General features: G+C 38.4%; 2 protein-coding genes across 3 annotated transcripts in view; one reads left to right on the top strand and one right to left on the bottom strand.

Annotated features, from left to right (window-relative positions):
- Positions 1-12634, bottom strand: part of LOC100889386 (tetratricopeptide repeat protein 28) — a 24644-nt gene extending 12010 nt beyond the window's left edge. The window contains exons 1-5 of the mRNA XM_030997459.1: positions 12588-12634; positions 4867-5050; positions 3635-3844; positions 2823-3000; positions 466-2457 (exon numbers count right to left, since the gene is read on the bottom strand). Of these exons, the coding sequence (XP_030853319.1) occupies positions 466-2457; positions 2823-3000; positions 3635-3844; positions 4867-4959 (2473 nt within the window). The 5' untranslated portion in view covers positions 4960-5050; positions 12588-12634. The remainder of the gene's footprint in view (positions 1-465; positions 2458-2822; positions 3001-3634; positions 3845-4866; positions 5051-12587) is intronic.
- A 10884-nt stretch (positions 12635-23518) lies between these two features.
- LOC100889465 (E3 ubiquitin-protein ligase COP1) lies at positions 23519-61491 on the top strand. Of its 2 annotated transcripts, none has more exons than XM_030997462.1 (19): positions 23519-23898; positions 33757-33816; positions 34430-34527; positions 35928-35992; positions 36591-36707; positions 37603-37671; positions 38886-38990; positions 42413-42465; positions 43464-43539; positions 44656-44773; positions 45687-45822; positions 46881-47024; positions 47424-47532; positions 50065-50146; positions 51502-51618; positions 52349-52466; positions 53180-53393; positions 54476-54535; positions 61011-61491. In XM_030997462.1, the coding sequence occupies exons 1-19, from the start codon at positions 23762-23764 to the stop codon at positions 61071-61073; spliced, it is 1941 nt and encodes a 646-aa protein (XP_030853322.1). In that variant the 5' UTR covers positions 23519-23761; the 3' UTR covers positions 61074-61491. The 2 variants fall into 2 exon arrangements, with proteins under 2 accessions (XP_030853322.1, XP_030853321.1); XM_030997461.1 differs by having other exon boundaries at positions 36588-36707.
- Positions 61492-61912: the final 421 nt, after the last annotated feature.

The raw sequence follows: 61912 nt of genomic DNA, 5'->3' as shown, positions 1-61912 counted from the left end.
ATTAGCTTTACAAATAAAGGAATTAAATAATTGGATTTACCTGAAATTTGATTCATCAGTTATTATTTCTCTACTCTCACTAAAAGAGGAGAATCATATGCAAATTTTCCAAAGGATATTAATTACATCCGAATATCATATATGATAATTTGATTGTTTCATAAGAGACAAGAGGAAAGATTTGACTGTAGTATCAGAGATACTTTTGAAGGTGGAGATACTGGATTGTAGGTAAAAGTTTCAGTGTTGCACTGAGTAATTCTTTCATAGGAATAAGAGCACAAGGATGGTGAGTTTTACTAAGACTAGAGCTCTTGTTCTCAACGCTTTGATCAGTATTACATATTGATTTCAGAATTACATATTATACAGTCAGCAATGTCAGTAAATCTGCTATCATCATTACATCATCATCACGATAAAAACATGAGTCTGTATCATACACATTGCTTGTAGTTGGCTCACCTGAGATCTGAGATGCCTGGTGATCAGCAGCAGAGTCTGCCAGGTAGAGATCATTGATGTTAGGTTGGTTGCTGATCAGATGCTGCAGGACCATGAGAGACGGGATAGAGGTCACATTCAGGGTCTCCCCTAGCTGGTGACCTTCAACATCAGTCAGTGAGGCAAACGAGAGCTGCGTCAACACACCATTAGGAACTATGATGACCTCACCTTCAGTGACATGTTCAGCGATTGGCTCCCAAAGGAAGTGGTACAGTGTCCTTAGAGGGTAAGACGTGGTCTTTGCAACTGGGGTGCCTGGTGCACTGTAAGCTCTAGATGTGAAGCTCACAGGTGAATAATTCCTTGACATGGACTTGAAGTAGAGTTGCATTTTGTATGTCTCTGAGTCCAGCAAGGGGAGTGCTCTGTATTCACAGTCATACATACTCTGAAGCACGCCTTCACTGGAGTGAATAGAGGACACCAGGTCTTTGAGATACTCTGAGGTTCTCAACCTCCCTTCTGGAATTTCTCTCACAAAGTGGACACAACCCTCGTTAGGTTTAAGCACCCATGTGAGAACTCCAAGATCAGTTACATCATAGTATACAACAGTACTTGACTGAGAATTGACTAGCTTACAGATATCTTGGAATGTCAGAGTATTGTTCCGATCAAGAATGCCATCTCTGGTCTGTTTGGCGAGTATTTCATGGAAGCTAAGACTGTTTTGTTCTTCAGCATGCTCTAGAGCTTCAAAGTTCCTCTGAAGCCGGCAAAGGCTTATCTTCAAGATGGAGGAGCTACGCAGAAGGCACTGCTGAATCTCTTCAGGGACTACTGTCCCATCTTCCTCATGGACCATCTGTACTCTCTGGCAATACTTGATACTTTCCTCACACAAGAACCTGGCCTTCTCAATGTTCTTCTCCTCGTCTGACTGAACAAGAACTTCCGCTAGCTTAGAGGCTGCTTTTTGTAGGTGTCCTGATAGCTTAGTCCTTTCTGCAAGGTTAAACGCCTGTTCATAGTAGTACTCCGATTGCATCACCCTTTCTTGACCTTGATAGAAGTCTCCTATGTCCATGAGAGCTTCACATTCAGTGTAGAACTCATCTAGCTTCCTACTCACTCGGAGATACTTCTCCAAGCATTTGAATGCCTCCTCATAATTCTCCTTTTCAATAAATAGCTTGGCAAGGTTTTTCATTGCAGAAGCAACCATTTGCATGTACTTAAATTTCTCTGCAATGGCATGCTGTTGTTCATAGAAAGATTGAGCTAGTGTGTAATTACAAAGCCGGTGGTACACCCTGCCTAGACAACCATACGCCCGAGCTATCCCAGACTTGTCATTCTTGGTCTTACTCACAGCAAGGTATTCCTGGTAGTGCTTGAGAGCAGTTGCATAGTCTTCCAAACCTTCCCTCAGGAACCCCACCAATAGATACGCCTTTCCAACAACCTCCTTGTCCTTGCTGACATCTTCCTGGACTGTTTTAGAAAGGTATTGGTCAGCGTGGAACAAAGCTTGCGAAAGATCGGATGCTGCTTGATAAGCACTCGTCAGTATTTCATGCACATGTGTTTGCAGTCGGTCTCCAATGAGATAATCCATCTCACCCTTGCCAGTCTTGCCATCAGCTCCGTCACTTCTCTGCCTCAGGTCTTCACACATGGATAGAAGCTTCTCATAGAAGACGATACCATGGTGGATCTGACCAATCTTCAGGTTTAACTGAGCCAGGTTGTGATAGGCAGATGCCTCATAAATGTCATTCTTGTGACTCAGAGCCTGGGACAGCAGGGTGTGGAACTGGTCCATGGCTCTGTCTAGTTCCTCAAGCTTTTGATAACACATGGCAAGAAGGTATTGGGACTTGAGTTTGGTCTCTTCGTCCATTTGTTTGAGATCTTGGATGGTCTGCTGGACATGGATGCAGACATCATATTGCTTGGACTCATACATGCACTCAGCTACGATCATCAGCTTCTCAATAGGATTGGAATCTGTAAGAACAGTGAGAAGAGAGATAAAATAATTTGAACAAAGCCATTTTGTTCATTAAGAAAACAAAAATTGAACTCCAATATCTGAAATTGTTGATGGCACACACAATACAATAACATAGATTGATGACAATTCTTAACACCACACTTAAAATACAATTTAATCAACAAGTGACTAGCCTTTAGTTTTCTAGACCTTTTTTAAAGGCAGTACATAGATTCTGAAACAATTTACTTTTCAAACATCAGATCAAAATGTAAAAAGACAGAAATTATAATGTATCAATCTTACTTTTCTTTTACACCATCACTCATGTGTAAGTTCAGAGAGAAATTTGTTCATATTTAAAAATAATGACAATTACCATCTAACTTCTGAAGGACATCATCAGGAAAATGACAGAGGTTTGCAGCAACAACTGCAACATTGTCAACCAGTTGGGTTTGATGGTTCTGATCATGGCGTAATGCTCTAAGGAAGGCAGTTATGGCAGGTCCATACTCCCCTAGGTTGTCAAGACACACTGCTAGCAGATAATGGCCCTGTTGAATATAATTTGTATTCACAGTTGTTAATAGCTAAGCACTACCAGAAAAGAATGCAACAACTTCTCAGTAACTGATTGATTCATTTTGGGAATAAACAGATAGTGTAGTCCATAGTACATAGCAATAAAAGGGGATATTGTCCATCGGGAATTTTATAAAGTGAGTCACAAATACCGTTGTAAAATTATGATTACAATCACTAATGTTTTATAATAAACATTAAGTAAATATGGCAAGATTTCCTGCTTCCAGCATTAAACATTAATTGTGTGATTAAAAGGAGCCATGCAGGATCTATTCAAATGATTGAGGCAAAGCATTGCTTCCAAATGACGGGGGAAATGCAAACATCATTATGTCGTAAATTTGACTGCTCAACAACAGTACAAATACAGGATTCTATTTTGGTACTTAAAGCCCCACTGTACTACTTGTAGCTACTTGCTCCCTCTATATAGAAAACAATGCCTAATCGGTGACCATTGGTCCCCATGATCCTCTTTTTCTTATGTTAATTGAAAGCAGAGTTGATGAGATAGCCACCTGTCAGTGACCTTTAATTCACACTGCTATTGAACAGCAGTAGCATCTATATTGCACTTGGCCAATTAACTACTAAACCAAATACCTGTGGAACATGTGGGTTGAGTCTCACTAGGACAGCTGCATCAATCCTTGCTTCATGATAGTCTTTGAGTTCAATGTTAGAGACTGTCCTCTTGGACAGGAGCTGGACATTCTCCTCATCTATCTCTAGAGCTTCTTTATAGCAGGCAGATGCATCGCCATAGTTTTTCTTCTTGAAGGCTCTATCTCCAAGCTTCTGAAGTTTGCGAACCTGCAGAGAAAAAAATGATAGCGTTACAAAATAGTATATTGAGATGTATATCCATTTAACTTTACTTTTTAAGTGTTCTTCAATAAATGCACAAGTGAACTGAAACTACAGTATGTAAAATTATGCAATTACCGGTATGTCAGTCATAACTCTTAAGTACCATGGCAATCTTATTTACATGTAAGCCAACATCATCATCATCTTCTTGGCCGAGTACCTCTCCAAAAATGTGTTGAGAATATTTTATTCCTTGCTTGTGGAGCTACCTATACCCACCACCATAAATACTGTTGAATATGTGGACCAGGTCAAGCATCTATTGAATTCCTATTTGATTGTGCAGTATTTGTAGCAATGTTATAAATACTGGTAAAGGAATGTATACATAGTCTTTTGAAGAGGTTTAGTATCTCAAATGCTCAAACATGTAAAGCACAGTGTGCAATGCTTTATTAATGCAAGGGAAAGGCACTATATGTAAACATTTTTGACTGGAGTGCATGGAGATAAAAACATTTGTTCACTCCTGCTCTTCTCAGATTTTTGACATAGTCTACATGTATAAATGAGATTTTCATGGAGGCAATCTTTATATTCTCTCTTTTAGCTCACAAACTATTGATACTTTTCAGAGCTAAATCCTTCACCACTCCATTAACGTGGAAAAGTAATGACGCTCAGGTATGTGCTTTAGACCAAAAGCTTCAGTCTTCAGCTTATCTGTACTAGTTTATAGAAGGGATTAGACCACCCTGCAAGGTCACTGGACAGGCAGTTATCTCATCAACTCAGCTCTCAATTAACATAAGAAAAAGAGGATCATGGGGAACCAATGGTCACCGATTAGGCATTCTTTTTTATATAGAGGGAGCAAGTAGCTAGAAGTAGTACAGTGTGGCTTTAATACATCAAGGGTTGTTCCACTTAGACTCTGAATGCCTCTACACAGATTATGAGGGGGAGTGTTGACAAACATCATTTACCAGACAATTATTTCTACGTAGAAATGCTAAGTGACTTACGCTTTCAATTTCATCTGTTTCACTGATGGGTTCGCTGAATTCTGCGATGCTTGCAACACTTAGGCTCTGTCGACCAGGTAAATCTGCTGCCATCTCGTCAACTCACAGTAGCTCATCAAGGTAATTGAACATCAACTGCCCATGGCCTTGTAAAACTCATCCGTAATCGGCAATAGCTGAAGAAATAAAATTGACATGTTAAAAACTAAATAACTTACAATTACCGTCTGTCTGACTTTTTTATTAAAGAATGACCCATAGTGCCATAGAGTAAAGGAGGGGGTAATCGACCAGCTTCAGTTTTCGGCCGATTGGTTACATGCATGGTAAAATCCCTTTAAAATACATCACATAATAGCATATCACATATTCCACACATACCATACCATGCCAGAGTCACTGAAGAACCACATTTGCAATGAAAAATATATCCTAAAATATCACATTTCAGCGATGTAATTGGTCCCGCTACCCAAATTTGAAAAATCAAGTATCTTACGCGTGTCTGTAAGAAATATGGGTACCATAAAATGAGCTTTATTTCAAGTATTTTTCAGATTAAGAGCCTGATTTAGTGCTAGTCGCAAGCTCAAAAGTGTCTTACCCCATGTATTAGATCAATGCAGCTGGACACCGCAACGCACACATGATATCTCTGTCTAATTCAGATTCCAATATCCGATCACCACAGTACTAGTTTTCGGCCTGGTGAGCTCCGGGGAGCTCCGGCGTGGGATACCTGCTCCGCCCGCTAGTACTATGGATCAGCGCGGAGACGCACAGCGCGTGCGCGCGCTTCCTATTGACTTTGTACATGCGGCCAAAAACTGGTTCGCTATGCCGATAACTGACTTCGAAACAGTGAAAATTGAAATGAATATTGTCATGGCAATTCGTGATTTTTTTCTGGGATTCTTTTTTTATTTAAATAATAATAATATTTGCTTCATGATTTGAACAAGAAATGATAATAAATAGGAAGCAAAGGGTAAAAAAAAATAGGATTTTGTCTTAAGTGGCCGAAAACCCCCTCCTTTACTCTACCAGATGGTTATTTCTGTCTAGGTCTAGAGTAGACTATTGACAATTGCTTTATCAATATCAGTAGGGGCACTGGTCCGAGAATAAGGATAGTCTTCGTAAAAGCAGACAGACGCATCAGCAAAAAATAGGGATCGCCCCGTTTTAATTGATTATGATTTCCGATCCGCGCGTTGGCGACGCGAAAAAAGGATTCCGCAATGATTTTCTTGATGTATTTCACCTCGACTTTGTACAGAGACTTTCACATTATGAGCGATAAATCCTTAGAAGACGAACAGCCCATACAAGTAGACGGTAAACTGGAGGTATTTTAATTTTATTACGCGGAATCCGTTTTTTTCGCATTGCCAGCGCGCGGATCGGGAACCCGAAACCTAGCTGCATGCAGAGTGCCGAGAGAAAAAAAACGTCTGCGTTATCTTTCTACTTTAGACGCACTTTGTCTACGTTTCATACGAGGATAAAGTCTAGACCTTGTTTATGTTATATCCTCATTTAATAATCATGCGGACAATCCTCATTCTGGGACTAGCGCCCCTACTGTTTTTTAACACTAGAATCTATCTAGGTCTAGTAGTAGTAGAAAACTTTTATATTGCAATTTGCATGCCATTCTTGGATCTGGATTCATTTCCTCCTAGATTCTAGATCTAACAGTTAGATCTAGACTTTAAATAGATCTAGACTAGATCTAGACTTCTAGATCTAACTTAGTTCTAACTTAGATCTAGATCTAACTTAGATTCTAGTAGAGGTCTACTCAGAAGAAGTGATAAATATAAATCTGACTAGATTCTAGTCTAGATCTACTAGATCTAGATCTAATCTAGACCGAATTTTCCGTCTCTTTCGTTCGTTAGTGAAGTAGCCCTGGTCTATGGATCATAGGCTACGTAGTTACGATACCTTAATGCTACAAATGAGACAAAGAACGTTCACTTACCGGTCTAGTTACTCGGAGTATATCTCAACGTGTACCAGTCAGTCTGTGTCAGTTCTCAATCTGCTCTCACTGCGTGAAGGCCAATGTCGCCCTCTTGTGCCAGAAGCTTGTACGAGCTTGTCGTCCCCGTGTGAGAAAGCCAATGGCGCCCTCTTGTGGTAGGAGGCTTGTATGGGGGTGGGGGCAATTCCCACTACACTCCCCCCCGTTTTAAAAAACCCAGGACCAATTGAAGTAAACCCAGTGAAATATCTTACCCACAACCGGATAGAGGGGAAAAAAAAATAATTATGCTTTTCCCTCCCTTGTGGCCGTACAACATCCTAATCTAAAAACATGTATTAAACATGCCAAACTTGACCCCAAACGAGCAAAACACGGGGTAATACAACATGAAAATATTTTTGTTTTATTCATTAAAAAACCAACATACTTAATGCTTAACACTACAATTGCCAGGGGGAGGTTCCCTACCCGAAACAATCCACGCCCCCATAGCGGGGAGCCATCCGCTTGTCCTCCCAGGCTATGACGCCATCTTACCTACCCGAGGGGTATATTACTCAGGTTTTTCGGAGTGTGACTGGAGAACCAGAAACCCACCTAGGTCACTCCGGCGCAGGAAGGAGGCGTCAGTTCCGCTATAGCACGGAGCGGGCCATTTGGAAAAAAGTCCCCCCCTGGAACAACCAAAACATATGCCAACGGGCATTTAGGGAAAAAATACTAAAAATCCAAAAAACTTACTGACATACGGTATATGTTCTTGCTAATGTAGCAAAAACAAGGTGATAGGGACTAAATAATCCCCACCTCAAGTATACCCTGAAAATTTAACGGACCCCTAGTGCTACAGGAACAGAAGTTCCCGTGCACACCCGACCTACGGTATATGTTTTTGTTAATGTAGCAAAAACAAGGAGATAGGAACTCAACAGTTCCCACCTTCAAGCGCACCCTGAAAACTTAGTGCTACAGGAACAGAAGTTCCCGTGCACACCCGACCTAACGGGCCATAGAGCGCTTGGGCGTTAACCCGAGTCTGCTCTAGGAGAGCCTGGAGACGGTTACCCCGTGTCCGGGCTACCAACTCTCTTACCTCCGCACTCTTCCCCGCCCCATATAAGGAACAGGGTTTAGCAGTGGTCCAAACACAAAATCCCCTATCCGTTGGTCGATAACCCCAGTCACCCTCTTAACGGCATTGGGAGGAAGGATTACCCTCTTGCGGGCATACACCCTTGCTACACCCATCCGCCTGGGGTTATCCCCATGCTGCATGGGAATTTCCACTTCCCCTAGCAGTAACCTGGGATGATGCATGTGAATCACTGCCCTATGTTTATGGAGAAAATCCCTTCCCAGCAACATGTCGTCTGAAATGGGTGCAACATACAACTGCTTGGGGAACTCTTGTCCCCCCAACAGAATGCTCACCGGCCCCACTACTGACCCCCTCATGCTTATATCCCTACCTGGAGCATGTAATACGGCCTTCCGCAGTCTTTTGGGCAGCGTTTTCAGATGCTGAAGCACCCGATCCGAGATGATAGTCACCTCAGCCGCCGTATCCACTATTGCCCTAAGGGGGAAACCCCCTATCACTATAGGGATATTAAGAGAGGAACTGGAATGCAGCCGGCAAACCACTACCTCCGTTTTTTCCTCCGATCCCGACTCCGGATCCGAGGTGGGACCCGGCATCGGGTCCAGCGACCCGACCACCTGTGGAGGAATCGGAAGTTTCGTGGAGGTTTCATTCAACCCAGTTTCACCGGAAACAGGCTCCCCCACATGCTTAACAGCTGCCTGGGGAATAACTGCCCGTCCTCCCGGCGTCCCGGTCACTAGCTGGCCTCGTTCGGGTCGGGGGCTGGTCTCCTCCTCCGACCCGCTGGGGCTTTCCACTTCGGGGCAGTTGACAAAGGAAACACGCACATTCCCTCTGTCGCCACGAGCTGTGGGACATTGGTTCCGGAAGTGCCCGTGCCCCCCGCAAGCATAACACCGGTCACCCCCCGGGGACTTGGCTCTTTCCCGGGAAGCCGCCGGCCTTGACTGTAGGGTATCTAGGATCCTCCGGACATCCCGCTCTATGTTAGCTACCCTGGGCTCCATGTTAGCTACCCGGGCCTCCATGTTAGCTACCCGGGCCTCTAGGCGGCCCTGGCGCTCCACCATTCGACGTTCTACTGCAGCGAGTTGTCCGTCTTCAGGTCGACTAGGAGGTTGGGGGGATAAATCCACTTGGCGGACTTCAATTTCCCCCGCATCCTCAAAGGCAACCGAATTAACAGGACACCCCCGCTGGTACATGGCCCGGTACACATGTTGGTGCCACTGAATATGCCTTACCGCTTCCTCAACGGTAGCGGGATGCTGAGTCAGCGCGTGACATCCCGCCTCCCGATTTAAGCACCCTTGGCACAGGCGGAGGACCGCCTGCTGTTGTGAATAGGGCCCCTGGACCCCGGTGAATGCTCGGAGAGCTAACCCGAGCACCCGATCGGACCATTCAGGCAGGGACTCCTCTGGCCCCTGCTTGGCAGACGCAAACTCGAGTTGAGCAGATTCCGGCAATCCGCCTTGGTCGAAGCGCTGCGCCATTCTTTGGACCAGCGTGAAATAATCCAGGAGCGGCTCCTGTTCCAGAGTCAGGCTCAAATAATCTCCCGCTTTCCCCTCTAGGCACCAGCTTAGCTGATTCACCCTCTGGGGAAAATCCCATCGCTGCTGGTCCGCAAACGCCGTGAATTTATGCAGAAAAGCTCTCCAGTTTCCGCGCCCATCGAATGAAACAGTCCTGGGAAGTCGCTGGTAGGATGCCCTACCCGTGTTCCCCTCTTGCCTATCCCTCCTGGGAGCAGGACCCCGACGGATCGGTTCTTCGGGAAAGGGGAGGGGCCCTAAGCCTAGCCGACCCCTCTGATACCCTGGGATGGGACTGCCCCTCTGGGGCCTACCCGATACATCCCCTCGGTTAACCAAGGGAGACGGATATACATCATAGGGGTATTGGTGTCCCCCCACCTGGGCCTGGGCCCCGCAGGGGGTGCTGATGCTCAGGGCACGCTGCCCCGACGGAGTGACAAAAACACTCTGATTGGGAACCCCCTCTGCCCCCCGGGTACTCTCCCGAGGAGCAAAGTCGAACCTGTCTAGCAGCCCCCTGGACTCTACTAGCCCTGGGGACGCCCAAAATAATCCCGGGGTAATATTCCCGTGTTCAGTCCGGAGACCCAACATGATCCCGGCCTGCACAGGAGCTAGCCCCGGCACGTCTGCGAGGAGTTCTTCAAAAGAACACCTATTAATAGGGATCTTAGCCTCCCTATATGTCATAGCGACCCCATAATCGCAAAAGCCTTAGGCCTAGACTAGTCTACTAAAATTACAACTAAGTTACGTCGGGGAAATAACCCGACGGAAAAATAAGTTCCCTGAATTCTTAACTAGGTAGCAGGTGCTGTTTACTCACATCACTCCAACACGGATAATCACACCGCACGATTTTTTTTATTTTTATTTATTTATTTATTTATTTATTTATTTATTTGTGAAAGGACTCCCGCACTACAACGAGTTGGTGGGTCCACACACAACACGCACAAAAGCCATACACTCGCGCACCTAAATAACTATAGACAGCCTCCTGCTATCAACTACTAAAAGCAGGTCTAGGTCCTAGATTTAAGAGATCCAGGTCCCGTCGGCGAACAGCCAACAACCAAAACCAAAATGGCGTCGATCGTGAGGAGAAGGACTAAAAAATATCCCTCCGCCGAATCAAATACACTGCAGTGCGTGGTAAACGCTTTTGGCGCGAACGGCAGTCTCCAAAACCTGCGCGCTCAAACAAAGTAACACTTACTCAAAAAATGTTTCAAACCGGGCTAATATTACAGCCCGGCTCAAAATCACGCACAACATCACCGCTAAACACAAAACAATACCTAATCAGACACCCCACACCACAAACAAAGTTCAAACACTCGCTACAGAAAATTGAAACACGCACACTCGAATCGCACTGCCCTCAAACCCCCAGTGAAAAAGTCCAGTCACGCATACAGCCGTGACGGAACTACACTTGGGGCTTGCGAGAGCAGACGACCGACCAAAAAAAAAAAAAAATTACAGCAAAAATGTCCCAAACCGGGCTAATATTACAGCCTGGCTCGAAACACCCACACGAAACAACAAAGAATTATACACCAAAAATTACGAAATAGGCAAAGCAGAGTAATCCGCCCTGCCCAAGACTAAAATTCGAAATTCAACCTAAAATCTAGTCTACTGATTTATATCAAATTCACAGCGAGCAGCTTAGCCCAGCGCATCGGACCGCATATGTTTTACCTATGCTTTAGGGCAGCCGTGCTCGCTGTGCAAAAAATTACAAGTCTTAAAAATCACCGCAAATGCAAGAAAGCAATTTGCTCGCAGCGCCAATGAAGTAGCCCTGGTCTATGGATCATAGGCTACGTAGTTACGATACCTTAATGCTACAAATGAGACAAAGAACGTTCACTTACCGGTCTAGTTACTCGGAGTATATCTCAACGTGTACCAGTCAGTCTGTGTCAGTTCTCAATCTGCTCTCACTGCGTGAAGGCCAATGTCGCCCTCTTGTGCCAGAAGCTTGTACGAGCTTGTCGTCCCCGTGTGAGAAAGCCAATGGCGCCCTCTTGTGGTAGGAGGCTTGTATGGGGGTGGGGGCAATTCCCACTACATTAGCCTCTTATTGGGGTAGGGTCGGCTCTCTCTTTAGAGACGGAAGCCGTTTATACACATGTCCTTGCTAACGCCACGGCCAGTTCTGGTCGTAGCGTTTTGCCCCCCAAATCCCCCAAAATGTCATTTTACCTCGAGCATGTTATATTGTAAATTAGGCCTAGGCTATAATAAATCAGTTCCACTTACCAACTTGACTGAAATAATCAGTTTAATAGTCCCTTTTTAGGAAATTATGGGTCAAAATCGAAATCCATTTTGAAAATCTTTTTCAACATGGATTCCGATTTTGACCCATAATTTCCTAAAAAGGGACTATTAAACTGATTATTTCAGTCAAGTTGGTAAGTGGAACTGATTTATTATAGCCTAGACTCTAGGCCTAATTTACAATATAACATGCTCGAGGTAAAATGACATTTTGGGGGATTTGGGGGGCAAAACGCTACGACCAGAACTGGCCGTGGCGTTAGCAAGGACATGTGTATAAACGGCTTCCGTCTCTAAAGAGAGAGCCGACCCTACCCCAATAAGAGGCTAACGAACGAAAGAGACGGAAAATTCGGTCTAGATCTAATCTAGTCTAGATCTACCAAGATTCTACAATACAATTAGATCTAAAAGCTAAAAAAGCGGTCGCCTGAAAGGATATAGCAGGAGCCGAGTCGACAACTCAAATTGCATGCATGCAGCTGCAGCCGCCAGATATCCGGTCTGGGGCCCTGCTCTAGGCCTCGGGTCGCAAGGCAGTAGCGGGCGTCCAGCGGCTGCGGGATGGAAGATGACGTCGATTTTAATAGAGGGGACGAATCTGTAGTGTGTAACTAAACAACATAGTCTAGTCTACTTAGTCTAGTCATAGGCCTACTAATTTTCTTGAACATTGCTATAACTTCATGAAATATGCTCAAGTCAAAGTGTATGATGACTTTAATTTGTAAATATGATGTTGGATAAAAAAGGAGAAATTTAATGCAAAGTCTCGCTTCTCACCTCGTACACGTACACGAACTGCTTTCATGAAACCTAGGCAACATTTCTTTTCGCTGTCACAATGATGAATAACGTACTGCGCTTCTCAGACAGTTATGAGAATCAATTAAGCTGATATATGGGAGCAGCGAAATTTCTCAGGAGAGATTTTCCCATTCCATCACAAGTTGAAGAAGTGATAAATACATTTTCTGATACATTTTCACCTCTGATAATACCCTTTGTATTAATTAATTGGACGTGCTCCTTTCCTTTTCTAATAGGCAGGGGCGGCGATCCCGGGGGGGGGGGCACGTCCCCCCTCGATTTTTTTTTTCTTCAAAATTATTTCAAGATTCTCATAATCCTCAAATTTTGAAAAACACTGCAACACACTTTTAGGCTCTGGAAAGCCCAAGAGTGCAGCGTTAAGAATAATAAAAATGCAAACATCTTCTTGCTCAGTCGCTACGCTCCCTCGCATAATATCCTCCAAAATGTACATGTAAATATTGTAGAAAATCTGTATTCTGTTGGTTTCACGTAAGTACAGTTTACACTGAATGTTTACAAGATTAAGAGATATAGAAATAGATCAGTAGGCCTACTACCAATATGAATATTCTGCTTGTTCTTTTAAGAAGTCCCTAATTCCTGCCTACTTGCTGAAATTTATCTATTAAATACTTACAACCCTTTGGACTGCACACTAAATACCGGAAAGTAAAAGTGAAGTGTGAATAAAGTATATTGCTTGTTTTTGTACTATAGTTTTGCTAAAGAATGTAATTTTTAAATACAACAAAAACCTGTGAGGGGGTAGGATAGGGCTATATAATGAGACTTATTATATAGCTCTAAGGGGGTATTCACTTCCGTCACATTCGCCCCTCTTTCTGACGTACTGATGGGGGGGGGGGGGGGGGGCTTGGGGTAGTGAGCACTATTTTTTTTTTTTTTTTTTTGCTCCATAAAATTTGAAAATCGCGTCGGCCAAAAATTCGCTCAGTAGGGGGGGGGGGGGGGGGGGGGGGGTAGTGAGCACATTTTTTTTTGCCCTCGAAAATTTGCACCTGCCCCCCTTGAGCGCCTAGGGGGGCCATCACCCCAAAAAAGGTAAAATTAACGTGTTTTTACACATTTTTTAAAGGAGGGGGGGGGCGGCCCCCCTCCCCCTGGATCCGCCACTGCCCCCACCCTCCCCCTACTTTGAAAAAACTGTAACATGTAAGAGTAGTAGTGATGCGGATATTTTTTTTCTGCCCCCCCCCCCCCGGCAAAACAAACAAAAAAACGTTTTTCTCATTACGCCCCTGGCACTTCTCGTTCACTATGCTCCCTCGTCCCTCGCATTTCGCCCCCCCCCCCCCCCCCCCCCAATCATGAAAAGAAATCTCCGCCCCTGCTAATAAGTGTCTTATCCCTTTTGATATAGTGTCCCCTTTTCCTCTCATCATTAAACGTGCCCCCAATTTAAAGCGACTAAGCTCGTTTATAGATGTTTATAGATGGTAAATTATTATGTTAATTATTAATAGTCTTTTCTATCATCCGTTATGAGAATGTGCTTATATATCCCCATTTGAATTGTTTTTTTAATCGTAAGTGGGGCATGCAGTGGGTTAAAATATCGTGTTTTCACGCACCCTACATTAATTAAAATATCTTGTCAACGATAGAAGCTACCCCTTACCAACTATACAGTATACTGTCGGAAAGCTTAGACTCTGACAAATCCAAAAATAACAACCACAAAGCCATATTCTACTTATAACAAAAGTAAAATGAGATATTTCCAAACAAAACAAGAATTTACAGATTTTTCGAAACTCAAAACTCCAACCACTGCTATTCAAAATTGTACAGGTATATCACTTGTTAGATTAATTTTGTTAAAGGTAGATAGTATGTTTATATAACTTCAATTTAACGATGGCTTTTTGAAATATTCTGCTGTTTTCACAGTGAGATAAAAGTGATTTGAAAAATCTGAAAAACTTCTTGAAAAGCATAATATTTTGGATCACCATATAGGTATACCCCTAAAAAACATCATCAAAATGAATTTCTCCTGGAAGATAAGATGAGGTTTAATCAGCATCGAATTTAGCTTCTCCTTTGTTTTGTTGAGGATTTAAAAAAGTTTCTTTTTAAGAAGTTGCTTTCGTATCCTTACTTCTGGAATTTTCAACATCGCATCAATGTCGGAAATGTCAGGAATCGTGGCAATAAAATGTGTATATTGGTAAATATTAATAATCTGAAAATTTTTCCGACCTATTAATTTGTACATCTATACTCCGATGTACGTTGTGAATAATAAATAGTTCAGTAAAACGGTCGAAAAATTATTGTTTGACCGACGACGGTCATTAATTTTCTGCAATACATTCTGAGCTAGCGTCGGGTTCGGCGTCGGTTCGAGATTGGAACGAGAGAGAGAGAGAGAGAAAGAGATAGATGTATATTCAGGGGCAAATCCAGGGGGGCACAGGGGGCACGTGCCCCCCGGCCAACAACAACAACAAAAAAAATTAATGCCCACTGTTGGAACCAGCTCCAAATTCGCCCAAAATGTACTGACAAACAGGAACGTGCCCCCCCCCCCCACCGGCCCCCCCCCCAAAAAAAAATAATAATAAGCACTCTATAGAGTGATTAATTTTTTTATACTCTATAGGAATGCATCGACACGATAATTTTTTTTTTACTATCAGTATAACTTGGATGCTGGTGTGAGGAAATAAGATTTTTAGGAGGAAAATTGGAAATTTGTATTATCAATATTATAAAGAAAATAATTAGTTGATAGTGAGGCAATGACGTCACATATACTCATGAGTTGCCAATTATTGTTAATTTATTTGTCTCGTAATTTTCAAAGTTTTTCATTTCATTAAAAAATCATAACTTTTTTTTATCAGTTATCCGCCTTTTTTGCTCAAACTTTTAAAAAAAGTTTCGTCTGATTGTTCTGCTTCTATTGAAAGTAAGTTATTTTCGGAGAGGACTTGCCCATTAATGTTATAATAATAATAATAATAATAGTGGGTTCTTGTATAGCGCTCATGTCAGTCAGATTTGACCCTCCTGGCGCTCCCGATTATTACACTGGCTTTAGCACGGCTGCCATATGGCGCTCTAGCATTTCAAGGAATAAATTCCTATCAGGTACCCATTTAGTTCACCTGGGTGGAGTGTGGCAAATGTAGATCAATGTCTTGCCAGGACATTAGTGCGGCGGCGGGACTCGAACCGCGGACCTTGTGATCGACAGTCCGGCGACGTATCCACTCGACCACAACACCTATAATTAAAGATGCAAGCAAGCGTAGCGAGTTTTTGGAATGTTTGAGGGGAAAATATCCCAGTCGCTAAAGACATGGGCAGATGTTAAGGGGTCTGTGAGAAATCTATTATCCCGGGGGAATGGAGGGGTGAAGAAAAAATATGATCATAGGCCTATAGCACGTATAAATGCTGCACACTTTGTTAGTGACAATGGTATATGTATATATATATTTTTTTTTAAAGGGGGGGGGGGGCACTTACCAAATGGCATATTTATAGAAAGGAAAATAGATTAAAAAATAAGAAGGGAAACTAATCAACTTTGAAAGGAGCACTTGATAAAAAGGAAACAGGTGAAATTTTCAGAAGGTAAAGGGGCACTTATCAGAGGAGAAAATGGACACTTCTCTTACCTAAAAAGATGCCCTCATTAGAGATGAAAAGGGGTAGGTCTACTTATAAGATGTGAAAATTGGCATTTATTGCCAAAGACAGGGGGGCACTTGCCAAAGTAAAAGGGGTAACTATATATCATATTTAAATAGGGATACTAGTATAGGCCTTCTACTATTTCTCGCACCCCGAGTGGATCTACTTCACAGCATGCAGCTGCGCATGGCCCCCGTTCACAGCTATAGGCCCGGGGGGGGGGGGGTGTAGTCACATGCGGTCACTTTAATGGGTCAGCTTTTCACCCCCCAAAAAATCCCTAAATATGGGTCCCATTTTAAACCAAAATATCCCTCAACATGGGTCCTTTGTTCAAAATTGTGAAAAATGGGCTTTACTTCGATAAAAATCCCCCAAAACGACCCTTAAAAAATCATACGAGCCGAGAGGGGGAGAGATAATGGCCGACGTGGATTTGGGCAGAGAGAGAGAGAGAGAGAGGGGGGGAGAGAGAGAGAGAGAGAGAGGGAGAGAGAGAGAGAGAGAGAGAGAGAGAGAGAGAGAGAGCGAGAGAGAGAGAGCGAGCGAGCTGAAACAGAAACTCAGACTGGCAACATAATGGTTTAAAAAAAACGATGTAAATAACAAAATATGAGCATTAGGACAGTGCAAAATCAGTTAATCATAATGACGGAATGGGATACTCCCGGCCCCCCCCCCCACTCAGTGTTATTTAGGGTACGCATATGCTCGTACCCTCTTTTTGAAAGCACCCCCTATCTGAGGACTGCCAACATTTTCGAACCCCCCTTTCGCGGGCTTTTCGCGGGCTTTTCCTGCCTTGGAGACCCCCCTAAATCAGGAAAAATGCTCAATGTACCCCCCTAAATTCGGAATAATTTCTCAGGAGTCCAAAGAGATGAGAGAGAAAAAGAAAGTCACCCCCTTTTTAAAGAAATCTCCGGGTGAAAAGTCAAATACACCCCCTTTTTTGAAAATCTCGGGCCGGACTTTGTCGCACGAAAAGTATACCCCTTTACCGGACATTTTGGCAACACGCATGCGGTCATTCCGACCTCTGAGTGGGGGGGGGGGGGGGGGGGGGGCCGGGGGGATACTACATTCTGCCCATAATAGAAAAAAGCAATGAAGACACCAATCTATCCTCGGTTGTAACTGATTGATTGATTTTTATTCGACAAGCTTCCAACATACAACAATATACAATAATAACAGATCCAAAAAAAGTCAGCTTGAACAGGATAACCCACGAAAGCTCGAGAGCTTATTTCCAGTGGGGTCCCTTACAGACATGTATAAAATTAATAAGTTAAAATAGTAATATTTACAGACAGATAAGAAAATTAAAAGAACTACTTATTAAAGATAATAATAATAACAACATTAAACTGATGATAGAAATGATATTAAGTACAAGAAGAAAAAGAAGAAGGAGAAGAAGAAAAAGAGGAGAAGGAAGAAGAGGAAAATAATGATGAATTTGTAGAAATTCTATAACGTACGAAAACATAAGTATATACAACATGAAAAAGTATGAACCGACAGAAGAATAAAAATTTCAATCATATAACATGTCATTCACTTCTCTTCTCTGACTGTCAAGTATTAGGTATTCCTTTAATTTCCTCTTAAAATGATCATAGTTTCCTATTTCTTTTACACCATTGGGAAGGGAATTCCAATGTTTTATGGCATTGTAATAAAACGAATTTCCAATACTACCTACTCTTTCAGGTAAGTTAAAGTTGAATCGTCTATTTCTTGTATTATAATCATGTACGTCAGTAACAAGATCGAAGTTGGATCGAATATAATGATTCGACCTAGTATGGTATATTTTATGCACATGATGCAATACGAGTTGTTTTGATCTTTGGTCGACTTCAAGAAAACCAGCTTTAGAAAGTTCGCTGTAGCCAACATGAGTTCTTGGACCAGAACAGTTGATAAATCTCACCATTTTGTTCTGTATAATCTTCAACTTCTTTTGATCTGACTTGTTTATGTTACTATACCATGCAGGGTTAGCATAGTCAAATAAACATTGAATAAGAGCAAAACAGAGTGTACGTCTTGCTTTTAAATCCATACAACTTTGATATCTGTACAAAAATTTCAGACGAGAATTTGCTTTTTTTACAACTGATTCTACTAAAGATGAAAATGAAATTGCGCTAGCCAACTCAATGCCTAAATACTTCACAGACTCTTTTCTCTTGATTGCTTGATTATTGTGTGTCACTTTGAATTCAAATGACTTTTTAGAACTACTTTTAGAACAAAATAAAATGCTTTCTGTTTTTCCCAAGTGTAAAGAAAGCTTATTATCAGTCATCCAATCGACACACGTAGACAGCTGTTCACTGAGCTTTTCCTCAATATATTTAGGATCAGGATTTGAATAGAGTAGTACGCTGTCATCTGCGTACAATAATAGTTTGAAGTCTTTTATACAAATACACATATCATTTATATAACTTGAAAATAGAATTGGGCCTAAAATGCTTCCCTGAGGAACACCGCAAGTTATAGGCATTAGTTTGGAACGAATATCATGAATGGCCACTACTTGGTGCCGATTAGATAAGTAGGATCTAAACCAATCTAAACTTGCCTTATCAAAACCCATTAGTTGTAACTTCTTCAATAAGACGCAATGATTAACTGTATCAAAAGCTTTTTGCAGATCAAGGAGCACCATACCAACAAAGCGCCCTTGGGAAGTTTCTCTCCTCAAATAATCAGTCAAATGAATTAGACATGTTTCAGTCGAATAATCATGTCGAAAACCAGATTGAAATTCATAAATTATATCATTTTCTTTGAAGTATCTTTCAATTTGAACACAGACCGATTTTTCTAGAATCTTTGATGCTACGCTTAAAACACTAATAGGTCTATAGTTGCTAACATCAGTTTTATCTTTCTTTTTATAAAGTGGAGTCACTTTTGCTATTTTCATATCCTCTGGAAAAGTACTCGTCAAGATAGATAGGTTCATTAAGTAACTTAGAGGCTTAAATAAAACCTTCGCACCATCTTTTAGAAATTTAGCTGGAATCAAGTCTAACCCAGTACTTTTTGATACATTCAACTTACGTAACTCTTTGAAAACAAATTGTTCACTGATTGGTAATAACTCGAAGCTGTTTTCACGTACACCTTTTCTTTCGTAAAAGTCACGAATACAATCATTGTCTGCGCTGAAAAAGTCTTTGGAAGGGGGGAGTTTGTCTACTAATTTGGCAGCCACATTTGTGAAATGAGAATTGAATTCATCAGCGATGGCCATCTTATCATGACATAATTCCCCATCAATTTTAATGACAGATTCTTGTTCTTTTCGCTTCTTATTTTTCAATCCTAAGCTTTTTAGATTCTGCCAAAGTTTTTTCGAATCTTGTTTATTTTCTTCTATCTTGTTTTGTAAGTAAACGAGTTTAGCCCTTTTCACCTCTCTTTGGACCATATTTCTTAATACTCTGTATCTTTTATAGAGCTTCTCATCTTTTGCTCTTTTCCTCCATTTTTTGTATACTATATTTCTCTCTTGAATTAGGGAAAGAATATCTTTAGTCACCCAAGTTTCTGATCTTTGTTTTATTCTTATCCGTTTCAGTGGCGCTATCATATTCAAATTTGAGATAAAAACATGTTGAAATATTGACCATGCCTCATTTACATCTGTACAGTCAGTTATTCGTGACCAATCAACAACAGATAGTTGAAGATTGAAAGACTCTTCTGTATATTTTTTCATGGATCTGATATCATTAGTCCTGTGATGACCTATAGCCAGTCTAACATTTTTCCGTGTACAGAAAGTAAAATAATGGTCGCTAATACCTAGATCAATGACACCACTTTGACTTATTTTATTTTCTTTGGTACAACCAATATGATCCAATAGAGAAGAACATGTAGGTGTAACGCGTGTTGCCTCTTTAATGAGTTGACTAAACCCATGAAGACTCAACAAGTCAATATATTTTTTAGCCAGTGGCGATTTGCGAAGAAGACAAATATTCATGTCTCCTAAAAGAATTATTTCGTCATCCTTTTTTAATGTATCAAGAATATTGGACAATTTCTCGATAAACAAATTGTTTTTCGGAGGTCGATACAGAACGCCAACAACAATTGGTTTTGATCTTGGTATAAGCAAATTTATCCACAGGGATTCCGTATCTCCAGTACTTATAGCATCCATAATATTAAATGCAATATCATTTTTGATATAGAAACATACACCACCTCCAGAGCCAGAGGATCGATCATGGCGTATGATTTTATATCCGTCTATTTCAATTTCTTCATCATTTATGGAATTGTTTAACCATGTTTCAGTGAAAGCAATAATAGACAGCCTTTTTCTTTTAAAAAGAATTCTAAGTTCCGATATCTTGTTTAGAATAGACCTCACATTGAGGTGTAAAAAATGAAGACCTTTAATTTTAAACTTTTCTTCAAATTCTTGAAAAAGAGAAGTGTTTTCATCTTTGAGGTTTGGCTGAATTATTCTTGCTATCGCTTGCTTTTCAGGTGTAACGCGCGTTACCTTAAAATAGTTTTCTTTTAGTCTATCCTCGTTTTGGCTTTCTTTCTCTAAACAATCGTCAGTAAATATTGATTCACAAAAAGATGGCAGACAACATGTTAAACAATTCCACTTCTCATCAGGGCATTCATAATATAACCTGCGGTACTCTGAAAAACTGATAGCTTGACAATTAGTGTGAAACCATTTTTTACAATAAGAACACAGAAGGCCGTGTTGATTACATTTGACTGGCTTATCACAGTTCCCACAAGGGAACTTATATTTTCGACCGTCAACTATAATTTTCGGATCATCACTAGATTTTGTCAAACTTTCACTTAATTCAATACCCTTCTTACAAATTGAAGATAATTCGCCCAGTCTTTCATGTCCACCTTGGATGGTCTGAAGGCTGGTTTCAGTCGTGACCTCTGTTTGACTGCACTGAAATCCAAAGATCTCCCAGAAACAGCTTCGGCGTAGGACTTTACGGGGCTGCTTTTTTCCTCATCAGAATGAAGACTCTGGTTTTCTCGGTAGATGGCTTGATGCCGCCTTGCTCCAGGTTCACTGCCTGTAACTTGATCGGACGACCGTTGAGTCCAGCCATGGCCTCGTGTTGTCGATTGGTCAGCACTGTTGATGAGGTGTTTCAGGTTGCCTGCCAAGATTCGTTGACCGGCTCTGTTGAGGTGAACGCCATCACGCCCGAGATGCTGCTCGCTGATATCATTGTTGATGATGAGGCCCCATCTGTTCTCGCTGGCTGCCAACTCCATCAGATAGTTGATCTCATCAACCCGCTTCTTGTCCGCTTCACTCTCTCCTCTACGATGGATGATCGTAGAGACTGAGACGTTAAACCCCTCGGCAGCAACAGACTTGCCGAGGTCTGTGATTTGGTGGCAAACTTCACCAGCACCCTCAGAGATGTTGTTGGTGCCAGCGTGGATGATCAGTTCTCCCCCTGGCTTGAGAAACTCGCAAGGTGAAGAGGTGAAGATGTCTCTCACTTTTGCACCGGGAAAAGAGACGCACTTCACATTCTTGCTGCGGGAGAGATGTCTTCCGTCAATGTGTTTAATCATGGAATCACCGACCACAATTACATCTCGTTTGTTGCGGATCACACTATGTCGGTGGCGGTATCCCTCTATCTGCTCATGGTATGATGGTGAAGTAGAAGTAATACTAGTAGGTGTTGACAAAGATCGGCCTGAGCTGTCATCAGTTGCGTCGCTGTCAACAGTTGCGTCGCTGTCATCAGTTGCGTCATCAGAGAGAACTTCAGGATGGGTGATGTTGGTTTTGGAGAAAAACTTCAGGTGCTTGGCCTTGTATCCATTCAGTTGATCTTTCATTGGCATTGATACACTCTTGGCACTGTTGTCTGATTTCGTGTTATCGGATAATATTTCAAACCGGTTATGCGTAGCAATTGTCGGGAAATATTTGGTGGTAGGCCTAGATACTTGTTGTTGTGCCTTCAGATTCCCTTGCTCCTTCTCCTTCTCCTTCTCTGTCTCCTTCTCCTTCTCACTTGCAATACATCCTGACTTATGGATCCTGCTGAGTATCGTCGTAGAAGTAGAAGTAGAAGTATGCTGTTCGAATAGATTGTTGAACTTCTTCTCGATAGTATCGAGCCTACTATTCAAGCCTTTCATTTCACTCAGTACATTATGCAGTAGTTGTCGGCAGTCTGCGTCATCATTGAAGACATCATCAGGCTTTTCATGTTTATCTTCATCTACATCACCAGCGGCATTCGTGTTCTTTATTTCGTCTAGGCCTACTGCATTTTCTAGTCTTTCAAGAAGGATCGCCTTTACTCCGTTTGTATGCATACCTCTTTTCTGTAACTCAGCACGTAGTTGCTTCACGCGGAGTCCACGTAAATTTGTTGGCAAAGTTTCCATGGTTACGTCACATGAAGCGTTGCTGGGTTGGTATCTGCTGGTCCTTTGCGTAACTTAACTAGTATGGCGCAATATTTCTGCGCACAATATTATTGTTTTGATGCTACGCAGAATGTTCAAATTTGAAATATAAATTCGCCAAAAAACTGGATTAAAATTGACGAAAAACGAATATATCTCGGAAAATGTTCACATACCGTCGAAAAGAGTGAAATGTCCACAATCACAGGAAAATTTCCAAGACGTAGATGTATAACAGTCAAAAGAAAGTGCACAATAAACGCACAAAATATGGGAATTTACGGAGCACCACAAACACACGTCTGCCTCTGTCAGAATTTTGGCAACGATGCACGCAATATTACATTAATGGCCAAAATGATTATAAGACATTACGTGCATTTCAGTCCTGATAACATACAATATTCATGAGATATTCTCATGAAAAAATAGATATAATATCTATTTTTTTCACCAACCCGGCCCCTTCAGCAAATTCTACTCATTGGATTTCGATTTTTTGTAGATTTATGTCATCTTTTGTTCTTGATCAGATGAGGAAGGGGCTGCTAGTATGCCTAGTAAAAAAACATTCTGTTTTTAAGTTAGGACCTTCGACCTCGTGAAGGTTATGGTTGAAATTTGCATCTAAAACTTCTAATGCGAGTCCATTGAAATCTCAATGCAACTGCCATAAAAGATACCCAGATAAGAATAGAAAGGAACCTTGATGCAGGGATCGAGTACCCTTGGAATTTCCCACAATTCAGCCTATGGATGATTGTGCGCATGCGGAGAAGGCAACCTTTCGCACACACATCCGGACCAGTGTTGTCATTACTCACAACGCCGATAATGTTTTTTGACATATTTTGCGAAAACATGACTTTTCGAGAGGATTTTTGACAATCGCGAGGTCAAGTAATGCAGTGTTCTCTTTGACCTACGCATTGCACCTGGACAAAGTGTTTAACTCTGTGGTTTGAGTTGTAAATTGGTGTTAGAATCGAGCCCCTGCGGGTTCCCTTGATTTTTTGCAAAATGGCAAACAACAGCGCTGGAAGCAGGCAGACTACACGGGTTGCTGTGCGGGGAAGAAAGCGGACGCATGCAACGCAGGTGTATAACTACAATGGTGTGCACAATTCATATGAAGATAAAGACAACGACTTTCTATGGTGAGAATTGAGGTAGTAGCTAGAGGAATAATAATTCTTAAGCTTTATAAATCCAGATATTTGTTATGAGTTATATTACCACGTTACTGTATTTGGTCATTTGCTATTTTCAATGTGAGGTGTAGATCTAGATCTAGACTAGACCTAGGCCTGGACTAGCCGAGGCTAGAATCATGAAATGATGAATGAAGATTGTTTTGCATGTTCACTGATCACACAACATAACTTTATTTTTATTTTAGCTATGAGGAAGCAAGGTTGCATAGACAATTAAACGAATGATAAACCCCTTTCGTTATTTTATTGAGGTAGGTCTAGACTATAATTAAACACTTGCAAGTGTAGCCAGGCAAATAAATTAATCCGAAATGACATGAGTGAGAAACATTGCACTGAGATAAATGGTTGAATACTAAACAAAATGGAATGGACATGATAAATGTAGGCTCTAGTGAATAAATAAGCTTACAACAAAGTAGAAATGACGTCAAAAGTCCAATGAAGATGATGATGGGTGATGAATGAAGAAATGGGCTCACGCACACGCGATGATGTGAGCTAAGTAATGCTTGATGGCGGAAACACAACTTCGTTGACGTGGCTGAAGAGCGGTGAAGAATGCGATGTCGACGCAGACGCTCGTGATGAATGTTGATGCTCTCGGACAAGAAGAGAAGTGAAGAAATGTGGCACTCGAGGACGAAGCAGTGAATCGCTTGATGTCAGAGGTCAAGGAAAAAATAATAAAATCAAAGTCGGTGCCGATGCGAAGCAGTGAGTCGCTCGATGCCGGATGAGCCAAACTTTGAAGAGAATGTTCATCAGAGCTACTTTTGAAAAAAGTTCATGAAAATCACATGTATTCATGTCACAAATTTCATCCTCAAAATCGCTGAGAAATCAGTAGTAAAACTCTCAACAACAAAATATATGACAAACAAGTTTCTGTTTTAATGTTCATTTACCGGTATTCAGTCATACATTACTCTTAAATAAAATATACTTATCATTTTCTAAAAATACATTAAAATTTGAGTAGATAGCTTCTAAACATTCAAACACGTGAAAATGCTGTGTTGACCCAACCCCATGGAATGACCCATCTCTGCTCTGACCATTCATCAGTGCGCACTAGCGATAAGCTCCACATACATGTAGTTACGATTTCCGTACGAAACAACGTTCAGACTTGAATGGAACACTGATTCTTTATCAAGTTTTTGTTCAATGTTATGCTCAAAAATGTGTTTCGTTATGCGATGTTTTGTTACCGGGTAGACGTTCAGACTAGGACAAAAGTAATTACTTATCGTATACAATCCTTGTATAGCTACAACATACATGTACACAATGATTTCTGGTATCTGGGCGTAGGGTATAACTGACATCTCCTTGCTACATGTATGCACCTACATGTTCATGTATTCATATCGTTCACGTAATTATAGACCTTTGCAATTCAATGCTGGTATGTGTGTGTTGCGCTGCAAGAAAATATGTCCAGGATACATATGTAGGCTACAAATTTTGCTAAATAATGTGATCCATTAGTTTTTTTCATTGTATGATACCTTTTTTTATTTTTTTGTTTGTCTCAGTAGTGGTGAAAGAGCAACATCTGTTCGGTTAATACAATGGTACAGGACACATCTTACCAACAATTTTATGTTGCATTGTTGACATGAAGACGAAAATAAACTTCATAAAACAACACTTACCGGTAGATCTAGATCTAAGTTTGTGCCACTGCATCGCTAAAAAGTAAAAGAAGGGACCGTTACGGAGCTGCTTGTACAACGCTATTAACTGCATTCAGCTGAAATCACACCAAGTCACATTTCATGCAATTTCGCATTACACCGTACATTGTGGTAGGTATATTGGATAACAAATGTGCCTGCGATACAGTACTAGCTTAAAAATCTATGAAGATTTGCTAAATTACGATCATTTTGTAGGTAAACTTCCTGTAAATTAATAAGAATATTTATGAATTTGGTATCAGTTTGAGAAAATACATGAGAAAATTATGATTTTTTTTTTTCCTTTTTTTTTTTCTTTCCCTCTACGAAATGTCAAAGTTGGGGGTGCGGCCTATGCGGTGCTACAGCCTTATCGCCGGCAAATACGGTACAAGAATTTACTTAATTTTGGAGTGCCAATTAGGTCAATAGGTATGACTTTACATGGGCTGTGTACAGAGATCCACATTCTGTAGATTGTTAGACGATGTGGTCAAGAATATTGTGATAAAAAATAATGATCTGTTTAGTCAGTCCGCAGCATCGTGAAAAGTGCTCTATTAACAGCATTGTCTAAGGTTTGAGACCATAATTTACCTCTTCCCCAGTGTGGAACCTCAAATTTCAAAGACTTATTTTCAACAGCGAGTTTAATTTTGAAATAGAATTTCACTTTTCGAGTGAATCAAAATCATGGAGAATATAATACATTATAGCATGAAAATAAAAAGTGAAAAATTACCCAAATTAAGGCAAAATTTGGGGACAAGGAAATCATGAAAAGCCATGAAAATAGACAAATTTGGTGTCAATCGAGATTAATATTTCACAGATGAACTTACTTTCTTTTGTTAGCCTGTTCACTACACATGTGAAATGTGAAGGGCTGCAAAGGTCTCGTATGTTTTCATGGTTTTTGTGAGACGAGGAGCTGACCAAAAAATTCTGCAACAAAATGTACATCTACTATAAAACACAGCTGATCGCCTCATTAATGAGCTTGCTGTGGTCTGACCATGTTATTCTGTACTCTTCTCTGTCGTCTCGTGTCTCTTTCTTTCTCTCTCTCTTTCTTTCTCTCTCTCTTTCTTTCTCTCTCTCTCTTCCTCTCTCTCTCTTTTCTCTTTCTCTCCTTTTCTCACTCTTTTTCTGTGTTGGTGTACAATGTAGGATTCACATTCTATAGACTGTAATCATGATTATTGCACAGAAAAACTGAAGAAGTGTGCTATCACTCTCTCTCCCTCTCTCTCTCTCTCTCTCTCTCTCTCTCTCTTTTCCCTTTCTCTGTTAATTGACTTTGTATCTGAATGTCAGGAGAACCAAGGTATTAAGTCAGTTGAATTTGATTGTGTTAGGAATGGTGTACTGTCAAGGCCTGGGAAAGAGATTGGTTGACCCCATGAAACGACACAGATCATGTCCCACAGACAGACATATTGTGTGAACAGTTCCCCATTCCCACAGGCACAGGCAAATCGAGTCTATATCAAGTCTATGGTGTGTACTGTACAAAATACATGGAGGACATTCGTTGTATGGGAGAACAAATCTTCAAGAATATATTGTAAAAGGGCATATAAATGTGATAGGAATATGGTGTTGAGGACTTGGCGTTTCTGAAGAAATTAGTTTTGGGAAGGTCAACTTACATATTTAGCAGTAGCTTGATATATCATGGTCGCTGCTGTAGTTTAAAAGTCATATTATTTGGATATGCGCTCATGATTTATCCCTTTCGAGATATGGTTTTCATTTTATATATTATATGTTCACCCAGGTGAATGGATCCTGAGGGAGGGACATGGTTGAACACATCACCATTCCCACCAGCCAGAGCCTACATGTACTCTAGCAAAGACCTGTTGGCACCTTGGGTCCAACCACAGATTTTGCTCTGGAATGTAACCTTTTGAACTGTCAAAGTTCTGACTTTTTCTTATCCTAAGTAAGATGCTGCTCTGTGAGTGGTACTTTCCCTATTTACATAAAATTGGTTACAAAGAGGATGGATTTGTGATCCTTTGAACCACCTAATGAGATGTAGGATTCCTGCATTGAAAGTGAAAGTATTTAAATTTACTTGTATACATGTATGTCATTGCTTGACATCTAATAAACAAAAAAAGTAAACGGTATGGCTACCGGCAATGTACATGTGCAAACACAATTAAGTAATTAGAATAGTCCTTTCATAATCTGAAATCAATTTTGCATAATCAAGGGAGTGGGGAGACAAGATAAAAGAAACAACAAAGAAGCGATTAGCTTGATAACCATAGAATAACTGTATTTAAAGTCTAATGTAATGATGACTGAACTTCCAATTAAGCAACTTTACATGGGCAGATCCCTTAAACTCGATTTACACATCAACAAAATCACACATTTACATTTAGATATTTAGGCAAATGATGAGAAGAGCTTTTAAGAATTTCCCATAGGGATAGTGGGAATATTATTTATTGAAAATCTGGAGCAAAATTACCCATTCTTGACGCAATAAACATGTACCACCCGAACCAGGCTGGGATGGGATCCTGAATTTTCAGATGGATCTGTCAGAGACAATCCTACCTATCTTTTTATCTGCTATTTACAGCACGGTCTGGGTGATCAGAGGAAAAGGCCATTTAGTCTTGACGTCAGCGCCACCTAAGTGCGCAAAGACTAGGCTGATTCTTATGATGACTATAGATAGGCCGACGCATACCAAATCATGTCGTAGCCTGAGCAGTCTAGACGGGTCAAGATTACGTATTTCTCATGAAAAAGTGAAAATAATACCAGTTCAGATCAATAACTTTCATTTATAGCATCAGATCACTTGAGAATTTTTAATGAATGACAGGATTGAGTATGACTGAAGAGAGAATTTGAGAAAAGGGGGGGGGGGGAAGGGGGTGGGGGATATTGTTAGGTGTGTAAAGATAGGGAAGAAGAGTAAGAATATGAGTTGTAAAAAAGGAGTCAAATGCCCAGAAACAATTTAGAGGAATGAGGGTGAAGAGAATCCATCTAAATCAATTTTAACTGACTTCACATAATTTAGTGTATAGAGTAAAGACATGCAGTAATCCTCATACTTCTTATGATGCCAAGCACCATTAATGCACTGAAACTGCAAAGATACTAGAGCTCAAAAAGAGAGAGAGAAATATAAAACAAATTATCAGATTGCTAGGGGGTAAATGGTGTTGGATTTTTTTTTGTTCACACTTTTTGCTCAAAATTTGATAATGCACATGAAAGATTTCTTCTGCTTATTGTCTGCAAGAAATTTATCTATTTGATGTCAAGATCTGATAAGCAACACATATTACATGTAGGTTTGGTGACATTGATTAAGGTATACTTGCAGATCTTATGGCCTCCACTAATAGTTACATGTAGTAACACTCACATCATATTGTTCCAGTCCAAAGTGTACAGGATCCCTGGGGGACACCTGGACAGCTCACTACTATTTTCTTTTTCCACACCCCTCTCCTCCGTGCTTCAGTGAGAGTACCTGATTATATTCATTACGCCAACTTCCCACTACCATATTACCCAAGTGGACAAGATCAGGTCTTCCCACTTAGCATAGATTGGAAGAGGAACAAGACATTATAAGTGCATTCCCAGGGCCACCATAATTCAGACTGTGCCATGCACAACCCCTAAAAACATGTAGATGAAGATTGACTCACGTCTTAAAATGTATGTAAATGGGCCTATGCTTGGATATTAGTAATTGCTGATACGGATCAGGTTACTCTTAATTTTTTTTCACTCTTGGTTTGCTTAACCCCGTACTTTGCTTAGCCCCGTACTATCCTTAACCCCAGACTAACTTTTTTGGCTTTTCACACATGCTTTTTAGTCCTGTACTAAGCGCCTATCCCGGAATAAGAAAATTCCTGCTGTTCTCCCTGCAATTTGTTAGCCCCGTACTAGCTGTATAGCGTGAATATTCAATAATTTGCTCCATTGCTTAGTACGGGACTATTTTTTGTTTCTGTTCTCATTCATTTGCTTGGCACCGAAATCGCGGAGTTAGCCCTGTTTTTTTGCAGGGCCAGCTTATCCCGTACTATAGGTGGGGCTAGACCACTTTGGTAAATACTTGTATGAACAGAAAATGGAAAAAGCTTAACCCGGACTAAAGGTGGGGCTAAGACCCCCCTATAATCCCACCTATAGTCAGGGGTTAAACAAAATTTTGCCCGTGTGAAAACAGTATCAGAGTACATTTGAATTAGATCTTATTACGGTACAAATTATTATTTCCTTGTGTTTTGGGAAATGTTTGCATTTATAATGCCTTCAGTTTTCTGAAAGCGGTGCTGGGTCAATTGCTTTAGGCTACATTATGCATCACCTGCTTTAGGCTACATTATGCATCACCTGTGACAGTGGAAAAGAGATAGTTAGGGCCTGTCCCTTCTCAATTGGTTGAGTTGTCAAGAGAAGGCTTCTGCTAAATTACAATCCCCTGTCTGCTCTTGGTGATGAAGTCTCTTCTTGTTGTTGTTTCTTCTTTGTGTTTTATTACCCTGCCGAGTGTCATTCACTAATTTTTTTTGACTGGTGAATCTGGATCATACACGTCATATAATACTTCAAGGGAAGACATAATTAATTCTCAACTGAGTTTGTCTCTTCTGTGTGCTATTTTGTTGTTATTTCAAAGCTTTGCCACCAGGAAATGACACATCTTTAAAGTATTATAATCAGGGGCAGTGCTACATTAGAGCCAGAAATAAACCACCATCAGATACATATGATCTCACAGAAATAGAAAATTTGTGCTTTTAGCGTGACATGTAATTTAGCTAAGAAGAGGCTTTAAATAGACTGTTTAATTTGCTTTGTTCAGTTTGTAATTGAGCTACATACATTTAGTCATGAAAATCATTAATTAGATATTGTATATCAGTAAAATAACATCTTTTACTTTTTCTGCAATTAAAAAATGTATTTGCAAAACATGAATTATTATCTAACCTGGGCCCTGTCTTACATGTATAAAGAATTGTGATTGATCCAAATCAATCGCAATTTAGCAGTCTCCTATCTCTTATGTACTTGTACCTGGTTGCGATTGACATCAATGAGACGGGCCCTGGCATATACCTCATTAAAGATAAAGGTGAGTTCTGGTAATGTGATTGCATTGTGAAGAAAAGGTGTGGAATAGATCAGAAACAGTTAATCATGTAGCATGTAAGTATTGGTGTGCACTGCAAGGTTTTGGAGTCATCAAAATCATAATAAATTTGGCCGAGTCTTGGTAAAGTAACAAGCACTGTAGACAGAAAGCTATGGGACAACACACATGGTGTCGGGGCTAGTACTACCTTGATTTCCTTGTCTTTCTATGCTCATTACTCAGCCAGTATACATTTTCTTCCAAAATTGTTTGGCACTTGTCATTTATTTGTAATCTTGAACATTCAGTGTAAGTTTCGTTTGATTCTGTGAGAATTATTATTTTTTTTTTTTTTACCAAAACTGGAGTTTGTCTTTAAACTGTGTATAACATTATACTGAATCCAAGGGGGGGGGGGTAAATATACACAAATTTGTTGCATCAGTAACACAAGGAATACAATGTATTCGAGAATGTATAAGTCATATATATCTAGAAAGACTAGATTAACTGTCTGTGATGTAACTTCTCTCTCTCTTTCTCTCTCTCTCTCTCTCTCTCTCTCTCTCTCTCTCTCTACATGGTAATACACTTCCACAGTGCAGGATGTGTTTAGCCACATATCCACTATAATTTTTAGAGGAAAAAACAGGTCTTTTGTCTTGTTGAAATGCATGTGAACCAAACTGGTCCCACCCACTGTGAGGTGAGGAGAGTGAACCCTGGGAAAACTCTTCTTGTGCCAAGGGAAGCATAGCCAGACTCCCGCCCAGGCTGAATGGGCTTATCTATCTTTTGTAATAACGAGTGCACTCTTTTTATTATCCCATTTTGGAATAATCGCTCACATTATGTGGTTTGGTTGATTGGCCTAAAAACTTCTCATTCATAGCCCTAAAAATATCCCTGATGAGTAGGGAGAGCAACAATTCTGCATACTTAAAGTTGATACTCTAAGCAAATAAATGTCCCTTAATTTGTTACCTACGGCAAGTATATGTTATTTTTAAGTTTTTCAATTACTTAGTATATCACACAAAAATTCTGTCTACTCGAAATCCTCAATTGAAATGTCTAAAATATCCGCCTCTCTTTGCATAGAAAATCAGTCACGGCGCTGGTCTACTATTTATGACCTCACGTCCGGGAGAGAGTATATTCACGTACCCGGATGTTCCATAGCAAACATGTGCAGAGTGATACGATTTTCTGCATATTTTTGTTTCAAAGGCTGAAAAGTCTAATAAATCATAATTCTATGTACCATTCTTTACCTTCCCCTAGTACTTCATAGTATTAATATCAATTCCCCTTTTAAAAATTATGACATATATATGCCAACGATGTGCTATTAGTCGATATTTTCACCATGTAATTTTTGTTTTGGTGTTGAAATCGGCCCAGGCACGGAGTGAACAGTAGCTGTCTACCCATGCACAGTTCATTACCATACACTACAGCGATCTCCCGATGGTTTCTTCTTCCTTTTCCCCATGTCTTTCGCCTTCCTTGGCCCTGAACATCCTTCATCTACCAATTCTGACACTGGTAGTCAGGAGCAAGTCTTTGTTAGTTGTTTTTCTTAGCTGGCAACGTCGCTTTCATTCTCTTGCAATTGCCGATAAACATATAACTAGCTCACGTACGTTCCATCACAAGCAAGCAGCGCCTAGAGCAGCGGTTTGGTCTTACCTCCCGATTCTGCTCGCTTCACGAACGTTCATGCAAGAGCCGCATCACTCGCCAAAATATTATAGAGGAAGCGCGCTTGCATGATCTCGTTCAAGTTTGATATTTTACAACATAAAATGTTTAACTGGTACTGTATCCTTTTTTGAGGCATTCACACACATCTATGATAAGTACTATCATAGTTCTAGACCTATTCGTTTTACAAAACTGCTCATGTACATCTGATGACAATATAATGCATCCGCCTATTCATAAGTGCACGATTTAACTTTAATTCCTAAGCAGTAAACTCGTCTTAAATCTCTACCAAATAGGTGAATATGAGGATATAAAAAGAAATCAGCGACTGGAAAATGTTGCTTCGTTATTCTTCATTCAAATGAAAACAGAAAATCCATCAAATATACTCCTTAACAACAACAAATCTAAGCTCTGACAGGATAGCATTTACGTAGGGATATCACTGCCATTCACTCTCACTGAGCCCATGACTCCCGTTCGTGACGTCACGGATAGAGGCCCGACTCTACGTGCACTTCCGGGTTTCAGACTTAGATATTTTGGTAGAGTTTACTCGAATAAATTCATTATTCTAAACTTGTTTTGTCGGGTGGACACCATTTGGTGTTATTATGGGGGTTAAAAGCTTTCTATTTATGTAATTATCTCAGTATTTGGGATTGCCTTAGAGTATCAACTTTAAGAAAAGCATGTCATAACATCCTGAAATTGGCAACATTTTGAAAGGTTGAAGTTACTGTATTTGTACAAATTGGCAATTTTTGTAAATCCTTCAATATGGTTTTTGTGACATGGTTTTTAAATAGTAGTGATATTGATGCTGCATCCTGTTCCAGAAGGCAGTCATTTAGCGTGAAAGCCAGGCTGATGATGTAACAAAGTTCACAGTTTATCTCATATTACATCTATTACGTACCATGTACACGTAGTACATGTTTATAATTGATTTGTAATGTTTTGTTGGAAACATCAATTAATTGAAATTAAAACTGAAAAGTATAAACTGATCAAAATAAAGTAAAGAAGCTATTGCAGCTGAGGAAATTAATGCACAGATATGTAGATGTTGAGTTTAAAACTAAGCAAGTTGTTGATATCATAATCATATCATAACAAGAAAAACTAATAGATAATACCTGTGCATGTACCTGCCAAGTGTAGTTTGTACTTTCTGAAGGAAAAGTGTTTGAATTATATTGCTGTGGGGTATAAAAGTGAATTTCAACAATCATTATATTTTGAAATTGTATCATATTTTATCTCTTTCAGTCCCATCTGTTTTGAAGTAATCGAGGAGGCCCACATGACGCGGTGTGGACACAGTTTCTGGTAAGATAGAGGTTATGAAGTTCTTCATTATTAAAGTTTACAGTGTAATGCTGCAGAGAATCAAACATTTCAGAGTTGAATGTACAGTAAGTCATTGAATTGGTCATGAAATAATCAAAGAAATATTGGTAGGGGGCATGATCATGAAACAGTGGTTAGGATTTGTTCATTTTTGATCTTACAATCCCTTTCTATTCATCCACCTCCTCCTGACTCTCATTTATTATTGCAACCAAAACTTGAGGTTGGATTTTTTAAATATCTAATAGATATTTTGAATTATTGCAAGTGAGGGAATAGATGATCTATACCTGACTCCAAACTGCTCGTTTTCAATGGGGTCTAGAGTAATTATGTCAATCTCTGGTGTATGTAAAAAGTATGTAAGTATATGTAGTTCTCTTAGACATAGGGTGCAGACTCCATGAATACTTACAGGCCCTTACTTACATTTTGTGGTGTAGTTTTCTTTTCTTTCTTTTTTTTTTTTGGGGGGGGGGGGGGGGGGTATGGTACCAGAATTAGTGTCAAACGCTGATCTATACATACATGTAGTTTTCATTCAACCATAGCTTGTTTGGTGTAATTTCTTTTCATCTTTCCCCCTTTTTAGCCAGAGGTGTATACTGCGGAGCCTAGAGTCCAGTAACAGATGTCCGAAGTGCAATTTTGTTATAGAGAAGACTGACCAAATATTTCCAAACTTTGCCTGTAAGTTTCACATGAATTCTTCACCATTTGATACCTTTACTTGTAGCTGGTGGGAAATGCCTTGTTGAAAAGATGTTTGCATAGTATAGACATTAATTAGCGGTTTTCAGACAGTATATGCAAAAAAACTATTTTATTCTTCATGTATCAACAAACTACAAACAATTATATTTTACCTTAAGAATATTTTCATTCACACATTTACCTGTACCCTTAATATACCGGTAACCATTGCAAATATCTTTTTTATACAGCCCCTGTATGAGACAAATCTATTTTGTCATTAATGACTAAGAAAATGAAAGTTTAAGAAATGTCATGTACAGAGCAAATTGGAGAGAAGCTCACAAGGAAGGTATTGTGTTTGACTAATGACAAGTTGACAAATTCATAACTTTTTTATTTTTAATCGGATATTACTCAAACTTTCTTTAACTTGTTTTTCACACGTTTCTGCTTTTATTGAAACAAACTTAATTTTGGGGTTGACTTTCCCTCTGAGAAGGAAAAACATGTCTCGTGACTACTATTACCCTTTCTAATATTCAAGCCTAAACCTCTACAGAGCAATGATAATGCACTACTCTATTCAGATAACATGTTAAGAGCTTCATATGCTCATTAATACACATTTAAGTGGGACACATAATGCCTTAAAATTTTACCTCACAACTTGACATTCAATGCAATGCACGGAGAAAGGAATTGTTAAGTTCATAATAAATTCAAACTTCAGTTTGCTCAGTAAGACCCCTCATACCCCATTCTCACTCACTTCCTGGATCGGTCTAAAGCTGTCTAACGGTAAGTTTGAGAGAACAACCGTGCTGGGAAGTGTACATGTACCTCTAGACCGGTTCACTTCCTAGACCGCTCCAGACCGCTTTAATGTGCAGTGTGAAAGCAAACCGTGCCAGGAAGTGTACTTCAACTGAAAGTGAATGAAAGAGATATGAGCTTTAAGCTTGATGATAGTATGTATCACTATAGGAAAACAATATGATTAGAGTTTGGAGTAACTAGGTCAAAGGTCACAGAGGTCAACTTGAAATTCCAGGTATTGGCCTTGTTATCGCTATATCTCAAGAACTACTAGAGATATGAGGCTCAAACTTATTGATAATATGTATTACCTTAGGAAGACCGATCTGCTTAGATTTTGGGTAAGAAGGTCAAAGGTTACAGAGGTCAATTTCTGAAATATGAGCTTCTAACATGGTGACAGTATTACTATAGAAAAATTGTTATAGACTTTTTGTTTCATTGTGATATGGCCCGAAGAATTCTATCCATTTCCTAAACTGTATTTAGAGTTGAGGCCTATTGGAGATGCAGTAGCATTTGTATTGTTTTTTATGTAAATCTCTATCATTTTGTTATCTCTCTTTCTATTTGTCTAGTGAATGAACTGATTCTGAAGTACAGACAGCAAGTAGAAGAGAAGCGGTTAAAACTTGGACCTCAGGTATGATGCTCCCAGGGGTACATGTAGATACTAGATAGAGATCCTAGGAAACCTATCAAATTAAATTAATGGTACAAAATAGTTACTGGACATTGGAGCTTCAAATAATACTTCTGCAAAGAGATATATGTAATGAAGTTCAATTACACTCTTAGTAAAAGTGAGTTGTTGAGTAGACTAGTCGATGTACGCTTTTGCGTAAAACAAGGCGCACACAGAACCCAGGTTTGGACTGGGTTCTGAGCGCAGGTTTGAAAAAATAAATTATTATCCTTTATTTTCTCCATTAACCTATAAATACCAGATCTTTTAGGTTGATGTCAGGCATTCAAGCTATGCACAAGTTATTTTGTCATTGGTACACTTGAAATGTGGTTATAAAAGGTTGTACAGATAGAAGCAGAAAAATCAGACAAACCAATCAAAAAAGCTTGAGCAAAATTAAAATGCTCTGTTTCTCTTGCTTTTCTGCATTTATTTAAAAGCATATTATTTTTTGAGTGGACTTAGCTTTTAAGAGTTTATTTGGTTTCAGTTTCATTACACAAGGTTGTTTTTATAATAAGCTGATTGACATTGCTTGATTCCCCTGCAGCAGACAGGAGCCCCTGCACCCGACGTGCAAGAGTTTATTCAGGACCAAGAGAAATGGGATCTAGCAGAAGTCAACCTCATGCTAGAGATACTAGTCAGCAAGAAGAGAAAGCTGGAAATGGTATGGAAAAATAAATACTCACCTAAAACTGTTTAGCTGTAATCAGTAATCCAAACACATCAAATTTTCTTTTCCCGTCAACCTCTATTTCTGAATTGTATAACACTGTAGACTTTAAAAAAACAATTTGTAACATAATAGCTTGTTAGGTTGTTACAAAAATTTTTGCCAGAATGAGAAACTTACATTTAAATATTTACCAAAAATGATAAACAATTTCAATGTATTAGAAAAACAAATGTTTGTTCACAGAAAAGTGCTGTTACAATATAGGGACTCTGATTCTCATTACAAGAAGAGCTTGCTAGTTATTCATCTATACTACAGGTTTGCAATTACCAGCCAACACTTTAGGTGAATTATTCAAATAATGCTATCTACTTGTTTTATTTGTGTTTGTTTTGACCAATGTATTAATGATTAAAAGTTATACCTAAAAGTAGTGCTGTCGGCATAAAGCTTGTCGATAAAACTGTATTTTGATGGGAAGACTATATTTTGACAAAGATTCAATGTTTTTGACATGAATAACATAAAGTGACATGATATTCAAGTAGTAAACAACAAGCAGATTCGTTGGAAATGTGGGGTTCGGGGTTGAGTAAAATTCTTCAAAAAAGTCCGCCAGTGAAATTATGAAAAAGAAGAGAAAACCAAATTTAAAACAAATGTGATATTGATTGTAGCCACAATACATGCATGTGGGTACTGGTGGGTGTATGACTGTAGGTTGACATGAATGTTGAGATTTACAAACCATCTTTTTGTTGACAGTTGTTGCCGTTGACCTAATATGTCGGCAAAGTAATTTGTACTGGAAGACAGCACTACTTAGAACTCCAAGTGGTATTATTTTTTGCAATTTCCTTATGTTTTGTTTTTGCCTCTGTAATAGGACAACCAGGTGGCCCAGATTCAGATTTTGAAAGATTTTCTTGATGAAGCCAGGAGGAAAAAGCTAGAGGTAAGGAAAGTACTCTGTTGCCTAAAGTTTTGGCATTTTGGTTCAGACGCAGGGAGGTTTCAATTGCCCAATAGGGAGCAACCGCGGTTCGTTTCTTTGTTTCAATGTCCATTGCAAAATTATGGGCAGCTATAAACAGGTTGCTAATGGGCAGCTAACTAAAACTCACGGGCGGATTTCAGGAAGCCCGAACTGCGGGAAGCTCCCGCTGTTCGTTTTGGAGATCGCTTGGTGCGCAATGTCTGTGAAGAGTGTTCATCTGCTTATTCACTGAAAAATTCTTTTTAACAGTGTACTGCTAGTGCAGGTGATCAGCACGTGCATATTATTTTCATAATGATTTGCAACATTAGCTTTTCAACAAATAAATGAGAAGCATATTATGTGACTTTTCCCACAGGCACACTGACACATACGCACACTTACGAAATGTATTTCCTTCACATGCGGGATTTGAACCTGCCATCTACTACTTGCCGGGTAGCGACTCTACCACCAGGCCATCACTCGTCCATGGCAAGCAGTAGATGGCAGGTTCAAATCCTGTTGGTTCCAAGATTATTTCTGACTTTTTTTAAATTACAGATCAATCAATAGATATTATTTACTGGGTGTAAGCCACAAATATTTTTAAACAATTAAAATTTCTCCCAGGAAGCATTTCATTTATTTAAAAAATAATTATATGTGTTTTTGTGGTTATTCATTTTTTTTTTTTTTGGGGGGGGGGGATGAATGTTTAAGGCCCATTTGGATTGTTATGTTTGGGAAAGTTGTGATGCACCATATGCAGTATGCTAATGGTGAAATAGAGTCATAATAGTTCACCCTCCTTCTCTGTATTCATCAGAAAAAAATTGATTGACTTATCTAAAAACAAAAAGGTTGAATTCTGTGTAAGGAGCTGATTACCGGTATATTATTTTTTTGTGCAAGTGCAAGGCCCATTTGAAAAATTTGTTCAGGAAGTTATGATGCACTATGTGTAGTAGGCATAATAAAATTCAGTTATAATAGTTCTTCTTTCTCCCTGCTCATCAGAATATTTCTGAAATTGACTTGTCTATACAAATAGTCATTAATTTCAAGTAGACCCATTTTAATTATTTTATTTTGGAAAGTTATGATGCACCATGTGTAGTATGCTAATGCTGGAGTACAGTCCTAATAGCTGTCTCTCTTTCTCTGTTTGTCTCTCTTTCTCTGTTTGTTAGCAAATTAACGAGCTTTCAGCGCAAATGTCACTACTTGAAGATGATATCAAGAGGATAGAGGAGAGGATGAAGAAACAGAGGCATGCCTACAATGCCATGATGTCGGTGAGTTAATCAGCATTGTATCTTTCTTACCATGATGCAAAGGGTTAAGGGCTGTTCCCATGTAACCGATAAGGCGTGAGATATTTATTCAGCTAGCATCCAGAATGCTGTCAGAATGCCATCTACAAGCAGTCTGGAAAGCAATTGGGATTACCCCCATTCTCGTAGCGTTCTCAAAACAGCGCGTGGTCAGGGGCTTATTGTCTAGTAAGCAAAGGGGTATTCCGGAGTGTACGAAGACTGCAATATTGAAATCAACTTGGGGGCTTGGGACTGGCACCCCCAACCCCCCTGAAAAAAGCCCTCTGGTTTACATTTTTTACTTCTCAAAAAATGAAAGGCCAGGTTTTAATAAAACATGGTAGGAATCATCCTTAGGCAAGGGAGATCTGATAAATAATTTACTAAAAACTTGGTCATAGATATTTAGGAAACACCTATTTAAAAAGTTTTGGATGGAAGTCTAAGATCTAGGAGTCACAGGATGAGTTATTTGTACACTGTATGTTTTATTATGTGGACTTGAAGATGTTACAAGTAATATGTTCAGGAGCTCTTATTAGCTACCCTCTATTAAGGGCCAGAACACTGTAGACAGGAATCACTTCACGTTTGTACTTTCCTGTCCAGAAGGGCAAGAGCTACCTCTGTGAAAATGTGGCGGGTCCAGAGTGTGCTGGATATCTGGGAGAAGGAACAAAAAAACTTCTTAAGAATTGCCACAAAGAAATTCATTTTATAGTCAATTCAGAGCTTGTTACAACCACAACAAATGCACTGATCTGTCTATTAGTTCAACCTAGAGATTGTGTGAAAGCAACCCCAAGTAGATTGAATTATCCTTTCTATGGCTTCCTGAACTTCAAGGTCAACCTGACTCACACCCTTGCCAACAGTTAGTATCCAATGCCCCGGTTTCATTGTGGGTTGTGTTCATGCCAAGAGCATACAAACATTTGTGTCACTAGTGTATTGTTTTGTTTTTGCCAATCATAGCTAGTATATCCCACGTGTAGATAAGGTCTTATTACTTCATTGACCAGTGCGTTAGATGTCATTATCCTCAAATACTTTCTGCTTTGGACACGTTGATTGGTGTTAAAGACAGGTTTGAACAATTTTGGAAGCAGACAGTTGAAACAGGAGGTTTCTTACAGATTTGCAGATTTTCTTACAGGTATTGAATGCTGTTGTCTCGAAGGAAGTTGTCTTTTTGACTTCATTTGACTTTCATTTAGCATGGTGTGCTTATAGCTCTGTATTTTCCGTTGACAAAATACCTGCCCGCCCGCCCCCTTAAGAAAAAAATATAGATAATGACTAGATAAAGAAATAGAAAAAGAAATAACAAGCCTTAAAACTAAAGACCAAGGTTAAAAAAATCCATTGCTCTAGATTCATGTTCATCATCATGTCAAACTGACAGATAATTCCTGTATGAGATATGCCCCCCCCCCCAAAAAAAACATGACCAAGTGTTCTAGTAACCCAATTGCTGGGCAATGACTAACTGTGTCAGACCAGCCACTGCGCTCTGCTGAGGCCAAATGTGACTTGGCAAGTCTGTAAAGAGGTAGAAGGGTATTCCCCCCTTCTGGGCCATGTGAGTTACACACTTCCCCTATGGACCACTCACTGCTGAGGTGCACCAGCTGGTCGGCCTTCACCCTTTGCCAATCCCATTGCAACTCACAAGGACTTCAAGTTCTTGTCCCTTCGTGGATAGTCTTTGAAGGCAGACCTTGAACCTTTGATAGTTTAGAGGTAACATGTGAGATGATATTAACAAACTTGAGTCAACAAATGTGTACACAAAATTGAACGTGGCAAAGTAATTTGATTCACTTGACTTTTCACTCATAAGTTGTGGATTATAAACCTTGCATGGGACATTTGTTCTTAGTCAAGGCAGTTTATCTAGTTGCCACTCTTGACCCAGGTGAAGTAAATAGGTACCTGGTAGGACTTGGAATGCCTTTTATCTGTGCTGAGGATGGCTAGTGAAGGTACAGTTCAGTAATAGATTCCCAAGCATTAGAGAAACACATTAGACAGTTGGAATATGGACATTCAAAAAAGCAGCGTATTGTTTCTTTTGAAGTTTTCTCTATCGGCGTTGCCTGAATGATCAGACTACACTTTCAAACTTTATGCATTCGTGTACATGTATCATTGCCACCAGAGGAAATGTCATCTCTCTGTGTGTCCTGCTTTGTCTTCCATTAATGGTGAATCAGTTCCCGTCGTCAAATGTCATTTCTGGTGTGTGCTAGGTATTCCTGGCAGAATCAGGCAATGTTTGCCTGTTCTGTTGTGACTCGCTCCCCTGTATGATTGGCCCATCCTCTCATCATGTTTAGCCAGCTCCACCCTTGATATCCAATAGTGCCCCAACAAGTTTCTCAATGGCCAGTCATAATTCCGCTTGCTTCCTAACAGATCAGTGATTGTAACTTTGTGATTACTTGGAGGACTTGGGATAGATTTAGTTTTAAAATAGCAAATACATGTATTGTCTTAGACTAGAACCAATTCCTTGAGTTGGTGCCCTTTGTCAAATCCTAATTGGAAAGTGGACTTATATTCCTAGTTCTCCAGTATCTTGGAAGGGCCTTTAAGGCCTAGTCCTCCTAGATGCTAATCTGAAAGCCCCTCTGCACTGGTTCGGCCAGGAGTGATTAGACCTCCCTGCAAGGTCAATGACAAGTGGTTATCTCATCAAATCAGCTCTCAATTAACATAAGAAAAAGGGGACCATGGTGGATCAACAGGCACCGCTTAGGCATTGTTTACTATATAGAGGGCTCAAGAAGCTACAAGTATTGCAGTCCCACTTTAAAGCATATTGTGTGTCAGGTAAATTGAACATAAACGACAAACATACAATTTATAAAGGAGGTAGAAATGAGAGATTTCCTATGTGATTACTATTAATGAGATAACTAAACAATAATTATTCTATTACATATCTAGAATTAGCTCCTGTATATTCAATTTGTATTGAGTTCCAAATGTTATCGTATTATCATTAGCCAGATGTAAGGAAATATTATCTTTCTCAGGATTTCATTTGTAATGAGCATAGTAGTGTAGTTTTATATTTATAATTTCTTCTATATCTGAAATCATTAGTAACACATAAAGAGCTTAATTCCAAAAGGACGTCAATCCACTTTTTATGAAATTGAGTTATTGATATCAGAACATTGTTGACTGAAGTACCCGTCTTTCAACAAAATTATTGACCTACATTTTAGGAGCAATTATGAAAAATGCACCTTCTAATATCACTTTTCCATAGAAGCCTGTACAAAATTTGGTAAACAATTTCTTTTATTTCTGAAGTTACAAAAATGGATTTAGCTCCTTTTGGAATTAAACTCTTCATATTCACTCCATAGTTTTATTTTGTCCATTTACAGGCCTTTCCAGTGAAAGCTGTAAACAGCAATGACATATTCCTACCATCAACAAGGTGAGAGTCTAACAGTTTCATGATTTTCTGATCCATCACGTGTATACATGTACATTTTGTTACGATCCAAAAATTAAAGATAAGAATTGCACAAAAAAATAAATTATGTTTTCTTTATTTATAATATAACAGCAGTTATACAAAAGAAACTGAATTATTCATCAACAGTACAGATAAAACTATGTAAGGATACTGCAAAATATGTGTTCAATCCAAAATAATAATATTCCAAGTCCAAACTGTTTCAAAGTAGCTTTTCTTGAAAGGTAAATGTATATTAAAGATCGGGTATCATCCAAAGTATTACTTCCACGTCTCAAACGAGTTTGCTGGCTTTATAGTTGCCCTGAAGATTCCAGAAGAGTTTGCTAGGCAAGAGCCACAGTCGCAGAAGGTAGACTCAATGTAGATTCAATTTAGTAATATCCCAGGTGATCATGATAGAAGTTGCTGTTTATAAAGATGTCTAAATGACGATGTTCAACTAGTGATGTTCAAACGGCAATAACCCAAAGCTGATGTATTCAAATGCTGATATCATGTAGGTTAAACTAGAAGAGGAGCATTCTAACTGTACATGTAGCAGTCCACTTTAACTTTCAATGATGATGGACGAGCTATTTCAGATTTTTGAAATGTTGAATTTAATCCAGTCTAAAAGACTTCTTTTCATCTCTTCACTTCTCTTCTCCTCTCTTCTCTTCTCTTCTCTTCTTTTTCTCTTCTCTTCTCTTCTCTCCTTTTCTCTCCCTGTCTCTTTCTCGAAATCTCATTTTTGTGAAAATGTTACTCTCTATCACTCTTCGTTCTCCCTCACCCCCCCCCCCTTTTTTCATCTCTCTCTCTCTCTCTCTCTCTCTCTCTCTCTCTCTTGCCCTCTCTCTCTCTCTCTCTCTCTCTCTCCTTCTTGTTCTCTCTCTCTCTGAATCTGTATTTTTTCTTCTATTTTACCTTAGAGATCATGTAATGAAAGTTTGCATTGTTTGTGTTATTTCCAGTCATTCAGAAACATCAACAAAAGTAGAAGGTGTGAAACCAGATGGACCTCAGGAAGGCTTCAATGGAAGCAAAAATGTAAGTTTCTGCCCACAAGTAACTTATCACATTGAAACATGGGGTCATGTTGATGCTATTCTTGATTTCTGGTTATCACATGCTCCTGTAACAAACTCCAAATTCTCAGCTTCCACCCTGGATCCTCACACTATTCCCAACATAACCCTAACCCTTAATTCAACTACAATCTCAAATACAACCCTAACCCTTTTATAAATGTAACGCTTCCTGGGAGAAATTTCAATTATTTAAACAAATTTGTGGCTTACACCGAGTAAATAAGATCGATTGATCGATCTGTATTGAAAAACAATTAAGAAGTGACTGTGCCATGGACCAGTGATGGCCTGGTGGTAGAGTCACTGCCCGGCAAGCAGTAGATGCAGGGTCAAGTCCCGCTGGTTCCAAGATTTTTTCTGACTTGTTTTTTCAATACAGATCGATCAATCAATCTTATTTACTCGGTGTAAGCCACAAATTTGTTTAAACCCTAACCCTATATCGTTGATGAAATAAATTTCTCACTTCAGTCCTGTGCCCAGCACTGTACTTTAAATTAACCCTGACAATCCTTAACCATTACCTGTCTTTCTTACAAAATAAGCTCAGGCCTATTGTTATGCCACTGCTCACTGGACGATCCTCCTGTGATCCAATTTTTGAAGAAATAGAAATTATATTAGATCTAAAAATCTTAGCAAACATTGATTAGAATACTAACAACCAAAATTTTAGTGCATGTAAGCCTTCTAGTCAGAATAAATGCTGAATCAGCTTCCAATCGTTCTTCAAATCTGACATCACTACTATTCAGAGCCAGTTTAGCTTCATTTAGTTTAGTTTCATCCTCCGAGGAACCTTGAAATCTATTGAAATTTAAATTTCAGTATTCATATGACTATCCAGATCCGTGATCATTAACTTTTTATTCATCTTTTTATTCATTATTCAAATGTTATTCCAAATTATTCCAAAACTATTCCAAAATTCGATTGTAGTCTGATCGTATAGTTTGCGGTGGGCTTTACTTTGCAAGCATCAAATGCATCATCATTTCATGCTGTTCTAAATGCTATGTTAACAATAATCTTTCTCCATTACTCTCAATATTTACCCTTTATTCTATCTTTCTAGGGCGGAAGGCAGCAGTGGTTAGACTCAACGTTAGCCTCCAGAAGAAAAAAGCTCTACAATCACTTTGATGATTTGCAGTCTTGTTACTTTTCTATCAGGCAGTCAGAGCTAACACCTTGTAAGTCTAATCAACTCGCAGAGCCCTGAGCCATTTGAAGAAAGCTATGAAATTGTTTGTATATGCTATGTTATATAGTGATGACAGTCGATGTCAGAAGTCAAAGGTTACATGATTGTAAAGTATTTAAAAATTCCCCAAATATTTTGTTGCCATGAAATCTTGAAAAACATTAAAAGGATTTCTTTTTAAATTTTAAATTAGCTCGAGTGTGTGTAAGCGTGTAAAGATAAACTGATCAGATTTTGACTGCAAGAGGTCACAAATCAAGAAATATAAAGAAATTAAAAACTTCAGAAAACATCTTATTCCTGCGATAACATCAGAAATAATATTAACCAACCTCGGTTCAAGTATGAGGATGATAAAAATAACTATAATTGAGTTGGTGTGTATGAGATCAAATGATAAAGGTCACAAGACCATTGATTAATTGAACATAGACACAGCCACATTCATGTAGTTATATTACTTATATTTTTGTTTTTTGTGTTATTTTTCATTTTTTAATATTGTATACTCCAACGTTCAATACAACAAAGTATATGAACCAACAAACTAAAGAATTTCCTGAGTCATGTTATATTTGAACCTCTGCCTACAGTCTCAGAAAAATATAATGGCACAATGGAACTTCTAAATTTGGAGGTGAAAATATGTTATATTGAACAATGAACTGCATGCACTATTTGTTAGATAAACTTAAGGATATTTAAGATCTCATGCGTGGCTCCTTTAGAATCAGGCCCTCTCAGTTACATTCAGATTGCCTTTGCATCAAATGCAGGCAGCTAAGACAATGCAAAAGATATTGCACACTCCTGCAGATATAAAAGATTTGTTAATGTCACATGACAGCCAATCGAATACTCACCAACAAATACCCTATTTCATACATGTACTTATTTTTCAGGTGAATTAAGATCATCAGAGATGTTAGATTCGTTTTCCGAGAACCTTTCCAAGTTTACCAAGTTCAGTTCAATGAGGCCGCTAGCCACTCTTAGCTATGCGGACCCGTACAATGGCCAGTCAAGTATAGTCTCAAGGTAGGTGCTCAAATTTGTGTTGGTTTACCTTGTTACGAGTAAAAAAGGGCTTCACTACAAAAAATCCAGTTTCGGTTCATGATATTATAATGAAAAGAAATTTGAGTCAACTTTTCATGGTCGATTTTCATTTATTGGAGTATTTGGAAAGCTAGATGTACTCTTTATTTTATGCTTCCCCGTCAAGTGCTGTTTGAGAAGCCTTATATTTTCATGTACACAATAACGTTGACATTTGAATGGGACAAAAATGCATACCATTAGATATGAATATGCAGGCCTGATAAAACCCTGATTTAAATCGATTTCCTAATTTTTTTTTTCTTCCCGATTAAATTTTTTTCTTCTCTATTCTCTCCTATTTTTTCCCTATTTTTCCCCAATTTTCTTACTCGAAAGGGGGGAATGTTGTTAGATGCCATTTTTCCCCCGCGAATCCCCTTCTTTCTTTTTTTTCCTCAAGGGGGGCGTGGTTGAGGGGGAAACAAAAAACATAATTTTTTTTAGTGCTCACTATCACCCCTGGAATATGGAATACCGTTTTCTCCAAGGGTTTACAGAGATGCCAACTGTTCGTTTTTGCCGTATTTGTTCTGTTTTTTCGCTATGAATATGGCAGTACGTTTTTTGTATGTTTTGTTACGTTTTTTTAATTTTTAAATTTTTTTTTTCTTAATTTCTGATCATGGCCTTTGTGTCGTAAGTGTATTATGCACCTACATCTTAAAACGATGCACGCAGGATGGTGATACGGGCCCCAAACTGCGCACATTGCAAACAACCCATGTGTAATGTATGCACGTCGCGCTCCGATCCGGGTACGTATACGTAGTACTGCCTGGTTTTTTAAGCTGCTCGATTGGGCGATATGTTAAGTTGAGAGATTTTTTCAAAAATACTGGTTTTTGCTCTTAAGAATACTTTTTTTTGTTGAAGAAGGTTGCCATCTCTGGTTTTAGGTAATAACTGAGGATGAAGAACTCCGGTTTATCCATCCAGCTGTCTCAGCTTCCATTTACATCCTTCTTCTTTTTGTTCTTCTTTGATCTGAATTACAGTATAGAGTTTGACAAGGATAATGACTTCTTTGCAATAGCTGGTGTGACTAAGAAGATCAAGGTGTTTGAATACGGGACAGTCATCATGGATGCTGTAGATATACATTACCCAGTCCATGAGATGGCCTGTAATTCAAAGATTAGGTAAGTCCGTCTGTCCATTTGATATGATCTACAGCAGCACAACACTAATTTGGATAACATTGGTGTTAAAGGTATAGACCAGGTCATGTGATTGCATTGTGAATATAAGTATTGCTGTGTACTGCAAGGTTCTGGAATCATCAAAATGAGAAGAAATTTGGCCCAGTCTTGGTAAAGTTACAAGCTTGTGAAACACTCCCCAGCCCATCTCACTCAACTATACGTATGGGCATTTCAAATGGTTGAATCAGCAGTGTCACTATGACAAAGTGCGAGACAACTTTCCAACAAAATGACTGAAATATCATCATTATTCTATATTGTATTTATATACATGTATGTGATACCTACAATTATCCATGGTCACTTCAGATTTTCCTTGTGTCTTTCCACCTACAGCTGTGTAGCGTGGAGTGCGTATCACAAAGGGGTGCTAGCAAGCAGTGACTATGAAGGAACAGTAACACTATGGGATGCCTTTGCAGGAGTCAAAACACAGTCATTTCAGGTAAGATCCTCATGACTCATGTCATAGTGAACATCCAGGGACAATTGCTCCTCACTCAATTTCTATCACCAGTCCAATTTCTAACTATTCCAAACCCTTGTCCCATATTCTATACCTCACATAAATCACAACCTTGACATAAACCTATATCTTTGACGAAAACAAAAAGAAATGTCTAGAGTGATTATGCAACTTAACAGGGAGGACAAATTGAAAGTTCTATTCGTTTTAGTCTTCAGAGGTGTTATGGTCTAGTGGATAAAATCACCGGACTGTGGATCACATGGTTCGCGATTCAAGTCCTACCGTGATAGAGCTGCCAAGTTTCCCGCTTTTTGTCTCGCCTGCGTAGCAAAAAGCGAGACATAGGCGCCGCTTTTCCGGTGACGGCGGCGGCGACGGCGACGGCGTCAACATCAAAAACTTAACCTAAGGTTAAGTTTTTGAATTTTTGGTATAATTTTTAAAGTATAAGTTCTTAGTCAATTAAACTTTGACTATAGGGTAATCAAGTATCCCCAATCATGTGAGTAGAATTTCAGATCACAAAGTCAAGGTCAAAGGTCATTTCAGGTCAACAGACTTGGACTATGTTGTAGCATCATCATCGAAAACTTAACCTAAGGTTAAGTTTTTGAATTTTTGATATAATTTTGAAAGTATAAGTTCTTAGTCAATGAAACTTGGACTATAGGGTTATCAAGTCTCCCCAATCATGTGAGTAGAATTTCAGGTCACTAAGTTAAGGTCAAAGGCCATTTAAGGTCAACAAACTTAGACTTTGTTGTGGCATCAACATTAAGATTTTCAAAATGCTTCTTCTTCGTTATATTTCAACTGATTTTGATTCTGATTGTTTCATATGATAGGGCTAGGAGGGAATTTAAAATTTCTACACAGAATCGTGAAATTCATTATCTATGCTAATTTATGCAAATTTATTCGAAATCACAAAAAAGGCTTCTTCTCCTTTATTTCTCGACCGATTTTGATTTGGTTTGCTTTATATTGTAGAGCTAACTTTGGTACACTAAACATCTACACAGAATTTTGAAATTGTTCTCCATTAATTAATTATGGTAATTTATGCAAATTTATTCCAAAAATAACAAAAATTGCTTCTTTTCCCTCATTTCTTGACCGATTTTGCCTTATCTGGTAGAGCTAAATTTGGAACAATAAACTTCTACACAGAATTGTGAGATTTTGCTCCATTGATTATTTATGGTACTTTATGCAAATGAAATGAAATTATGTCCCTTCCAGGGCATCAAATTTCTATTTTTTGACCAGTTCAAAAGTGTACCACATAAAATTTACGATATTTGTTGTTGTGAGATGCGGATGAGCGCTACGTCATTGACGTTCTGGTTTATCATATTGAATTGCGTTATGCAGGCGAGACCGCCGAGAGCGTTTCCCTTGTTCTGGAGGGAAAAATTCCCCATAATGCGGGATGTCCCACATTCTGCAATATCCGTTTTTCTTTTGCTATAGTCATTTATGAAATAATGCCCAGTTTTTGTAAACTTAAACATCAGAAATCCTTATTTTTAGGCCTCTTGATACCCTTTCCTACATGCCTGAAAATGCCAAAACCCATGAGCTTCCGGGCGCTCTGCCTCCTGGTCTCTATACGCCCCGCTCGCATTGCTTGCTTCGCTCTAATGAACTCTTGATTACAGTTGGCCCCCTTTGCAGTTTGCAAAACTTGGCTGGTCTGCCGTGGCACCAATGTCCTTTGGCAAGATATTAATCTACATTTGCCACTATCCACCCAGGTGTGGCAAATATGTACCTGATAAGATCCATTCCTTAAATGCTTATAGCACCTCAGAGCTGCTGAGCTAAAGCCAGGTTAATAATAAGTGATTTTAAGATGACTTGAGCATCCCCTGGGATGGATATATTGTGTGTGCAATATAAATGTAGCTATTATTTTTACTATTTTTTTTATTCAAGTCGATTGAAATCTATGAACACAAGTTGTAACAAATTTATAATATTCATGATCATATCTTATACCATGAAGAGGATTAAAAAAAGGTCATCTCTCTATTTCAACTTTTTGAGAAAAAAACAATTACACAATTTTGGTTACTCAAATTAGACAACTTATCGTCGCCTGGCTGGCAGAAGGGCGTTAGCTCAAATGTCAGGTCAAAAATGAAACTTTAAGCAGAAGGGCGTTAGCACTAAATCTCTTCAAACTTTGATAAAAACTGACTTATTTCCAAGAAAAAAATTGTGGCTGTGTTCTACTATAACATTTCTATCAGTCTTTTATGTTTTAAACCAATTTTCGGGACGGAAAGCAGTTTTAGATATAAAACAAATCTCTAAATGCGAATAATTTGAAAAGTAGTTTTCGAGTCGCTCGCTCGCTCGCTAACGCCGTTCTGCCAGCCGTATGATATAGAGAGTAGATACACCTTCTATGTTCTTGTTTAATTGTTTGTCTTGGTTGCCCAGTGATACTCAACAATTCAATCACGACATATTGTGTTTGTTATTTGTGTCTTCCCCTAACAGGAGCATGAGAAGCGGTGCTGGAGTATAGACTTTAATCGGATGGATCCTAAATTACTTGCCTCAGGGTCTGATGATGCTAAAGGTTAGAAGGAAATCACAGTGTTAAGGATCTTTCAGATATGATGCGGTAAACCATTGCAGGAAAGCTGCCACATATTTATTTAGCATGTAAAAAAATGGCAACTGCACGTAACGAAGGACTCTTGCATATTCACTGAGTTCTGTGTTTAAAAATCAGAATTTTGAAGCATATTACACTTTACGTGATTAAAAACAATCACGGTTTTGCTGTGTCATATCTGAAGTAGGCTTTATGGGTAGAAAGAATGATGGTTCGGTGGTAATAATAATAATAATAATAATAATAATAGCCTAATAGTCCACTCCAAATTTTATTAAACCGAAACGGAAATTCTTTTTGCCCAATTGATCGTGAGCCCGGCAGCCACTGAGCAGCGCCAGATCGACGTTGCTCCATCCCTTATTGTTGAACGCCAAACAAGGTAGCAACAACTCCCATCTTTTAACGTCTTTTGGTATGACGCGGCCGGGGTTCGAACCCACGACCTCCCGGTTGTGTGGTGGACGCTCTACTGACTGAGCCAACACATACAATTGATGAGAGGATTGAGGGATCAATTTTGTCATTTAAATGGTTTCTACATGTAAATTACCTTTCTCAGGGAAAAACAATACAAAAGTTAATTAAACTACTGAAATCTATAATAAATTGGACACAAAAATCTGCATTTGAAAGATTAAGAAATTGGCGATAAGACTAGGTAAAACAATGTAAATAGTTACAAAATTTGGTTTTGATAGTAAAAGGCAGAAGGCACTTAAGTCATCACAATTATTCTTCCCTGTTCTGTAAGTAAACTGCAAAAATCTTAGAATTTAGGAGAAGTAAAAAAGAATAGTAGTAGAAAAAGTTCAGAGAAAATGGTAAATGTGTACTGTGTCAAAAACTTTATTTATATATGTTATGTACCTACAAGTTTTGAATGAGGTTACCAGGTAAGTCCTTGGGAGTGTTTCACAAAGACTTAGATAGACTTTAAGTTGGACTTAGCTATGGCAGGCCGTTCATACCACTGTTTGCTCTCACCATTTACTGGCATTGGGTTCTCAAAGGATGTACAAATCGTGGTCACATATCCACATAATTTACATTTTTTGATTTTTGTTGTTCTGAAGATCATAATTGAGAGACCAATGGTGAGAGCAACCAATGGCATGAATGGCCTGCCATATTTAAGTCCCACTTAAAGTCAATCTTAGTCTTTGGGAAACACCCCCCTGGTAAATTTACATTCACTAATTTATTCATGGAATATCTATGTCTGTATAGAAGGAGACATGGATAAGTTCAATTGAAATGTGACTAATATCATGATTATATCTGCTGTTAACCAATTGTTTGTTCTTACTTGACAGTCAAACTATGGTCCACAAATCAAGAGCAATCGATCACTAGTCTAGAAGCCAAGGCTAATGTGTGCTGTGTCAAGTTCAACCCCACCAAGATGTATGGTCTAGCATTTGGGTCAGCAGGTCAGTCCGACATTCAATTGTTTTTAAAGTCATCGTTTAACAATGTTAAACCTGAGATGCATGGCCCTACATGTTATCAGTGTATGTGATATGGTGTAATATTGAAGCCCTAATAAAATTGCTCTTCAAGATGATCATGAAGTACATGTACCTCAAAAAAGTAAAAATCTTTGAGTGACCGGTTTTACCATACTTTTTTTCCCCAATAGACTGTAGTGTAATAAAAACTGTTAGGAAAAAGAAAAATTAAATTTTGATTTCCAATCATAAGTATCTTGATAATCAGACTGGCGATCAGCACGTTAAAGTCATGGGATTCCTGACTGACCTAACGGTTTGTAATTATGATTGCAGCATGAGCTTGAGTCACTTTAAAGGCTAATGGTCGCATTATGTCTAAAATAAAAATTAGAATAATAATACTTCTACTAATAATGATAATAATAAAAGAATATTTATTAAAAATATATATTTAAACAAAATAAAGTAAATGCTATTGACATAAACTCAGCTCAAAGTTTACTTGATAGGTATGCTTCATCTTTTGAAGTTTTTCAGTTTATAGAATAGCTGGCAAATTCTTACTTGGTGACTTTTTCATTTATTTCTTTCAGTAGGTACATGTACTTGTTAATTGTACTGGGGAATAACGTTTGCTTGTTAAACCTTGTAGTTTTCTCTCTCTAAAAAATAAAAATTGCTTTGATTATCACCTGTGACCTCTATACAGATCATTGTGTACACTACTATGACCTAAGACATCCCAAGCAACCTCTAAACGTCTTCAAGGGTCATCGGAAAGCTGTCTCGTACACAAAATTTGTCAACTCAGAAGAAATTGTATCAGCGTGAGTATTGTTTTGTTTCTTTTCTTTTTTAATTTCTATTTTCAATTCTGAATTTATTTTAAATTTATCTTTTGTTTTTAATTTTTAGTCTAAAAAGAATATTTTTGTCTATTTTTTTTTCTTCCGTAAGATAATTGCCCAAAATCCTTTTGTTGTGCATGTGAAAAGGGACCAGGGAAATGCTGACTAACAAATGCTATGGTTATTATAGTTGTAGACAGATGCTTATGTAGTAGAGGTGGTGTTGTGGTCTAGTGGATAAGTCACCTGACTGCAGATCACAAGGTACGGGGTTCAAAACCTACCCGGCACTAACGTCCTTTGGCAGACTTATCCTCTTTGTTTTCTGAGCTGTGCTCACTTGGCAAGTGTTGTGCCCCATTTCCAATTTTTTAAGAACGCTAATTTTTAAGGAGCTTGTCATTAATTGACAGAGGCTTATTGCTGTAATTTGTTAATCTCCTACGGTTGTTTCATTATTTCTTTTTCACACGTTTACGTTTCGCCTACCTCCGCAGGACGATTTGTATTCTTATAATTGAGTTACATGGTTTCTGTGTGCCTCTGTGATGTAAAGTCATTCTACAATTGTATATATACATACTGCTACATAAGAGGTAATTTCACTGCTCACGTTACAGTGAATGTGTAGTGCTTACCTCAAGGCTTACATGACAACACCATAACTACTTACATTCCTTTTCAACACCCAGGTCCACAGACAGTCAACTCAAACTATGGAATGTTGACAAGCCGCACTGTTTACGAACGTTTCGAGGTCACATCAACGAGAAGAACTTTGTGGGCTTAACATCCAATGATGACTACATCGCATGTGGCAGCGAGAATAACTCACTATTTGTCTTTTATAAAGGCCTCTCTAAGCAGATACTCACCTTCAAGTTTGACACAGTTAGAAGTCTAATGGTAAGGTCAAATTCTCTTTCATTTCTGCTATCATTTCATATTATCTTAACTTGCTTCGCCCTCCCCCCTCAAAACTGGTATTCTTATTACTATCTCAGTGTGTGTGTTGGGTTTTTACAGACGTGTATCAATCAAATATGATTATTTACCTCTGGGGACCGACCTATAACGTCAAATCCGAAAGACGTGACTCAGTTTCGAACCTGCGTCCTCGTCTAAATCAGTTTGTAACTTCCATTGTTAGCTGGATTACAGGCGCATGCCACAACGCCCCTCAATTGGCAAAAACTTCTCATACACTTCAATGATTTAATGATGGTGATGATTATCTATTTTACCGACTGCTGAGAAAGCAATTATGCATTTGTTGATAAGCAATAGATGTACTTATGGCTTGAACTTTTATGCAACAACTTGAAAGAAAGTGTAAGCTGAATATGAGTGTGCTATATTATAGAGATATCGACTGCCATGAGAAGCCTGGCTGCTTTATAGGCTCAAGGGGACGTGCACATCCTGCCATGACCCCTCGGCGCGCCAGGATGTGCACGTCCCCGAGAACGAACAGCCAGGCCTCAAATATTAAAGCAGTCGATATGTCTTTTATATACCGAATTGACACAAAAAGAATTCTTACCTTATCCTTTTCTTGAATAAAGGTTGGTTAAAACATCACAAAAAATCTGAGCCACTGTCTGATGACTAAATATTACAATCATTTGAAATCGCAGACTAAAAGCACTGTATGGTATCCGCGCTCGCACAAAGAAAATTTTAACTTGTAGACCAATGGGGATCGCAGCAAAATTTAACTATTTTCCCGGTACCCGGAATCTTGCGGGAATCTCACTCATGAACTATTGACCATTACTGGCATTGTTCTTTTCTTTATGGGAATGGCTAAAATCATGACTCCAATTTCGACCAATCAGATGACTAGATTTCTAAAGAGAGGTATATAATCCTCTTTATCACATCAATATCCTTTATGAATTTCTTGTGAGGATAATCTAAGATGTGTAATTGGCTTGAATTGAAAGTATATCATTTGTTTTCTCTTGTCTTCTTGTGTTTGATTGCAGGACAAGGATAAGAAAGAAGATGATTCCAATGAATTTGTCAGTGCTGTAGCATGGAGGACAGTAAGTAGTGCTAGCAGAAATCCAAACTGCATATGTTTCCCAAGGTGTAAAAGCTTTTTACAGTGAAGTCTTCTTTAGAGACCACTTGGACCGAAAGACCTCTTGTCTATAAAGATTTTGTTGTAGTTGAGTTCCCATGAAACAGTGTAACTCATTCAAACAGTTTAAAATGACTCAGTAACATTGCCTCAGACTCTGAAACAAAATCCTTGATTTAGCTCATGCTGAAATCATAATTATAAACCTTTAGGTCAGTCAGAATTCTTGTGACTTTTACAAGCCGATCGCCTGTCTGATTATCAAGATATTTATGATTGGAAATCAAAATTTCATTTTTCCTTTCCTAATAGTTTTTATAATACTACAGACATTGGGGGAAATGAGTATGCGGTATAGCCACAATCAGGGTGCAACTATTCTACGTACAGTGTTACGCATCTCTCCTGGAAACACAAAGTCATTTAATCAAATATCTTGTGGCCTGAAATGTTGGACCATATGAGTTCTTCATCAGGCAGCAACTTTTTTTGGAATTTCTTTTGTGTTGGCTGTGTGAGAGTGGTAATAGAGGGCCAAAAATACCACTTTTTGGCTGTTACGCATTTGCACTTCAAAAATGTGACTTTTTTCATAAGGTGTTACTGTGGAATTACACAAGATATGCCATATCTTTTCATGCCATCTTATAGTCCTTTTTATCTCCACTCAGTATTTTTTTACGGCTTGAGAATTGACCCAAGAATTGCGATACAGTGGTTACTTCTGTGAAGAGAGACAAGCGTAATGCTTTTTTGAAAAACAGCTTTGTGTATAATTTTGCCTCTATAATTCATATATTTTAGCATTATATCGATTGGTAATTGGTTATATTTTCTGAGTAACATGTTGTCCTATCGTCAGAAACTAAAAATCAAACAAAGATACAAGCGTTACAAAAATATATGCCCACATTCCGATCATAAATTTTGTCCGGAATTTCCTGTAGTGTCCGTAACGGTGTAATTCCTGCTATGTGAAAATATTTCCAAATTTTGTATATACTTAGCATTGTGTAACTACCTCCGGGGACTAGCTGTAGTATAATAATATTCAGCTAAGCATAACAGTTTTTTTGTTGCAATTTAATGAATGGCATTTGTAGTGTCCGTAACATATGTAGTGTCCGTAACACAAATTACACAAGTCTGTGATGGTGTAAAATCACAGCTTGATAACTAAATACTGCTAATTTGCAATTCAAATTTGATTTGATACAGTTACTCTTCTCAATGAATAACAAAAATCTCTTTTCCTTGAATGTTTTCTCCTGGATATGATATTTCGCAAACAAATAAGCTATTTTCCCTGAATTTAATTTTTAAAAAATAAAAAAAATTAACTTACGAGTAATTTAATATCAATATTTTATTTAAATAATATTAGTTAGATGTAATAAAGTATCAAATTAAATGCATCATTGTGTATTAGTTTCAATATCGAGGGTAGAAAAGAGTAGGAGCCAGTGTTACGGACACTACAGATCTGTGTTACGGACACTACAGAAGGAGTAATATCAAGGCCTGCAAGCCAAACTGTACCTCTTTTTCTGGAAACCAGTGTTCTAAAATAAATGTTAACATTGTAAAAGCTGTCTATGACATCAAATATGTATGATGCATGAGAAAATACAACATTTTAATCATTCAATTGCCTACCTACAAAATGTATAAGTCACTACATTGTATTTTATGTCCACACACACATAAAGACCTGGGTCGGTATTCAATTCAATACGCATAAGTACAAAAAAATTACCAAGTAAATGGCTAAGTTAAGTAATTTACTTATCTCGTATTCAAATCGCATTTTAGACTTATACTTACGTAAGACAAAATCTAAGTAAAATACTTACTGATAAGCATTGTGACGTCACACGGTCAATCAAAGTATTTGCGCAATATTTTATTGATGCATTGCAGTAAATGCGCGCTGATATAATTGTGCGCAGGTTGTAATACTGCGTAAGAAAACCATATGCCTGCCAATCAAGGCCTCCAAATAATTGGCTTAATTCTGGTAGGAGTTGACTTAAATATAGGGTAAAATACTTACCGGTAGCCAAAAATTTGAATCGAGTACCAGAATTGGCTAAGTATTTTATCTAAGCCAAATACTAAGTAAAAAGCTTAAATTTTGTACTTAAGTATTGAATTGAATATGAGCCTAGGGCGCACACCAGTACGTGTATGACTAGTGTCTCCTGAGGACTATGGAAAATACCTTCTTTGGAGGACACCCCCTTTGAGGGGATTTACATATAAATTATGAAATATCTCATCGTCTACGTTTTTGCTCGCAATTTCTCTTGATAAATTAAGCTCACTATTTGATGGAGAGAGAGAAAAAAAAAATTAAACTGAGGTCGCTTTTGACTTGTTTACTGACATTTATATATATATCTGAGGATTTTATGAATACTGGTTTAATTGCCACCACCACCAACAATTACCGAACATCTGAGGATTATTGAATAAACGTATCAGAAATGATTATTGATTACACCATAATTTTGAATATATAGTAATTATCACTTTATAAAAAAAAGGCTTTATTCCTGTTTTAAGGTTTTACAAGTACACCACTTAGTTGGTCGAAATACTCTTCATAAAGTACAGACTGTGGTCTTTTTATGACCCCAAATTTTTCAACGCTATTTTGACGAGTTCCTAAAAATGGGTTCTAAATATACTGAATATATCCTGCAGCACATACATGTACGATACGAGGACAATGCATGCAGTGCAATCTTCTCCAAACGCACATTGAATCCTGCACCACATACAAAACTGTAATATACAAGGACACATGGGAACTTTCTTTTCCAAACATTGTTTTTCGGTCTCACTGAGCAAATCTTGTAAGGTCCTATGAGATACATTTATCTTTTCAGAGTTACTTCTCAAAATAATGAAGTACATCGTCTTTTAAAAAATCTATGGTTTCCATGCTTAATAGGCTCACCTTGATTATGCTACATGATGTACTGTTTTATCCTCTTTTTTCTTCTCTTCTTCCTTTTTTTTTAATTGTATTGTTCTTCCTTTTCCTTATTTCTAATTCTTATCCTTCAAGTTTTCTTTATTCTTCTTTTTCTTTTCTTAAGTTATTATCCTTTTTATTCTCTTCTTCCTTCTTTTAATCTTTCCTCATGCGTTCCTTCGTTATGTCATTTTTTTAATGTCTTCTTTCATCTTCCTTAATTGTCTAAATAGTTATGCTTCTTTCAATGTTTAAAAGTGAGCAGAGAAGATGGAGAAGAAGAAAAAACACTTCAAATTCGGCCACCCCTGGAAATACATAGAACACTGACTTATGTTTTCTGCTTCTATTGAAAGGGTGGACTTCCCTTTAACCCTAAAAGGGCCGGGCTATTTGAGGTCTTGATATGGCCGGGGGGGCATTATGCCCCCCCCCCTAAGATCTCGGCCGTGAAACGTCCGATCGCCGCGAAAATGTGCACGCATGTCAAGTCAAGTGTATTGAATACTATGGTTAATTTAATTTTTTGCATATGTATGGTAATTTATGAAAATAAGGTAATAAAATTCACCTGTTTACCCATACATCCTATATTATTTATATTTAAGTATTCTTTTTCACTACATGTATTCGTTAGACCATTTGAAACAATAATACGATAATGATAACAATTTTTGGAAGAGCTAGGTTATTCCTTATGTTATCTCTTATTTTGATAATTTCTTATGTATTTCATTGTTTTTTCAACTTCTGTATTTTATTTTATTCTTTTTATTTTTTATTTCTACTTACAATTCAACTATTTTGACTCCCAAAACAAACACCAAAACTTTAAACAAGACCCAATAACCAATGTTTTATCTCTTTTTAGGAAAAAATGGCATTTCCATATATGTTTTGTACACAAACCACGAAAATCAATTTCGGGCTGACATGCAAAGACAAAAGGTCATGTGACTCTGTAACTGTACCCCCGATTTAAAAAAAAATTGTTTTAAAAGATGTGCAAGACTCGAAAGAAAAAAGTCAGCGAGCGGCGGGGCGCCATCCGTATGCGTTCCCGAACAATCAGAAAAATCGCGGAGGGGGGGGGGGGGCGTGCATAATGGTCCCCGGCCTTATTAGGGTTAAGTCCTATCCAAGATACTTGGTAATGAGGATATGAAAAGATACTCTCTGTTGGCCTCAAGATATGCAGCAACAACATATGATTGCAGAAAAAAGGCAAATGGATTAATTATATATTGCATCAAAGAATAGCATGTACACTATAGTGTATTATGTATAAAATGTAGTGTCCGTAACATCCTATAGGATTTTGTACATAAGTTATTTTGGACAACTTATGATATGAAACGAGCCTTCCTAGCAATTTGATTTGTTTTTATTTGTATACAGATGGGACTAAAGTTTGTAATTTGTCTCATTTACCAATGTTTGGTTGGCTTTTAAAAAGTTTCAGGTTTTGAAAAAATGTCATTTATCAGATTTGACCTTGTGTTACTTCTGATGTGCATACTGCGTCTAATTTATGGACTGAAGTGAGTGTGAATTGTTTTATTTTTCACAAATGGCCAAGAAATTCCCCCAAAAAGTGCAAAATATTTGAGTGTTAAGATAAATAATGCTTGAAAATTCCATTTTGGTAGCTTTGTGTAGTGTCCGTAACATCCCATAGGATTATGTACATAAGTAAGTTTGGACAACTTATGATATGAAACGAGCCTTCCTAGCAATTTGATTTGTTTTTATATGTATACAGATGGGACTAAAGTTTGTAATTTGTCTCATTTATCAATGTTTGGTTGGCTTTTTAGAAAGTTTCAGGTTTTGAAAAAATATCATTTATCAGATTTGACCTTGTGTTACCTCTGATGTGTATACTGCGTCTATTTCATGGACTGAAGTGAGTGTGAATTGTTTTATTTTTCACAAATGGCCAAGAAATTCCCCCAAAAGTGCAAAATATTTGAGTGTTAAGGTAAATAATGCTGAAAAATTCCATTTCTGTAGCTTTGTGTAGTGTCCGTAACACCTACCACCCCCTGTGGTGTTGATACTCATAAAATGATAACCAAGATAGTTTCCTCAAGGATATTGCGGGGTATTAACCCCAGGGTATGGATGAACAATTTGGCGTTGATGAAACTGCTCTATTGCATACTTTATTTTTGGACCCAAGTGCAAATGGTTTTGCACCCTGATTGTGGCTATACCGACGGTAAAATAGGTCACTCAAGGATTTTTACTTTTTTGAGGCACTTCATGATCATTTTGAAGCACAATTTTGTTCGGGCTTCAATATTACACGATATCACAGACACTGATAACATGTAGGGCCATGCATCTCAGATTTAACATTGTTAAACGATGCCTTTAAAGTAAACATGTGTATAATGAACAATGATGTTTTTGTTGATAATAATTTCAAACTCATTAGGCGATAATTTATATATATATTTATATCAGTATAGAATCTGAAGATTGGTTTAACCCCTCCCCTGCTGTGAGCATCAAATTCTGTCAAGAATGTTGGTGTTCTTCTAAAAGTCTGAATTATAACTAGCCTTTTATTTCTTGATAATAAAGAAATACATGTAGGTACTAACATCATAAAGATTATTCTCATTTAAAAGCCAGTTTTAACGAATGAACACAAAAGTAGAAACCAAAATTGTATTGCTTAAAGGTAATACAAAGTTTTAGTATGGGGTCATGAATTTGGTTCAGATGAACATATTTGGACGCATATGCGGTCCTACAATATTCAGTGATCATTGTCGCGGTTGAAATCGAGTCTAAAGTTATGAAATTGTAAGTAATTAACTTTTTATCTTGTATAGCTCCCTCTCAAGGTTAAGATATAAATTAAGCTATAAAACAATGTTTCTTGACTAAAATCTACTGATTAATTGTTCCCGTTCGGAAATTATAAATCACAACTACACATTCTGAGATTTTCATGGTCGCAGCTACCATTGTACGGCCGTAGGCGCTATTTGAAATTTATCAAAATTTACCGGGAGCACCGGTAAATTTTTGTATTCAATTTTTCTCAAAAGTAGAAGTAGTTTAGGGGCTAAATTTGCTAGTGCTTATAATACATCCTCAGGGGCATCCAAATATATAAAAATTGTAAAGAATCATTATCCACCCAATTTTCAAAATTTCCCAAAACTTTGTATTACCTTTAATGTATATTAATAATTTATCAACAACCCAGTAAAACCAAACAGGTGTATCAGTCATCAATACTTAACCTGGGCCCTGTTTCATGAAATTTGTCATCAGTAACAGCTGTCACAATTCTATAAAATATTTGCTCATGGCTTATCATGTGCATACTTTCAGTATCAATTACTGACACTTTGTTATGTTGATAGTTTGGTAGACGTCCCTCAACTCGTCAGGTAAACACACCATTTTGTTTCTCTCTTTCTTTGTTTTTCTCCTGCAGGGTTCCAATGTCCTTGTAGCAGCAAACAGTCAGGGAACCATCAAGGTCTTAGAGCTAGTTTGATGATGGCCTAGCTCGACACCCTTCACTATTGCCTCATCCTAGAAATATATTCCACATCATTTGTCAACTCCCCATCTGTTTGTTCAACCATCACAAAAAAGAATAATAATACTGTAAGCGCTGTGGTCAATTAACGAAAAGCACTATTTAAGAATTTGAATTATTATTAAACGTTTTTCTCATATTGTTGATCTACTCTGCCAATTCCTGTGTTCATTTAACCATCACAGATTATCTGTCCATTCTTAAACAAATTCACCTCTTTACTCAGGGATTTGTTTGATTGAAGAAATTGTAAAGAATTGATGTCATCCATACCACTTGAAGGTATTGATCAAAGTTCAAAGATAATTTTGAGTTCTGGTTATAATCACAAATAGATTCTCACAGAACCAAGCAATACTTATTTATAACTTTCGGTCTACAGCATAAAATGCAATTTAGAATTGCTTTTACTCTTTATTCAATAAAGATCCAAAGCCAAGACTGCCACATTGTATGGAGTGTCATGATACATGAACATAGATACTGTATGGTGACAAAAGGTGACTGTGGCAGTCTACTCTTCCAATAATTGACCAAACCCTGAAAAGAATACAGCCATTTTCTTTTAACTTGCAAATCCATTACCAGAACTAAACATATTCTCTTGAATTCCGTGTAGGAGAACCATTTTCTTGGCCATCCATCCAGATATACATTTTGCAATTCTTTTATTTGGGTGCCAACATCACTTTTAAAAGAGGTATTTTTGTTGTACTTGTAGTACTCTGTTACCAAGTTTATATTTCTATGATTTATAAATGTAGATGATTTAAAAACTAGATGTGTCTGTAAAT

Source organism: Strongylocentrotus purpuratus, unplaced genomic scaffold, assembly GCF_000002235.5.
Source record: "Strongylocentrotus purpuratus isolate Spur 01 unplaced genomic scaffold, Spur_5.0 spur5_scaffold_4, whole genome shotgun sequence".
Lineage (NCBI taxonomy): Eukaryota > Metazoa > Echinodermata > Echinoidea > Camarodonta > Strongylocentrotidae > Strongylocentrotus > Strongylocentrotus purpuratus.
Note: the sequence above shows the minus strand (reverse complement) of the source record. Positions and strands in the feature narration are given on the sequence as shown.

Excerpts from the sequence above, each read along its gene's own strand:
- LOC100889465 (XM_030997461.1), top strand. The coding sequence starts at position 23,762 with ATGGCAAACAACAGCGCTGGAAGCAGGCAGACTACACGGGTTGCTGTG. Across the intron at positions 23,899-33,756 it reads AAAGACAACGACTTTCTATG|TCCCATCTGTTTTGAAGTAA; the intron begins GTGAGAATTGAG and ends TATCTCTTTCAG. Across the intron at positions 38,991-42,412 it reads CCTACAATGCCATGATGTCG|GCCTTTCCAGTGAAAGCTGT; the intron begins GTGAGTTAATCA and ends GTCCATTTACAG.